The sequence below is a fragment of the Peromyscus leucopus genome, chromosome 1 (genome assembly GCF_004664715.2).
Source record: "Peromyscus leucopus breed LL Stock chromosome 1, UCI_PerLeu_2.1, whole genome shotgun sequence".
Taxonomy (NCBI): Eukaryota; Metazoa; Chordata; class Mammalia; order Rodentia; family Cricetidae; genus Peromyscus; species Peromyscus leucopus.
The window spans coordinates 171,724,311-171,793,490 of record NC_051063.1 but is presented as its reverse complement, the minus strand read 5'-3'; the positions used below and the strand labels follow the sequence as shown (position 1 = coordinate 171,793,490).

The 69,180-nt window shown below is 55.0% G+C and overlaps 2 protein-coding genes across 4 annotated transcripts; both read left to right on the top strand.

The window, feature by feature from the left end:
• Nucleotides 1-10,396: 10,396 nt before the first annotated feature.
• On the top strand, nt 10,397-26,236 carry Kcnn4 (potassium calcium-activated channel subfamily N member 4). 2 transcript variants are annotated; one of them, XM_037201579.1, is made up of 10 exons: nt 10,397-10,906; nt 11,471-11,794; nt 15,607-15,702; nt 17,786-18,207; nt 19,697-19,832; nt 21,947-22,057; nt 22,514-22,632; nt 22,814-22,883; nt 24,866-25,036; nt 25,748-25,864. In XM_037201579.1, exons 2-9 carry the CDS (start codon nt 11,636-11,638, stop codon nt 25,031-25,033), a joined length of 1,281 nt encoding a protein of 426 aa, XP_037057474.1. In that variant the 5' UTR covers nt 10,397-10,906; nt 11,471-11,635; the 3' UTR covers nt 25,034-25,036; nt 25,748-25,864. The 2 variants fall into 2 exon arrangements, with proteins under 2 accessions (XP_037057474.1, XP_028749718.1); XM_028893885.2 differs by having other exon boundaries at nt 10,397-11,794; nt 25,748-26,236.
• Nucleotides 26,237-41,860: 15,624 nt separating this feature from the next.
• Nucleotides 41,861-61,733, top strand: Smg9 (SMG9 nonsense mediated mRNA decay factor). Of its 2 annotated transcripts, none has more exons than XM_028893842.2 (14): nt 41,861-42,122; nt 45,497-45,652; nt 47,356-47,430; nt 47,515-47,779; nt 47,862-47,959; nt 49,419-49,531; nt 54,751-54,862; nt 56,272-56,367; nt 56,588-56,673; nt 58,917-59,023; nt 59,527-59,634; nt 59,793-59,921; nt 60,031-60,175; nt 61,306-61,733. In XM_028893842.2, the coding sequence occupies exons 2-14, from the start codon at nt 45,503-45,505 to the stop codon at nt 61,382-61,384; spliced, it is 1,563 nt and encodes a 520-aa protein (XP_028749675.1). In that variant the 5' UTR covers nt 41,861-42,122; nt 45,497-45,502; the 3' UTR covers nt 61,385-61,733. The 2 variants fall into 2 exon arrangements, with proteins under 2 accessions (XP_028749675.1, XP_037057461.1); XM_037201566.1 differs by lacking the exon at nt 41,861-42,122 and adding an exon at nt 42,237-42,311 and having other exon boundaries at nt 61,306-61,727.
• The last annotated feature ends 7,447 nt before the right edge of the window (nt 61,734-69,180 follow it).

Below are 69,180 nucleotides of genomic sequence, written 5' to 3'. Positions count from 1 at the left end.
AATGCTTCTAGTTTCTTGCCCTCACGCCTTATATATCTTCCTGCTTTCTAGCACCACAAGAAGAAGGAGGCGGAGATGAAGAAGAAAAAGAAGAAGAAAAAGAAGAAGAAGAAGAAGAAGAAGAAGAAGAAGAAGAAGAAGAAGAAGAAGAAGAAGAAGAAGAAGAAGAAGAAGAAGAAGAAGTCAGCATGATGGCACACATTTATAATCCCAGCACTGTGGAGGTGGAGACAGGCAGTTCCTGGGTGCTCAATGGCCAGGCAGACGAGCCTACTTAGTGAGTCCATGAGCAGGACAAGGTCTCAGAATAAATAAAAGTTAAATTGGTGAGATGACTCATGGATAAAGGTGACTGCCAAGAAGTCTTAGGTCTTACAAGAAAGAAACATCGCCTGCAAGGTGTCCTCTGACCTGTGCATGTAAAGACACACACACACACACTAAAGAAAACTAAAATAGATGGCCCCTAAGGAATGACACACAAGTTTGACCTTTAGCCTCCACACACATGGTTACACACATGAACACACAGTCACATTCCTGCACGAAGGCTAACACATGTGCATATCTATTAAAAAAAATGGATGGACCGATGAATGAGAAGATGACGAGGAGGAACAGTGTTCATAGATTAAATGTTAACACTGACATGTTACATAAGAATCATGAGAACTCATGGGTCTGGATGTCTTGGGGCAGGGTGGCACAAAGCCCTTCTGGATGCCGAGGAGGAGCAGAGTAGATACACACACACACACACACACACACACACACACACACACACACAGAGGCACACATGACACACACAGGCACACACACAGGCACACACCACACACACATACACATACACAGGCACACAGGCATGCACACACCACCCACACATACACACACACACACACACACACACACACACAGACAGGTAACATACACAGTGGACCCTCTGGTGATCACAGGGGCCTGTGAAGCCCTCCCCTTCACACTCATATGTCTGTCTTTCCTCAGAGACACAAGTGATTCAGTGTTTGCATCTAACACAGGACCTTGCCCCTCCCCCAAGATGTTCCCACCCTCCCTGGTGTCACAGAAATGAAGTCCCAAAGTCAGCACCAAGGACAGAGCCACCACATCAGGACCACAGACAGCAACTGACCGGATTGAGGGGTCGGGGCAAACACCAGGGAAATGGAAAATGGCATTCCCCTCCCCCGTCCCTGCAGGATGGTGTGGAGCCAGCTAGAGCATGAGGAGAGCCGGTCGGTATTACAGAGAAAGAACATTTCTTTGCGGAGCACCCGTGGAGGGCTGCGGCAGTGGCTCAGTTGGTAGAGTGAAGATGGACCCCCATCCCCAGCAGCACATACAGTGGGTGTGATGGTGCATGTCTGCAGTCTTAGCACTCAGGATGTGGAGGCAAAGGATCAAAAGTTCAAGGTCATCCTTGGCTACATAGTGAGTTCAAAGCCAGCCTGGGACACATGAAACACTATCTCAAAATATATATATATTGAGCATTTTTCCAGTGTTCCGGACATTATTTTGTACCATTTGGATAGCAAGACTTGCATTCAAGACAATTAGACAAATAAGAAAAGAAGTTCATGGAGGCTGGAGAGATGGTTCAGTGGTTAATGGCACTGGCTGTTCTTCCAGAGGACCTGAGTTCAATTCCCATCACCCACATAACAGCTTACAACCATCTATAACTCCAGTTCCATGGGGGTCTGATGCCCTCCTCTGACCTCCATAGACACCGGGCACAGTCATGGCATACAGATACACATGTAGGCAAAACACCCATACACATAAAATAAAAATAGATAATAAAAAGGGAGATAAGATCCTTTTACTATATAGCCTTGGCACCCTGGCAATGATAAGGCGCTAGTCTGAGAGGCAGATGACCAGAGTGGGTGCTGCATTAGTACCATGTCCTGTTCCCTTGGGATGGAACCCTTGACAGGAGGCACCTTAGGGGGAGGGGAGACCAGTTGTGCCTCCCAGGTTGTAATGGCACAGGCCGTCATGGAGGAGGAAAGCATGGTGGGGGGCATGGTAGCTGCTTGTTCACTTCTTGGCAGGTCAACAACAGAGAGAGAGAGAGAGAGAGGTCAATGCTGGCACTCTACTGCCTCCCCCTTCCCTCAACTTGTTCGTTTCAGGATCCCAGGGCAGGAGACAGCTGCCCCACACTCAGGATGGGGTCTGTGCCCTTTTCAGTGTGTCCTCTCTAGAAACATCCTCACAGATGCATCCAAAGGTTACCATGGACATGGGCCACCGTGGGCCAGTCAGATGGCTCAGAGGGTAAAGGCAGATGCTTCAAGAAGACCTGAGTGTGATCCCAAGGGCTCACGAGGTGGGAGGACAGAACTGCAAGCTGCCCTTGAGGCTGTGTTTGAAGAGGTGTTGAGATCTTACCAAGGCAGATAGGTTGCTGTGTGTAGCTTAGTGGTAGACTGTTTGCCTGGCTTGTGCAACATCCTAGATGAGACTGGGGGAGACTGGTCCAGTTCAAGAGGACAGACAAAGGCCAAGAACCTGAGGCCTTTGGTGTTGTTTGTTGACCAGCAAAGAGAAGCCAAGGACTGTCAGTGGAGAGAGGAATTTTGACAGGAGTCAACACACAGAGACAGAGATGGGAAAGGACAGGAAAGTGTAAAAGAAAGCAGAAGTTGATCAAGGAAGACTAAGGCAAAATTGGATTGGCTGGGGCTGGAGAAATGGCTAAGAGCTCATACTGCTCTTGCAGAGGACCAGAGTTTGATTCCCTGCACCTACATGCAGTAGCTTCCAACTGCCTATAACTCCAGTTCCCTCTTCTGGCCTCTGCTGGTGTAGACCCGTGTGCACATATTCCCACACAAACATACACATATACACTCAGTTTTTTAAGTTCTTTTATTTATTTTCTGTTTGTTTTTTGTTTTTCAAGACAGGGTTTCTCTGGGTATCCTTGGTTGTTCTGGAACTCACTCTGTAGACCAGGCTGGCCTCAAACTCAGAGAGATCCACCTGCCTCTGCCTCCCAAGTACTGGGATTTAAGGCTTGTGCCACCACTGCCCAGCATCTGTGCAAAGTTTTTTTTTTTAAATTGGCTACAATTTATAGGGTGAAATATCCATTATAGTTTCATATATAAAGATTATTTTGGTAGTAGAAGCCTTCAAATGTATGTAGATGAGCAGAAAAGCAGAACTGCTTATTGCTATTATAATGTGTCTGGTCTCTGGGCCATTGCCTGACAGAAGCAACCTTAGGGAGGAGGGATTCATTTTGGCTTACAGTTTTGGTGGAAACAGTCCCATCATGGTGGGGAGGGTATGGAGGCTGCTTGGTATCCCTTGGTGGATCAGAAAGCACAGTGCTCCTCCTGACACCAGAAGTGGATATCAGATATTGCCTTCAAAGCCCACCAGCGACCCACTCCAGCCAGCTAGTTCACAGTCCCAAAGGTTGTCTGCAGCCACCCAGCACAGCGCTGCCAGTTGGGGGACCATGTGTTCAAAGACCTAAGCCTGCACATTTCACACACCAACCCTACTAGGTAGCAAACCACTCCAAACTGTAGCATCTGAGAACAAAGAGCTCCTGTGGTTCTGGCTGTGGTCCGGATCCTTCTGCTGCTCTCCCCCGGGTCACATAGGCAGCTGTGTTCTGCCATTCTGAATCTTTTGCTTACAATATCTGGACTCTCCTCCAACGTCCCTCTTTGTGGGGTGAGCTTAAACTTCCTGGCAGATGATGGCTTTGAGATCTAGGAGGACAGAAACAGAAGTTCCCTGTGCTCTTAGCATGCTCCAGGCTACTCACACCATATCCTGTCCATTAAAGCAAGTCAAATACAAAGAGGAGAACCATGCCATATCTTGGCTGCACGCTGGTACAGCCAGGGAGACCATGGAAGCCCCGACCGTGGACACTGATACTGGGCTGGGGGCTCCAGATATCCGACTTCTTCTGTTCCAGCCACCCTGTGACATAAGGGCCAGACCACTCCACAGGGCTCCTGGGGACGTTCCATTAGGGATGGTGGCTATGCTGTACTCAGAGCTGCCTCCGAACCATGCTGCTTGTGTGGAAAATTCCTTGCAGAGGCAAAGCTGATGGTACACCAAGATCAGAGCCAGGGGCTCCGCACGGTGGTGCATGCCTTTAACCCCAGCATTTGGGAGATGGAGGCAAGCATATCTCTGTGAGTTTGAGACAGTCAGGGCTGCATAGTGACTCTGTGTGTGTGTGTGTGTGTGTGTGTGTGTGTGTGTGTGTGTGTAGTCAGATGTGATGGCACGTGTCTGTAGAGGAGACAGATGTGGCAATGCACACCAGATATTGCAGCAAATGTAAGCCTGAGACAGAAGGATTACAAAATGACTTTAAGGAACGCATAGGAAAGCCGTGGCTCAAACATGCATGAAAGAAGAGTGGGATATGATAATGCATGCCTGTAATCTATGTGATCTTTGGAGGCAGAAGGATCAGGAGTTCAGGACTATCCTTGGCTACATGAGTTCAAGGCCACCCTGTGCTACATGAGAACTTATTTCCAAAACATTAGAAAGGGGCTGAAGACCTGAATCATTGGTTAAGAGTATTTACTGAGCCGGGTGGCACACACCATTAATCCCAGCACTCAGGAGGTAGAGGCAGACGGATCTCTGTGAGTTCGAGGCCACCCTGGTCTACACAGTGAGTCTGAGGACAGCCTAGGATATGTAGAGACCTTGTCTCCAAAAGAAAAAATAATAGATAGATAGATAGTTTTTGTTTTGGTTTGGTTTGGTTTTTTGGTTTTTCGAGACAGGGTTTCTCTGTGTAGCTTTGCGCCTTTTCCTGGAGCTCACTTGGTAGCCCAGGCTGGCCTCAAACTCACAGAGATCCACCTGACTCTGCCTCCCAAGTGCTGGGATTAAAGGCGTTCGCCACCAACGCCTGGCGATAGATAGTTTTTAAATCCTAACACAGAAAGTTGGTGAGATCGCTCCAAGGGTAAAGGCACTTGCTGAGTTTGATCCACACAGTAGAAGGAGAGATCCAATTCCTGATCACACAGGAGAGCTGTCCTCTGACCTCCACACGGGTGATGTGGAATGCGTGCATGCCCGTGCACACAACCCCCCCCCCAGTCAATCAATCAGTCAATCAATCAACGCATGTTGAAAATAAAGAAAACCTACGGACTTTTTGTAAACTAGCGGGGGAAGGAGGACAGGAAGGGAAAAAAGGAAGGGACCGAGTTGAAAGCTGCAATATAGGAATGCCAAACACGTGCTCTCGGGGTACTAAGAGGGAGAGAGAGTCCAAAGAGAAAGGGAAACTTGGGACTGGTAAAACCATCCAGATGAATGGAATCCTGAGCGTTCTCTCTCTCTCTCTCTCTCTCTCTCTCTCTCTCTCGCGCGCGCGCGCGCGGCCTGAAAGTGCCTCCAGGGCGGGACTGTCTGTTTTGTTTGATGCAATACCCCTTGCTCTTAGAACAATATCAGGCATTCAGTAGGTGCTCAATAGACGTTAACAAGAAAAGTTTTGCTGCAAAGCTGCAGAGTGCCTGCAGTTCCTAAAATCACCACCAGGTGGGAGTCTTCCAAACCCTGACGCCTCCATAAGCCAAGTCTCAGAGCCGGCTTTGTGTGATGCCACTGGCCATGGACTTTCAGGATGTCTTCTCTGGGGCTCAGCTTGCCAGTCCCAGCACATGCCCCCGGGCATCAAGTGACCTTTCCGCCTGAGACACCCTCTTCTCTACTTCCCTCCAGCACCAGCCAGTTAAACAACCCTTTGTCCTTGGCCCCTTCCGGCTGGGCCCTGAGGCTCCTGGTCCTCTTCCAGGCCCAGAGAGGAGGCTGGGACAAAGGGGGAGCATCTGGGGAAAGGCCAGGGAAATGTCCTGGAAACTTTGAATCAGCTCTTCCAGTCTTCCTGGATAGCACTGTGGGGGTCCAGCCCCCTTCCCGTCTTGAACCCAGAGCCCACCCCCCAGGGAACCAGGCCCCAGGCCTCCCCCGCCTAGACCCAGAGGTTCAGGCCCCAGCCTTCTCTCTTGGATTTGGGGTCTAGGGCCATAGCGCTGCACCCTTCTCTTACACACCGCAATCCTGTCTCATTCTTTCCCCAAAGACCCCCGTCTCCTGCTACGTCCCCTTCGGCGTTTCAGAATTGAGCCCAAGGCTGAGTCACAGGAAGCCTCGGGCCCTGAGTCACTCCCACCTCTCAGCTCAGCCCCTCCCAGGGCTAGAGAGAGCCAGAAAATGAAGGCTGTTTCAACTGCTCATAGCTTCAGGATAGAGTTTGGTGTCCGTCTCTATGACCGGCAGTCAATGCTGCCCACTGGGGCACATCCAGCCTTCCCAGGTATCTCTTTATTTTCAGTATATTTGGAGACAAGATTTCTGTCTAATGTCCATGTCTGGATTTCAGACTTGGCTTTTTCTTCACTTCTGTGCGTCTTCTCTATCTCTTTAATGTTGTTGTGTTTTGTTTTTGTTGTGCTAAAGATAGGATCCAGGGCCTTATGATAGGGCTCTCCTACAGAGCCACGCCCCCAGCCCCTCAGTGGGGGATTCTAGGCAGGGGCTCTACCACTGAGCACACCCAGCCCTCACTGGAGGATTCTAGGCAGGGGCTCTACCACTGAGCCACACCCCAGCCCCTCACTGGGGGATTCTAGGCAGGGGCTCTACCACTGAGCCACACCCCAGCCCCTCACTGGGGGATTCTAGGCAGGGGCTCTACCACTGAGCCACACCCCAGCCCCTCACTGGGGGATTCTAGACAGGGGCTCTACCACTGAGCCACACCTCCAGCCCCTCACTGAGGGATCCTAGGCAGGGGCTCTACCACTGAGCCACACCCCAGCCCCTCACTGGGGGATTCTAGGCAGGGGCTCTACCACTGAGCCACACCCCCAGGGCTCCAACACTGAGCCATCCCCAGCCCTGCCTTCATACCCTCCTCTTCTAGTCTTTGTGTTCCTCTCCCATGGCACCCCTGTCAGCCCTGCTTTTCTGTTTCCTTCCGGTGGTCACCATCTTCGTTGCCTTGGCTCTCTTCGGCCTCAGTCTCTGTCTCTGAGTGCAGTGCTCCATCTTTCTGTCTCATGCTCTCCCTGTCTCTGCAGCTCTTTCAGTCCGAATCACCAGCATAGCTGTGGCCAGCAGGTCACTTCCATTTCCATCTCAGCCCCACAGAGGAGCTGGTAGTCATGGACAGGGACTGGGGCCACCAAGGAGTTGAAAGCCAAGAGCAGCTCAAGCCGCACCAACTGCACAGCTTCTGGGCCCCAGTTCAGGGACTTCTGAGAAATGTACACAGAGAGACAGACATGAGGGAGGGAGGGAGGGAGGGAGGGAGGGAGGGAGGGAGGGAGGGAGGGACAGAGGTTGAGGAATCACAGAGGATCCAGGAGTCAGGTGTGCTATCAAACATCTATAATTTCAGAAATCTTGGCACTTGAGGCACGGTGATGAAGAGGTTTAGCCTAATCTGGGATGTATGGTGACATCCTGTCTCAAAAAAACAAAAACAAAACGCAGAAAAGAAACTAAACCACAACAGAGGTTTTGGAGACAAAGTGAAAAAAGGGCTGGGGGTGTGGCTCAGAGGTAGAGCCCCTGCCTGGAATCCCCCAGTGAACGGCTGGGGTGTGGCTCAGTGGTAGAGCCTCTGCCTAGAATCCCCCAGTGAGGGGCTGGGGTGTGGCTCAGTGGTAGAGCCCCTGCCTAGAATCCCCCACTGAGGGGCTGGGGTGTGGCTCAGTGGTAGAGCCCCTGCCTAGAATCCCCCAGTGAGGGGCTGGGGTGTGGCTCAGTGGTAGAGCCCCTGCCTAGAATCCCCCAGTGAGGGGCTGGGGTGTGGCTCAGTGGTAGAGCCCCTGTCTAGAATCCCCCAGTGAGGGGCTGGGGGTGTGGCTCAGTGGTAGAGCCCCTGTCTAGAATCCCCCAATGAGGGGCTGGGGGTGTGGCTCAGTGGTAGAGCCCCTGCCTAGAGTCCCCCAGTGAGGGGCTGGGGTGTGGCTCAGGGGTAGAGCCCCTGCCTAGAACCCCCCAGTGAGGGGCCCCAGCATGACCCAGGGGTGAGCACCTGCCTAGCACGCATAATATCCTGAATTCCATTCCAAACACTAAAAAAGAAAAGAAAAACGTGAAGGCTTAGAGTGAGGGAGACACTGAGAAGGGAGATGTATGCAGGGCCTAGAGATGTTCCTGGGGAGGAGGAAGCAGAGAGATGGCTCCCGGCAGCAAGCAGACAGGGATGCCTGGGTTGAGGCATGAGGAGTGCCCGGCTGCAGCATCTTCTCCAAGTAGACACACGTGTGGTATCCGGGTGTGCCTGGGTGTGTCTCCATCCTTCTCCAGCCATGTGTCACTGAGTGGGATCATCATGTGTGCCGTGGGGTGGAGCACCCCCATGGGGTGTGTTTTTGTCACTGGGTGTATCTGAGTGTGTGTGTGTGTGTGTGTGTGTGTGTGTGTGTGTGTGTGGTTGGGAGTCTCTGGGTGTGTCTGTGTGGGCTGCACTGGTGTGGTGCCAGACATGTCTATCCGTGGGTATCTCATTTCCCTGTGGCTGGCGGGTCCATAGTCCTGAATGCCACAGGACACGGGGAGGCAAGGAGTTGTGTCTGAACATTTCTCTCAGAGTAGGGACCGTGAGGTGAGCCTCTGTGTCACAGGATCCTGTTGTGCCCTGTCTTGGTGTCCCTGTGTGTTCTCTGTGTTGCCATGCGTGGGAGCATTTAGGGTCCCAGGACATGGTGTGTCTGTGTTCTTCACCGTGTGCCCCCATTTGATCTCTGTGTCCAACACCAACCACATCCCATTCCCAGTGTCACATTCACCGTGTGCCTTTGCTTTGTCTCGTGGTGTGTGTGTGTGTGTGTGTGTGTGTGTGTGTGTGTGTGTGTTCTGTGTTGGAATAGAGTGTGCAGTGTGTGCATGTCTGTGTGTGAGTGAGTGTGTGAGTGTGTGAGTATGTGTGTGTGTTCTGTGTTGTAGCGGAGTATGCTGGATGTGCATGTCTGTGTTTTTGTGTGTATGAGTGAGTGTGTGTGAGTGTGTATGGAGTGGCATGTGCAGGGTGTGTGTGAATGAGTGTGTGAGTATAAGTGTGTGTGTGTGTGAATGAGTGTGTGAGTGTGTGTGGAGTGGCATGTGCAGGTATCTGTGTGTGAGTGAGTGTGTGTGTGAGAGAGTGTATGTGTGAGTGAGTGCATGTGAGTATGAGTGTGTGTGAATGAGTGTGTGTTGTGGAGTGGCATGTGCAAGTGTCTGTGGGGATCACAGGTTGATGCCAGGTGTCTTCCTCAATTGTTGTGCACCTTCTGATTATTTACTCTGTGTGTGTGTGTGTGTGTGTGTGTGTGTGTGTGTGTGTGTGTGTATCATGTGTGTGCAGGTGCCAGTGGAGGTCAAAAGAGGGCGCTAGACTCAATGGAGTTACAGGCTGTTGTGAGCCAATGAATGCAGATGCTGGAAACTGACCAGGGTCCTCTGCAGGAGCAGCATGGGCTCTTACCCGCTAAGGCATCTCTCCAGCCCCTGCACCAGACTTCTCACAAATGTGCTGGGGATTCGAACTCAGATCCTCACACTGTGCACAAACACTTTACCAACTGCCATCTCCTCAGCCCCGTCTATGGGTGTTGTGAGTGTAAATGTGCATTGTAACATTGTGTCTTACTCAGTGAGATGACCTTGTGTCTCCTATCAGGATTCATGTCTACGCTAAGGGCCTCTCTTGTGCCTGTGTGTGTTGTGTGCGTGTGTGCGTGTGTGTGTGTGTGTGTGTGTGTGTGTGTGTTGTGTGCATGCGCGTGCGCGTGTGCGTGCGAGAGAGTGTGTGTGTGTGTGTGTGTGTGTGTATGTGCGTGTGTGTGCGTGTGTGTGTGCGCGTGTGCGTGTGTGTGTGTGTGTGTGTGTGTGTGTGTGTGTGGCCACACATTTTGGAGTAGAATGTGTACAGGTATCATGTGTGACTTTGGATTGATGACATGCTAATCTGGATGCTGGCATCCATGTGGGTCCAAATCTGGCCCCACCTGCTCCAAAGACTCTCATCCTGGGCTATGTCTCCTGTGGCTAGAATGTTCTAGAATGTCCATCTTTGGGTAGAAGCTGCTTGCACACTTCCATCTGGACTGTTGTCTGACTGTAGGTGTGAATCACGTGGGGTGCTGGGGCATGCTGAGTGTCAGGAGCATCAGTGTCGGGAGTCACAGTCAGGAGTGTGTGTTTGTGGAGTCCCACAGGCAAGGACGTGTGTTGCTGTGTGTTTCCAGTTCTCTAGGCACTGGGTGACAGCGTCTGCCACCCTTGGTGCCTGCACATACTGGGTATAACCCTGTGTGTGTGTGTGTGTGTGTGTGTGTGTGTGTGTGTGTGTGTCACATCTGCATCCCATGGGTATCTGTTGACATTGTATGTTGTGCCTGGAGCCTTTTACGAATTGCTGTGTCCATCCCCGCTGTGTGGTGTGTAGCTCTTGGTACGCATTTGGTGTGGCCATCAATGCTTTGTATCACAAGATACTGTGGAGTTTTATTTGGTTGGGAGACAGGGTCTCATGTAGCTCAGGCTGATCTTGAACTCATGGCTGAGGAGAACCTAGAACTGCTGATCCCCCTGCTTCCAGCCCCCTAATGCCAAGGTGCAGGCACACACCAACCCACTTTGTGCCATGCTGGGGACTGAAACTCAGAACTTCTGCATGTTAGATGAGCTCTCTGCTGACGGCACGCATCCGGGGTTCCATTTTAAATTTTTTACTTAAGGTATTTTTTTTTTATTTATATGTGTGGATGATGCATATTTATGCAAATGAATGCCACATGTGTGGGGGTGCCCACAGAAGCCAGAAAAGGGGTGTCAGATTCCCCTGGAGTTGAAGTTACAAATGGTCACAAGCTGCCAGGTAGGTACTGGGAACAGAAGTTAGTCTTTTTAGAACGGCACTCACTCTTAACTCCTGCGTTCTTTCCAGCCCCTCCCCCAACCCCAATTTGAGTGGGGTGTGTGTGTGTGTGTATGTGTGACTACATCCCTACAGCCTTTGGGTGGCCCTGTGTGCCATGGGGATGCTGCTGCCCCGCTAAGTGCCGGCGTGTGTCACACCATGTGTGTGTGGTGTCTGGGTGTGGCTGTGGGTTTCTGAACTTTCGGGAGTTGTGAGTCACTTCTGTGGAGGTTGTGTGGTGTGTCCTGGTGTGTTGGGCTCCATCTCCGGTCTGTCATGGGGTGCTCTGTGGTGTCTGGGTGTGGTGGTTTATAGGTGTGTACCACGGAGGGCAAACGGCTGGAGAGTCACAACCCATTGTGTGTCAGAGAGTGTGTCTTTGCCCATGTGGATGGGCTCCTCTTCCTTGCCTGGGGCCACAAGACACACCCCAGCTCCTCCTTAGTCTCAGAAGGGGATGGGATGGGCAGCCTCCCCTTACCCACGGGCCTCCCCGCCCCTCCCCGCCCTGCCCTGTTGCAGTTACCACTCCCCAGAGGGCACAGGGCTAGGCTGTGCCTTCCAGCGAGAGTCCCAGAGTGAGCCGAACGGGCCTCCGGCCTGGAAGCCAAGCTGGCTGCCATTTGCGTCCTGAGAGGTGGGGGACCCTGGGCAGGAAGCTGGCTGAGCCCCAAGACCTCAGGGGCCATGGGCGGGGAGCTGGTGACTGGCCTGGGGGCCCTGCGACGGAGAAAACGCCTGCTGGAGCAGGAGAAGAGGGTGGCCGGCTGGGCACTGGTGCTGGCGGGAACTGGCATCGGACTCATGGTGCTCCACGCCGAGATGCTGTGGTTCCTGGGTTGCAAGGTGAGTGGAGCCCTTGGCAGAGCAGGGAAGCGGGCAGGGACCCCTGGGCGCGAGGGAGGAGAGCTAGGGTCTTAGACCTCTGGGTGTGAGAAAAGAGGACCGGTCTTACATTCCTGGGTCTAAAGGAGGTGGGGTGGGTGCGCCTCAAGTCTTGCACTTCTTAAGGTCTGAGGGAGGAGGGGTCTGGACCCCCTGGTGCAGAGAGAGGAGCAAGCTAGGGTTTGGACCCCTTGATCTGAGGGAGGAGGGCTGGGGTCTTGCAGTCCTGGCTCTGAGGGAGGAAGAGGGTCTGGATCCCGGAGACCTGAGCTAGTGCGATCCATCCTCTTCCTTCCCCCAGCCCACCCTGCAGGAAGGGAGATGGCTCCCACTGTCAATCTCTGAGGGGGGCGGGCGGTCCAGGTCTTGTTGAGGTCCATGCAAGGCTGACCCCTGATAGCCCGGCTCTGGGGAAGGGAGGGGGGGGGGAGAAGAAGAAGTCGTCATTAGGCGGTGGCTCCTTGCTCGCTCCTTATCTAGCCTTTAACGCCCAGGGCCACCAGGCAGTAGCCGACAAAGAAGGTGGAAAGTGGAACCCCCACACCCCACTGCACAGAAGCTGGATTTCCCCCAGAATGCACCTGTCATTCAGTTGCCAGACAGCGGTTTCCAGTGGCTTGAACTCCTAGTCTCTGGGGAAGAGGAGGCTGGGGGTTCAGACTCAAGAGGAGGCAGGAGAAGGCTGGGCGAGTCTGCCAGGCATGGGGGTGGCACACCTGGGATCTGAGCACTGGGGACGTGAAGGCAAGAGGATCAGAAGGTTAGAGCCAGCCTGGGCTACGTACTGAGTTGGAGGCCAGCCTGGGCTACACAAGACCTTATCTCAAAAAAAAAAAAAATTAAAACCAAATCACCCAGAGAACTTAAACAACGCGGGGGATGGGGAGAACACTTTGGAGAGAGCTATCAATCAATCAATCTTTGGAGGACCAGGGCGTGCAGGTGGGGCTGGGACAGGTCTCAGCAAGCCCTTGGGGTATTCTGGCCTCGGTGAGGCTTGCAGCATGGGAGAGATGGAGGGCAGGGGTTGGCTCTGTGGCTTGAGGGGGAAACACACTTGTTCAATAGGAAAGCTGGGGCTGTGGATGCGGTCTGCCGTGAACGCAGATGGGAAGTTCATTGAGAGATCCTCCTCCGGTCTGGTCTCCGTGCTCAGCCTGTATTTGAGGATCGGGGGTGGGGGTTAGCTGCGGCTGTGAAGCGACTGGCAGCCACATGGAGGGTCAGGGCAGGCCAGCTTCCTTCAGCCAAGTGACCAAGGAGAGGGCAGCCACTTCGGGGGGTGGGGCCGCTGAGAGCCATGCCAACAGGAAACATGGCTGGGGCCTGCCCGGCGCTCCCACGCTCCAGCACCGCGCCCAGCGGGGAAGGTGGGGGTCTGGGAGTCCCGGCAAGATGGGAAGAAACTGGGGGTCCTTCCTTCCCCGAGACCTGCCCACGTCCTTCGCATCTCTCTCTCTTCTTCCACTTCATCACCTGCCCAGGCCCTCTCCTCCAGCCGTGATACTTGGAGGGAACTGGTGCAACTCTCTGAGCCTCAGTTTCCCCATCTGTTCAAATACGTGGCCATTGGTGTCCTCCCAGTTCTTCTAACCTTTGCTTGGTTGAGATAAGGCCTCTGGTAGCTCAGGCTGGCCTTGAACCCGCTACGTAGCTGAGGATGGCCCTGTACTGCTGAAGCCTCCTGCCTCCACTTCCCCAAGTGCAAGGGTCACAGGCATGTGCCACCACACTCGGTTCACACACAGATGAGGGTCGAACCCAAGGCTTTGCGCATGCTAGGCAAGCCCTCTGCCAGATGGGCCACATCCTCACCCCACGATCCCTTCCAAAGGCTGCCCTGGTGACATTCACGTCCCCTCCCTTCCCAATTCCATCTCAAGGTAACAAACTTATTTTGACAGAATGAAGACACCTGCTCCTCAGGAGGAGGGCCAGGTGCCGAGACTTAGGGGAGGAAGAGACAGACAGCTCTTTGGATGAGTTCGAGGCCAGCCTGGTCTCCACAGTGAGTTCCAAGACAGCCAGAGCTACATAGTGAGCCCCTGTCTGGAAAGAGAAGGGGGGGAGGGAGGGAGGGAGGGAGGGAGGGAGGGAGGGAGAGAGAGAGAGAGAGAGAGAGAGAGAGAGAGAGAGAGAGAGAGAGAGAGAGAGGAATGCCCTACAGAGAAACCCCACCACCTCCACCACCAGGGCTGGGCTGTAGCTCAGTCAGTTGAGTACTTGCTTAGCATGCACAAAGCCTGGGGTTTGATCCCCAACCCTGGGCAAATTGGGTGGGATGATGCATTGCCTGGGGGCCAAATCTTTTTCTAGACATCACATGTATACACAAAGGAGGAACTGCTTTTCATAGGGAAAGGGAAAGAATATGAGTTTCAAGACACCTCCGGGTGTCTTCACCAGGCGGGGGGAGTGGAGGGGAGGGGAACTGATCGGAGACGCGGCTGTCTGGTTGGGGAGTAGATGGTACGTTTGCCTTGGGGCAGGCTTCTGCACTTGGGAGGTGCAGAGGCAGAAGGATCAGGAGTTTGAAGCCACCCTAAGCTGAACAGTGAGTGCAACACCGACCAGCAGGGCTCCATGAGACCCTGCCACAAAACAAGACGAAATACGTTCAATACTCAGAGAGGGGGAAGTACGAGACCCCGGTCCAGGTGGGGCATCGGGAGAAACGGATCGTATTGTGGGGACGTGGCTGGTGTCTGATGGGACCGGGGTGCAGACAGACTGAAAAAACTGAACGGGGAGCCTGGGGAGGATGAAGGGGGAGGGGAGGGCTGGGGACAACAGTACCATTGTTCAGGCGGCGGTGGGGGGAGGCCCCCAGGGGCAGGAAACTGGCCCTCTTCCCCTGCTCAGAGGCGGGGTGCTGGCCCAGGCCCAGGTGGGAGAGGGCTGGGGAGAAACAGGTGCAGGGTCAAGGAGAGAACCGGGCGAGCCCTGCGCTAGGGAGGTCTCTCCCGTGGGCATCACCCACCCTAGGGACCTCAGCTGTCCCCAGCTCTCTAGCCCTTCCTCCCGGGATTTAGATCCCTCCGAGGCATTTGCCACACAAAGAGAGGAAGAAAAAAAACTTCTGGTTTATGTAGGCCCTGAACTTCCGCCCGCTGGTGTGCTTGCCCTGGGCTTACAGCCAGGGGAAGTGTGGGAGAGGGGAAGGGGGGACTCAAGGAGCAGGATTGGGGGCCCCTCCAGGAGCTGGGGCTGGGGGTCTCCGGGATTCATTCCCCAGACGAGAGCAGGGTAGAGTGTCCCTCTGCTCTGGGAGGCTGAGTGACGGTCCCTAGCCTCTTCTGGAATTGGGGTTTGGGGGTAAGCCCTGCTTGCTGGGGAGGGAAGGAGCATTCTCTGGGGGGCTGGATGTCTTGTTCTAGACATCACATGTATACACAAATGAGGAACTACTTTTCATTAGGAAAGAGAAAGAATGTAAGTTTCAAACATCCCCGGGGGTGGGGGGGGGCGGGGAGTAGAGGGGCCGATCTGAGACGTGGCTGTCTGGTTGGAGCGTAGACCATAGCTCTTTGCTTTTGCTCTATAAGCCCAGGTAGACCCGAAACTAGAGACCCTCTAGTCTGAGCCTCCCGAGGGCCAGGATTATAAAGCCTGACCATCACACTGGACTTAAGAACGGTTTTGAGATGTCCTGTGAGGAGGGACTGATTTGGGGGCCAGAACATCAGGAATGGGGAAAGGTGGTCTTCTGAAAGCCGGGAATGGGGATGGAAGGGCTGGAGGCACAGGCTCACCGTCTCTTGTCCTCCCCACAGTGGGTGCTGTACCTGCTCTTGGTTAAGAGTTTGATCACCCTGTCCACCGTCTTCCTCCTTTGCCTTATTGTGGTCTTCCATGCCAAGGAGGTCCAGGTGAGTGGGGTCCTACCCCTCAACTGCATTTTCCAGTATCCACCTCCTTCTCCTGTCCTGAGATGCATGTGTCTATGCCCTTGCCCACTGGGATGGAATGAAGCACAGACAGACAGACAGGCAGATTCTGCTGGGGTGTCTGATCCATGCCCCTATCTGTAGGCCCATGACTTCTTGCCCACTTAGGGATGGTGACAGTGACTGCCCTTCCAGCTCCAGGTCCATTGCTTTATAATTATAATAATTATGTAATAATAATAATAATAATAATAAGTGCTGGGTGTCAGGATCATGCACATGTTGGCAAATGAGTCAAACCCCCAGCCCCTCACTGGGGGATTCTAGGCAGGGGCTCTACCACTAAATTATATCTCTAACTTTTCTACAACTGCTATTAATGAGAATAATAATGTGTACTTACAATTTTTAACTTATATTTTTTTATGGGGGCACACATGTGGAAGTCAGCCAATAACTTATGCGAGTCAGTTTTCTCCTTCTACCATGTGGGTTTTGGGACTCAAACTCAGGTCATAGGGTTTGGAGGTAAAGGCCTTGGCTCACTGAGCCATCACACAGGCCCAAAGAATGTGTGCTTTTAGCCGAGTGCCTCTTAGGTGCCAAGCACCTCCGAGGGTGTTACTGTACATGGCTGAGAGTCACTATTTTATATGGGAGTTGGGCACCAGGACCTGGGGAAATGGAAATGGGGATGGGATTACATCTCAGTGAGACCAGAGCTCAAGGATGGCTGGGAAGAGTTGCTGAGTCTGGACAGGAAAAACGTCACACAGAAGTGGAGACTTGAGGGGCTGGTACTCTGTGGGATGTTGTGTTAGGTGACTTGGGATTGCAAAGGTGAGGACACAATAATATAGGGCAGAGATCTGGGGGTGTGGCTCAGTGGTGAGCCCCTGCCTAGAACCCCCAGTGAGGGGCTGGGGGTGTGGCTCAGTGGTAGAGCCCCTGCCTAGAATCCCCCAGTGAGGGGCTGGGGTGTGGTAGTGGTAGAGCCCCTGCCTAGAATCCCCCAGAGAGGGGCTGGGGTGTGGCTCAGTGGTAGAGCTCCTGCCTAGAATCCCCCAGTGAGGGGCTGGTGGTGTGGCTCAGTGGTAGAGCCCCTGCCTAGAATCCTCCAGTGAAGGGCTGGGGTGTGACTCAGTGGTAGAGTGCTGGTCAAGCATACTAAAGAGTTTTATCTCCAGCATTGAGAAAAAAATAAAGTCAGAGTCATTTATTCTCTGGGCCCACTTTTCCATCGCCCCGTTGTGAGACCCGGGCCTCAATTTCCAGATTTGTAAATTGAGAGTGCTAGTACATGAATCTCACCCTGTACGAGCATTTATTGAGTCACAGGCACAGGGGACAGAGCTGTCCTCGGGCATCCAAAATGCTACACGGCACTGTCCTGTAGTCCCAGCACTTGGGAGGCAGGAGGATCCTGAATTTGAACCCAGCCTTGGCTATAAATTACGTTGTGTGTGTGTGTGTGTGTGTGTGTGTGTGTGTGTGTGTGTGTGTTACATGTGGATGCGTGCGTGCCACAGTGTCCATGCGGAAGTTTCTATGGGGTCTCTTCCCTCCATCTACAGCAGTGGATCCTAGGGACAGAACTCAGGGAGTCAGGCTTGGTGGCAAGTGCCTTTGCTCACTGAGCCATCCCACTGGCCCTATTGTTCCTCCCAGTGACATTACTTCAGGGCCCTAAGTGGGAGAGCCCCCAAGGGTACAAACAAGCCCTGGAGGTTAGACGGTTCCTGTCTCGTTCACTACAAATGCATAGTGTATAGAACTTGTCAGTGCCCACAGCAGACACTCAGTTCGTGCAGAAGGACTGTACTCCAGAAGTCAGCAGGAACTAGCCAGGAGAGTCTGAGAGAATGGAGAAGGTAGAGAGGTGGCTGGCTGGAGTCCCGCCTGCCCTTCCCCCTCCCCCTCGCCCCAGCCCCACGCCCCGCGCAGCTATCTCTATACTTTCCTGGCCCAGGGCGTCCCCCACATCTTATCTCGGGGCGCAGGCCGGGTGTGCCGCCGCCTGCCCTGCACCTGACCCTCTCTCCTCCTGTCTGCCCCTTCCCGGCAGTTGTTCATGACCGACAACGGGCTCCGGGACTGGCGGGTGGCGCTGACCCGGCGGCAGGTGGCGCAGATCCTGCTGGAGCTGCTGGTGTGTGGCGTGCACCCGGTGCCGCTGCGGAGCCCGCACTGCGCCCTGGCCGGAGAGGTCACCGACTCGCAGCCCTGGCCAAGCTTCCTGGGCGAGGGCGAGGCGCTGCTGTCCCTGGCCATGCTGCTGCGTCTCTACCTGGTGCCTCGCGCAGTGCTCTTGCGCAGCGGCGTCCTGCTCAACGCGTCCTACCGCAGCATCGGCGCGCTCAACCAAGTCCGCTTCCGCCACTGGTTCGTGGCCAAGCTCTACATGAACACGCACCCGGGTCGCCTGCTGCTGGGCCTCACGCTCGGCCTCTGGCTCACCACTGCTTGGGTGCTCTCTGTGGCTGAGAGGTGAGAGGCCTGGAGCACAGGGAGGGGACATCAGGGCCTGCTGGGTATGGCGGTGCAGACTGTAAGGCTGCGGGCCAGCCAGCATCATCAGCAAGGCAGGCTCACAATTTCCATCCTTCTTGGCTGGGAAATCCCACGCCCGCAATAGGTTGTTCCCAAGCAATCCTCTGGGCCACCTACAACACACACACACACACACACACACACACACACACACACACACACACACACACACACCCCTAGGCGACCCCACCCTCTGGCTCCCATACCGAGTCCAGATTAAGACTCTGGTAACAGGGCCAATCCTAAGTAACCACCTTGTTGAAAGGGAACAGCTTTTCCAAATTAGCAGGTACAGTAAGTGCCGGCTGTGACTGGAAAGCACACATTTGGAACCACTTTGCAGAGGAATTCCCTGCACTCCCTAGCTGTTGCTTAGCAACTGTAAACAGATCCGGGGCTGCCACTGGATCCCCACAGATTATCCATGTCTCCCTTACAGAGAAACCCAGCCTAAGGTGTGAGAGCTGGTAACAGGGACTGTGGCAAAGGCAGGTTTTCCAACCTAACAAAGCCAAACCTTTGGAGCCCAGGCTAGCCCCAGTTGTGCCTCAGCTTCCTAAACGCTGTGCCATGCTCCTGATAAGCCTTTTTTCTTTTCTTTCTTTTCTTTCTTTCTTTCTTTCTTTCTTTCTTTCTTTCTTTCTTTCTTTCTTTTTTTTTTTTTAAGAGAAGTCAGTCAGAAACTGTGTGTGGTGGCACTCAGGAGGCAGAGTCAGGTGGATCTCTGAGTTCCAGGCCAGCCTGGTCTACAGAGTGAGTTCTAGGACAGCCAAGGCTACACAGAGAAACCCTGTCTCAAAAAGCAAGCAACAACAGAGAGGTCAATCGTTTGATCCTCTATCTATCACTTGAAGAGCATGTAGCCTCCTTTGTGGATGTTAAAGGCATGGCTTCCTCTTCATAGAGCCTGCCTAGTGAACTTCAGGCTGCATCTTCAGGCTTAGCCCTCATCCACACACACTAAGTCAACAGCCCTGGTTGCCTAGCTGAACTCAGACAGGCTGTAGATCAGCGGTCCTCAACTTTTCTAACTCTGTGACCCTTGAATAGAGTGCCTCATGCGGTGGTGACCCCCAACCAGAAAATTATTTTCATTGCTACCTCCTAACTGTAATTCTGCTGCTGTTATGGGCCTTAATGTAAACATCTGACATACAGGATGTCCAATAAGTGACCCCTGTGAAAGGGTGGTTCAACCCTCCCGAGGGGTCGTGACTGCTAACTCTAGAGCAAGCCAGACCTGGATTTCTACTCTTGAGCGTCTGGGCCAGGTCACACAGCAGAGAAAAGGCTAGCATTTTTGGCTTTCTGTCCAGGTGCCCCTTTGGATTAAGAGTGGGAAGGGGGAGGAGGAGTGTTGGGGGGGGGTAAACCACACCAGCACCCCCAGGCTGGGGTCTCAGAACTAAGTTCCCTTTGCCCATAGGCAGGCTGTCAACGCCACGGGACACCTCACAGACACACTGTGGTTGATCCCAATCACTTTCCTGACCATCGGCTACGGGGACGTGGTACCTGGCACCATGTGGGGCAAAATCGTCTGCCTGTGCACTGGAGTCATGGTGAGTCACTGCTTGCTTATTCTCACGGCTTAGGAAACCGTGGGACAACGTGGGCCCTCCCTGACATCCCTGAGGAGTGTGGATGTCCGGACTACCCGCCCCACCCCGACACACACAACCTCAGTCTTTACTCAACACCCAGATATTTAGCCCCTTTTGTCCTCTTCATCCTCCCCCTCCTCCTCCTCCTCCAAGTTAGGGCTCTGCTAAGTATCCCAGGCTAGCCCCAACCTCCCTGTGTGCTCCAGGCTGTCCTCAAACCCTCAGGCCTCCTGCTTCAGCCTTGGGCACGCTGGATACTACAGACGACCCATTTTTCTCTCGAGACCTGCTGCCCCTCTAGTCCTCCCTAGGACCTAGGTTTCATTTCCTCAGACCCAAGCCCCAACTTCCCGGCCCTGTTTTCTTCCTGGCCAAGGGATCCAGTCTCCCATCCTCCCCGAGGGCACAGAGTCATCATCCAGAGTATGTTTGGGGGACCAGGCTTCATAGATGCAAACCCCACTTTGTCCCTTGCCAACTGGGGAGCTCAAGCAAAGTGCATGATGTTTCTGGGCCTCAGTGTCCCTGTCTGTAAAGTGGGTTCCCCAGCGGGATTGTTGATGATGAAGAACATCGTGCCAAATAAGTACTTAGTAAACGCAGTCGGGGGAGGGGACTGACGGGCCGGCGGGGCGTGAGGGGGGTGGGTGATGACGGTTGCTGTAACTGATCCCCACATCTGTTCTGACCCCAGGAAGCAGTGGTTGGGGGGAACAGTTGCTTTAACGGATCCTGAGCATCTAGCTGCCCCCACCCTAGCCCCGGAGCCCCCCAGGCAGGGCAGAAGCTCTTAGCTCCAGGCTGTTTCCTCCTTACAGTTACCCTCCTTCTGACCACAGACCCCCCCCAGTTCCTCTCACCCAGCGCTTTCCTTCAGGGCCCAGCTCCAGCGCCTTGGTCTAGGCCTTCCCACAGGGCCCCTCTGCCCCAGTTCCTCGCCCTGATGCTGCCCCAGGACATGTGACTCCATGGGTGACCAGGGGTACGGCAGACAAGTGAGACACCCACACAGTAGTGAGACTTTGGGTCAAAGGAAAAGCCAGAAAAATATTCCCAAGGGTCAGGGACCCCCAGGGCTGCATCTTCCGACAGAAAGAAAAACTGAAACTGTGTAAAATGAGATAACTAGACGCTACTATTTTAAAAATGTATTTAACAATTTATTTGGGAGGGCTTGCCTGTCAGGGCAACTTTTGGGGAGTGGGTTCTCTCCTTCCACCATGAGGGTCCTGGGGTTCGAATTCAGATTGTCAGGCCTAGTGGCAAGTGCCTTTTGCCCCCTGAGCCATTCGACGGCCCTTTTTTGTGGGTTTTTTTTTCGGGGGGGGGGGCGAGAAAAAAGGGCTCCTGTAGCCCAGGATGGCTTCAAGCTTGCCATGTAAGAGAGGCTGATCCTCCAGCCTCAGCGCTGTCCCCCCCACCCCCACCCCCACCACCACCCCCAGGTCTGGGTCTACAGGTGTGTGTCACAGCTCTTGGCTCAGTAGCAGACTGGTCGTCTGCCAGTCTCCGCTCTGACGCTTTGCCGGTGGCAACTGGTGGCATTTACACAGACACTTGGGAGGACATGTCTCTTTCCTCAAGAGGTAGCCCTCCTCCTCCTCCTCTTCCAATTTAGTCATCTAAGGAAAGAGGCATTCAAGCTGTGGGGAGGGGACGAGTGGGGTGTGCCTGTGACCCCAGAACCAGAGAGGCAGAGGCCGGAGGATTGATGCAGGTTTGGGGGCGGCCTGGGCTACATAGAATGACTCTGTCTGCACCCCCTGAACAAACAGAGCTGGGAATCTGGCTTGTCCAGCATGCACGAAGACCTGGGTTAGGTCCCCGGTATGGTGTTAACTGGGCAGAGTGGTACGTGCCTGTAATTCCAGCACTTTGGAGTTGGAGGCAGGAGGGTCAGAGGTTCACGGTCATCCTTGGTTACGTGGTGAATTCAAGGCCAGCCTGATGATGGTGGCATCGGTTGTCCCTGCCCTCTGTGGCCCTGAGATGGTGGGAGGCAGCTGGGGACGCACGTATGGCTGACCCACAGAGGCCCACAGCCTCACATGCCTTGCTTGGTGTACTCACAGGGCGTCTGCTGCACTGCCCTGCTAGTGGCTGTGGTGGCCCGGAAGCTGGAGTTTAACAAGGCGGAGAAACATGTGCACAACTTCATGATGGACATCCATTATACCAAAGAGGTGAGGCTGGGTACTGGGCACCCATACCGGGCCTGCAGTTCAGTTGTCAGATCACTTGCCTAGGGTGCCTAAGACCCTGGGTTCAACGCCCAGCACCATATAAATGGCATGGTGGTGTAGGCCTGTAACCCCAGCATTCAGAGGATGGACACAAGAGGATCAGGAGTTCAAGGTCATCCTCAGCTGCATAGTGAGTTCAAGGCCAACTGGGCTACATGAGACCTGGTTTTGTTTTGTTTTGTTTTTCTTAAAGCTAGTTCCCCTTAAAGCTAGGCGTGGTGGGTGGTTCATTCCAGTAGACCCAGGAGGATTAGGCAGTAAAATGGAAGGGAAATTGTGGTCAACATGGGCTACAAAGCAAAACCCTAAAGGAAAAACTCCACCCCCCCACTCCTAAGCCAGATCTTCCAGGTTCCCAGGGACCCCTCTCCCCTGACACTGTGTTCCCCCCATCAGATGAAGGAGTCAGCTGCGCGGCTCCTGCAGGAGGCGTGGATGTATTACAAGCACACTCGCAGGAAGGACTCCCGAGCTGCCCGCAGGCATCAGCGCAAGTTGCTGGCCGCCATCCACACGTGAGGGTCTCTCTGTGTCCCTGACACCTCTCTGCATGGCTCCTGTGTGCATGCCCAGGCCCGCGACACAGTGTCGGTGGCCCTGGATTCCCAGATTCGGTTCTTTGTGCTCTGCTCCCCTCACCCCTACACTCTGACGTAACCCAGGACCAGGGTTAGAGCTGAGCCCACCTCCCCACAGGTTCCGCCAGGTACGGCTGAAACACCGGAAGCTTCGGGAACAAGTGAATTCCATGGTGGATATCTCCAAGGTACCAGGGCCTTGGGAAGTCTGCGGGAGGCCCTGGGAGGCAGAGGCAGGTGGAGTTCTGAGTTCACAGACAGTCTGGTCTACAGTGTGAGTTCTAGGACAGCCAGGGCTACACAGGGAAACCTCGTCTTGAAAAACCAAAAATAAATAAATAAATAAAAATATAAATAAATACAAAGGAATCACTGCAGGGGGCTGGAAGGCTCAGGTGTATGGTAAAATTTACGGAATGAAGAAAAAGAGCTTCCCACGCATATGCAAGACACCGTCCCCTTTCAGACTTAAGAAAAAAGGCACACAAAGAGCGCCAATGTTTGTTTTCAAATTATCTTTATTACTTACATGTGGACGGATGTGAATTTCCTTCCAGGTGCAATGCTCACACAAACAAAGCCAGGCAAATTTACAGAGCAACTCAAACACTGACTACAAACCCAGCTCAGAAAAGAAAAAAAAAAAAAATTAGCGGACAGGACGACAAGTGACGGCATTGTTTAGAGAGAGCCAGTTCCCGGTGCTGTCGTGAAGTGAGCGCCCGAGGGCAGAGTGGGTCCCAGCGCTGCTGGTGCTCACCGGTGACGGTGACGTCACAGCACCGCTTTGGCCTGGCTCACTCCGCTCCTTCTTTATGTAGTGGTCTTCGCCTTTTGCCTTTAGCCTGGCACTGCTCAAACAGCCGCCCTTGGCGCTAAGGCCATGGTAAACATAGCTCCAGACACAGGTCCCCAAACTACATGACACGTCGGAGAGAGGCCAGGGTGGCTCGGGTGGCCGGAATAGGTGGGTCTGTAGTGATGAAGCCTGGGCACAGAATTCGAGAGTTTCCACAGCAAGCTCACAAGGTTGGGGATGAGAGCCTGCCTGGCATGCATGCCGCCCTGGGTCTGGTCCCCAGCTGTCCATAGACCAGGCAGGGCAGCACATGCCTGTAATCCCAGCATTTGGGAGGCAGAGGCAGGAGAAATTCAAGGTAATTAGGGATGAAGAGATGGCTCAGCGGTTACTGTTCTTGCAGAGGGCTGGGGTGGGTTCCTAGTTCCCGCGTGGCAGTTCTCATCTGTCTGTTAACTCCAGGAACACAGTAAATTTAATTCCAGCTTGGGCTACATGAGACTCTACCCTCTCCCCGCCAAAAAACAAAAAGGCTCACGGACCCCCAGGATCCACTCCAGAACGAGGCTGTCTGGGTCCGGGAGGCAGGCACCACCAGTTCCACAAATAACGAATGGGAATGAGCACGTGCTTCATTTCAGGCCTTCTGGTGCAGCCTCCATGCTCTTCCCTCAGCTGTTAGCATGGGCCCTGGGGCATGTTTTTTGTTTGTTTGTTTGTTTTGAAAGCAGGTCTTCAGATTCTCAGGCTGGCCTCAAACTAAGTCATGTAGCCAAGGATGACCTTGAACTGCTGATCTTCCCATCACTACTTGTCTGCTTACTGAGTGCTGGGATTACAGATGTGAATCACCATGCTGGGTTTAGGTGGTGCTGGGGATCAAACCCAGAGCTTTCTGCGTGCTAGACAAGAACTCTACCAACTGAGCTACATCCTAAGCCTGCCCGCCCCTAGAGTTTTATTTTCTTAGGTTTATTTGTTTTATTTTATGTGTGTGGTTGTTGTGCCTGCGTGTATATGAATGCATATACTTTGTGCCTTTGGATGCCATCAGATCCCCTGAAACTGGAATTACAGACCTACCATGTGGGTGCTGGGAACCGAACCCAGGTCCTCTGCAAGAGCAGCAAGTGCCCTTAACCACTGAGCCATCTCTTCAACCCCTGCCCTGTAGTTTTTAAGACTCTTAAGCCTAACAATAGCACCTGCCCAAACAACCAGGGTCGGAGTGGTCCCCAGAAGATGAGGTCGTTGATGGTTAGGACGGGTCATCAAGGGCTGGAGAGGTCTTACGGGTGCTCTGCTGTCCCACTCTGTAGAGCGGACGGGGGCTCTCCTACCCCCTCACCCCAGTGCCCCCTTCCTACTCAGATGCATATGATCCTGTGCGACCTGCAGCTGGGTCTCAGCACCTCCCACCGGACCCTGGAGAAGAGAATCGACGGGCTGGCAGGAAAGCTGGATGCCCTGACGGAGCTGCTCGGCACTGCCCTGCAGCAACAGCAGCTACCGGAACCCGGCCAGGAGGCAGCCACATAGCTGGTGAGGGCCAGGGACTGGGCCGGGAAAACTCCCGAGGAAGGAGCAGGCCCCTGTGGCCAGTGCCCAGGGCGGCTGCTGCCCATGTGTAAGGCCACCCTTTCTCTTAAGTGTGTCATCTTAGGACTTTGAGCTCGGGGCTGGGCTGGCAAAGAAGGAACTCATTCCTTCTGTGCTTGTTAGGTGGTTCAGGGACTGGAGGTGGGACCTAGGATCTTGTGTATTCTAGACAGAGGCTGTACCACTGAGCCACACCCCAGCCCCTCACTGGAGGACTCTAGGCAGGGGCTCCACCACTGAGCCACACCCCCAGCCCTTCACTGGGGGATTCTAGGCAGGGGCTCCACCACTGAACCACACCCCCAGCCCCTCACTGGGGGATTCTAGGCAGGGGCTCCACCACTGAGCCACACCCCCAGCCCCTCACTGGGGGATTCTAGGCAGGGGCTCTACCACTGAGCCACACCCCAGCCCCTCACTGGGGGATTCTAGGCAGGGGCTCCACCACTGAACCACACCCCCCGGCCCTCCCCTAGCCCTCTTTCTTTGCGTGGTCTCCGTCCCCATGTCCACCTCTACCCTCCCCTCCTGGGCCTTGGCACCTTTCTCTTTTCCCATCTCTAGCCCCCTCCTGGCTTCTGCCAGCCTCCACCTCTGGCGTCCTTGCCCTGTGCTTTCTAACCTACTGCCTATCTACCACTCCTGCGTTCTCAGAACCCACGGAAAAAGAATCAGGCTATGTACCCCAGGACAGAGCTCAAGGACATCCTCCCTGCCACTTCCGACCGAGCCCCATGAGGAAAGCGCCTCAAGATGCCAGGACGGAAGTGTGCCCACACTGAGACGCATGAACTCTCTGGTGGTGGTGGCCGTGAGGAGGCACGGGCTTGGACCTCCGACCTGGATGGGATTGTGGCCACCACGATGCCCTCATCAGACGCGCCTTCGCTGTGCTGCTCCTCATGAACTCTCAAGCTCTGCCAGAGGCGGGGGTGCCTGGGGTCCAGGATGCTGGGACCCTTCAGTTAACCGCGGGCCGGCCACGCTGAAGAAACCAGGTCCGAGAGGCGGGAGCCGGTGCCCCCTGGTGGACGCCACGGAAGACGCCACTTCCCCGGAATGCAGAGACTTGTCTGCGGGAGCAGGGGTGTGGGTACCGGTCACCTGTCCACGGTCACACTTTGTAATAAATGGTAAACAAAGTCAGACGCCGCTGCCGTTTCTTTCCAAGTGCCCGAATCTTTCAGACCTCGCCACGGAAGGTACTTGCCCTGTCCCAAGCTCAGTTTCCCCAACTGCAGAGGAAGCTTGGGCAGGGTACGGAGGCCTATGCCTCCCCAAGTGTCCTCACCACTCAGGAGGCTGGGCTCCTGGGCGGGGGAGTGCACACCTCTAATCCCAGCACTGGGGAGGCGGAGGCAGAAAGATCCCTTGTGAGTTCAAGGCCAGCCTGATCTAGAGGTACATACTGAAACCCGGTCTAAGAGAGACAGAGAGAGAAGAAAGCAAGGCGATCTTGGTGTTTGGGGCCAGCCTAGGCTATATTTGGGGGTCCAGTCTCAGGAAAGAAGGAAGGAAGGCAGGAAGGAACAAAACATACAGAGAGCTGGCCACACCTATAGCCCCAACACTTATGAGGTAGAGGCAGGATATGAGTTCAAGGCCAGCCTCAGCTACATGAGACCTTGTCTCAAAAACCACTAAATGGGTTGGTGGGGTGGCTCCGTAGGTATAGGAGGAGCTTGCCGCCAAGCCTGACGACCTGAGTTCAATCCCCTGGACCAACAGGGTAGGAGAGACCCGACTCCACGGTGGTCCTCTGACATGTGGGCATAACGGCACATCCCACCCACTACCCACAAACAAATAAACATAAAACAAACTAAACAAAACAAAAACACTAGCCAAGTCTTCTGAAGTGCCCACCCCCAGCTTTATAAGCCAGGCAGGTGACATGGACACCCTGCCCAGATCTGAGGCCAGAGCAAGGAGTTCCAGTTCAGGCAGATGGACATCAAGGTTCGGATTCCGCCTTCCGCTTGCTGTGTGACCTAGGACAGGCAGCCTCACTTCTTGGAACATTGTTTACCACCTGTGAAATGTTGTGTCTCCGTGGAACTGCTGTGACTGAGTTGAGAAAAAACAGGGCCATAGAGGGCTGGGCCAGCGTTTAGTATTGTCCCAAGCGGGAGGGGTTGTCTTCACCACCGCCGTTAATGATGTTCACACATGGTGTGTGGCTGCCGTTAATAATTTTCACACATGGTGTGTGGCTACCCAGTCTTCGTTGACTTCCCCCTATTCATTCACGTCTGACCTGGTCCTAGACGCCAAGTCACACACCGAGGGATGAGCAGGCACCCACGCTGCCGCACACAGTAGTTTCACAATCGCTCACGTGGAGCTGGCTGGGTCTCAGGAAGAGGGGGGAGCTGGAGCTGACAGAGCACCTACTGTGTGCCCAGGTTTTAAGCCTTGCTTTTCATTTTGTATTGTTGGTGTGTGTGTGTGTGTGTGTGTGTGTGTGCACGCCACAGATCAAGCTTGGGTGTCCTCCTCAGGTTCTGGTCCACCTTTCTCTTTTTCTGAGGGTTTCTCGGTGTAGCCCTGGCTGTCCTGGAACTTGCTCTGTAGACCAGGCTGGCCTCGAACTCACAGAGATCCACCTGTCTCTGCTGGAATTAAAGATGTGAGCTGCTACATCCGGCCCCCACCTTCCTTTTCTTTTCTTTGCGGACAGGATGTGTCACTGGTATGGAACACACAACACCGATTCATGGTTGGAGAGCGCCAGGCATCAGCCTGTGTCTGCCTTCCCAGGCACCGCCATGGGAGGCTGTTGTCACATGGGTTCTGGGGACCAAGCCTCAGGCTTGCTCTGCATGCACTGTGCCAACTGAGGCATCTCCCCGGCTCCGCTGTTCTATTTGAGACAGGGTCTGGTTATGTAGCCCTGGCTACCCTGGAACTTGGTAGTCCAGACCATCCTTGAACTCAATCCTTGTGCCTCGGCCTCCTGAGTGCTGGGATTCCAGTCATGTACCACCTCTGACTAGTGCCCTTTTGTTTTGTTTTTAAAAAACACATTTTGTGCGTGCATGCGTGCATGCGTGCGTGCGTGCATGCGTGCGCTTGTGTGGATACCATGGGCACATGTGGCGGTCAGGGGACTACTTGAAAGAGTCGATTCTTTCCTTCTATTATCTGAGTCCCAGGGATCAAACTCAGGTCACCGGGCTTGGGGTCAAGCGCCTTTAATCACTGAGCCCTCTGGGCAGCCCAGCTATCTTGCTCTTTGTAAATCCCGAACCTCGATCGTCACCCCTACCTCAACTTCCCCATTACACAGATCTAGAAACTGAGTTTGCAGAACACACAGGCCTGATCCAAGGTCCCAGCCAGGAAGCCACATATCCGGCTGCAGGGCCCAGCTTCCCAGCCGTCCTGTCCCTGGCTGGTCTGCCCGCCTGCCCTGCCCCATGTGAGTCAGAGCCCAGTGGCCTTGGGCCTGGGACCCAGGCCTGCATTCCTGCGACCCAGGCTGATTCATCCTGGCTTGGAAGGGGGAAGCCCAGGCTGCGAGTCATTCTGGCTGAGCTATCTTTGGACTTCCCTACAGTCTTCTGCTAGTCTCGCCCCTGGGCTAAATTAGAGTGTCCACCACCCACTGCCTCCGCTGTCCTTCCTCTGCATGCCAGCCCACCTGGAGGCCAGGCACTGGTTCCAGAAAGACCGTGGAAGGACTCCAAAGACTCCTTCTCCTGCAAGAGGCCCTCAGGCCTAGGGCCATATCCTGTCAACTCACTCCTTTGGGAGGACTGTTCCTCTCCAGATTCCCTTCAGCTGGGGCACTCCTGCCTACTCCTCCTTTGGGCCTTGGCTCAGATGTCCCTTCCTCCAGGAAGCCCTTTCTAGTAACCTGTTCTCTCATAATAATACTGATGGGGCCAAGCACCATGTTAAAGTCTTTATAAAACTTCACCAGCAGCCGGGCGGTGGTGGCGCACGCCTTTAATCCCAGCACTCAGGAGACAGAGGCAGGCGGATCTTTGTGAGTTCGAGGCCAGCCTGGGCTACAGAGTGAGTTCCAGGAAAGGCACAAAGCTACACAGAGAAACCCTGTCTCAAAAAAACAAAAACAAACAAAAAAAACTTCACCAGCACAGGGAAAGGGGACTGGGGGATTGAGCTTTCCACATGCGTTAACTGACATGGACAGATACAGATCTTCACAGGCTGGAGTTGTAGCTCAGTGGTAGAGTGCTTGCTTAGTAAGTGTAAAGTCTGAGTTCAAATCTGGACACTAGACAAAAAAAAAAAAAAAAAAAAAAAAAAAAGTCAAAGACACCTACCCAAAACCACAGCAGAGGTAGGGGAAGTCAAGTGTTGGGATGCACACCTTTAATCCCAGAACTTAGAAGGCTGAAGGAGGAGGATCATGAGTTCAGGGCCAGCCTGGGCCAGAGAGTGAGAGTCTGTCTCTTAATAGACAAAGAAATGAGGAGTCATGGGGAGATGGGATGCGGTCCTGCACCCCACTACTTAGCATTAGAGTATACTTTAGCACCGTGCACTCTCCCTGCCCCGGCTCTAACTCTTGAACTAGGGAGGTGGGAACAAGCGACAACCCCACCCCGCCCCCGGCCAATGATAAACCACAGTACAAGCCCACCAGGGTCCATCTGGAAACCAGTGAGTTTGCTGGCTTATTACAGAGCCTGAATGGGGGCTTATTGGAGGAGCATGGCTGAGCCCAAGCAGACATGCCCTTGGGAGTCTCATGTGGCCTCCCCACAACTCGACAGAGGGAGCGCCCCTTCAGCTACCCAGCCTGCGTGCAGTTAGGGCAGAATTACACACAGCTGGCTGGGAGGTGGGGGGGGGGGCTGGAGTCTTGGGGAGGGTCCAGTGACCCCCCCACCCCTTCTTCTATGATGGAACATCAGCAGATGATGGAACCAGTCTCCAGGGCCTGCAGGTCCTCACCGCTGCTCTGAGGGCATTACGCTCGGAGTCTAGCTAGCTCTCTACAACATCTTCAGCACCACAGGTCCCCGCATACAGGGGTCTCAGTAAATGTCCCCAGAGAAAAACATCTTATATATCTGGGTAGCCAGATGCACCCTGCCTTCAGAAAAATCAGGTTGGGGTGGGGGGAAATGCAGCTCAGTGGTACAGTGCTTGCCTAGCATGTACCAAGTTCTGGGTTCCAGTCACAGCAACACACAAAGACACTCAGACACACACACACACACATGCGCGCACACACACATGCACATACACACACACACGCACACACACACACACACACACACGCACGCACGCACGCACATGCGCGCACACACACACATGCACACACACACATGCACACACACACACACACACACACACACTTGCATGCACATCTTCTTGAATGGTTTCAACCGAAACAAAGGCAGACACACAGTGGCTTTTGGCTGACACAGGGAGTCCTCACAAGAGACCCCCACATCCTGGGGTATCTCGGCTCTGTCCCTGTTCTCAGTGGGGCTCAGAGCCTGACTCCCCTCTTCCGGTAGCTGTTCATTCCTCTTCAGCAAAGCAAGGCTTCCTACAAGCCCTATGCCAGGCAGGAGCTGAGCTGCAGATGTTGAGTCAGAGGGCGCTGGCCTCCAAGGGCGCAGCCTGGGGAGTTGGGTTACTTCCCTCTCCTAGTTCTGCTCTGCCTGCACTCCCACAAGGATGCGTGGGGGGAACAAGGCTCCGAGAGGAGTCAGAGAGGGGCCAGAGGCCAGCCTCCCTCCTCAATGTACACCACACTCCCTGCTGCCCGGAGGACCTTCCTAACACCCAGCCTGATTGCACTCTTCCCTGCTCAAAATCTGCAGCGGCTTCCACAGCCTTTCTGTCAAGGTCTAACTGCAAGGCCTAGCACAGACACTCAATTTCTCTCCTCCCCCTCCCTCCCAATGCCGCCCCCCCCCCATTACTTTGCACTGCTGTGGATTGAACCCAGGATCTTAGATGCACTAGACAGCATACTACTGCTCTATCTCCACCCTCACTGTTGGATTTAATTTCAGGCAATGGTCTACCACTGAGCCACGCCCCAGCCCCTCACTGGGGGATTCTAGGCAGGGGCTCTACCACTGATCCACACCCCCAGCCCCTCACTGGGGGATTCTAGGCAGGGGCTCTACCACTGAGCCACACCCCAGCCCCTCACTGGGGGATTCTAGGCAGGGGCTCCACCACTGAGTCACACCCCAGCCCCTCACTGGGGGATTCTAGGCAGGGGCTCTACCACTGAGCCACACCCCAGCCCCTCACTGGGGGATTCTAGGCAGGGGCTCTACCACTGAGCCACACCCCAGCCCCTCACTAGGGGGTTTTCTGCATGTGTGTGCATACATGTGCACGTGTGGGTATGCACATGGCATGGCATGTGTGTGGCAGCTGGAGGACAACTTATGGGGGTAGGATTGCCTCTTCTGCTTCGTGGGACCCGGGGATCAGACCCAGACCAAATGTCAGCCCTGGTGGCGAGCACCTCCACCTGTCAGGCCATTTCACTGGCCCCTTGGTACATTCTGAAAGATACCTTCACGTGACTGGTCACCACTCAGCCCAAGCAGGACGTCCCCAGCCCTCTCAAAGCTCTCCCAGCCCCTACACTCCCCACCCCAGCGGGGCTGACTTCCACACCGATCCTCCTGGCCGCTGTCAACCTGGGAAGTGGCCCTGCTCTTCACCAGCTGAGGGCCAGCTTCTTCAGGTCTGGGAAGGGAGTGGGACTCACAGATGCTGTTATGTCCCCCAGGGCAGTGGTGTTCTGGGGTATCAGTGTCCCCGTGAGCCTTCACCTGGAGTTTCGTCAAGGCCTGGCCCTGCTCCCCTTCCCAGCCCCTCCCTGTCCGGTAGCTCCCCTCCTGTGGTTCTCTGCCCGACCGTTCTCCCCTCCCCGCTGCCCCATCGCCTAGAACAAACATCTCCCGTGTTGGTGCCGTGATTTATTACCGTCTGTAAACATCCTCGCTCTGCTGGCTGTGCAGAGACCTGCTGGGAGCCTTTGCGCTGGGGAGTCTCTGCCAACATACCACGGCCAGGCGGTGCTTTTTTACAGGGCAGAGCGGGTGCCAAAGGGCCAAACCTTCCTTCCTCTTACCAAAGGAGGTGACCCTTCCATCCTGTGTGCACCCTCTCTCTCTTTCTTATGCACAGACTCCTGAGCTGAGCACAGCGGCCTGTAACCTCACAATCCCGGTACTCAGTGAGCTGAGGCAGGAGGATCAGGCAGGCAGTCAAGGTCATCCGCAGGCAGCCAGTTAGTTGTCTGCAGTATGTAAGACCCAGTCTTAAAGGAAGACAGAAGGAAGGAAGAAGAGGAGGGAGGGAAGAAGAGGAGGGAGGGAGGGAGGGAAGGAGGGAGGGAGGGAGGAGGGGGCAAGGCTAACTTGCTCACACTCACCTGCAGACATGCCCACTGGGACTTTAAGGGACTCTCTAGGTTCTCTGCTGTACTTAAGGTCCACCAAACAGCCGAACATGCAGATGTGAAATTCAACCTTTCAGTTCATCCGTTCCTTTCTCTATTGTACAGGCAGCCAAAGCTCGGGCCTCTCACATGCCAGGCTTGTGTGAGCTCCACCGCTGGGTCACACGGGCCTTTGTTTTAAACGCTGGACACTTTGCAGGCGTGGAGGGGCACACATCTTTAATGTCCGACTTTAGAGGCAAAGACGGGCCTATCTCTGTGGTTTTGAAGCCAGTCTGGTCTACGCCGTGAGACTATCTCAAAACCAAATACTATACCATTATCGGTATCTGGAAATCCTTCAAAGCCAGCTCCTAAGGGACACACGGTGGGTGACACGTGACATGGAAGACTTTCACACCGAAAGCGGACGAAGCAGATACACAGATGGCAGGCTGGCTCGTGTCACTTAGATAAGATTGGAGACGGGTTTAGTTGATCCATCAAGATAGGCTTCAGGGCATCAGAACCTTCTAGAGAGAGAGAGAGAACTGGCCTGGGAAAATGACTCAGGAGTTGAAAAATTATTCCATATTACTGCAAGAACATCATCCATCTTGTGTCCTTCATGCACTTTGTATTTATTGAGATGGGGTCTCAGGAGGTAGGCCACTGGTGACCCTCCTGCCTCGACCTTTAGAGGGCTGTGATAACAGGTGTGTGCTGCCACACTCCTTACGTACTCTCTCAACAAAGCTACACTTCTCCCAAGAAAGGACAGACAAGTAAGCCCTGACAAACTTCTCCTCACAGAATATGTACTTTGATTTTGAGAAATTTTCATAGTAGAGTTAGACTGGGGAGTTTAAAGGCTTTGCCTGGGCCTTGTAGCACAGGCCTGTGATCCTAACTATTTGGGAGGCCTCAAAAGTTGAAGGACTGCCTGAACTACAAAGTGAGTTCTAGGCTAGCCTAGGCTACTTAGTGAGACAATGTTTCAAAGTAAAAACATTAAAAGAGGCCCTGGAGGTGTGGCTCAATGGTAGAGCCCCTACCTAGTATCCCCCAGTGAGGGGCTGGGGTGTGGCTCAGTGGTAGAGCCCCTGCTTAGAATCCCCAGTGAGGGGCTGGGGTGTGGCTCAGTGGTAGAGCCCCTGCCTAGAATCCCCCAGTGAGGGGCTGGGGTGTGGCTCAGTGGTAGAGCCCCTGCCTAGAATTCCCCAGTGAGGGGCTGGGGGTGTGGTTCAGTGGTAGAGCCCCTGCCTAGAACCCCCCAGTGAGGGACTGGGGTGTGGCTCAGTGGTGGAGCCCCTGCCTAGAGTCCCCCAGTGAGGGGCTGGGGTGTGGCTCAGTGGTAGAGTCCCTGCTTAGAATCCCCAGTGAGGGGCTGGGGTGTGGCTCAGTGGTAGAGCCCCTGCCTAGAACCCCCCAGTGAGGGACTGGGGTGTGGCTCAGTGGTAGAGCCCCTGCCTAGAATTCCCCAGTGAGGGGCTGGGGGTGTGGTTCAGTGGTAGAGCCCCTGCCTAGAACCCCCCAGTGAGGGACTGGGGTGTGGCTCAGTGGTGGAGCCCCTGTCTAGAATCCCCCAGTGAGGGGCTGGGGTGTGGCTCAGTGGTAGAGCATTTGCCTAGCTTATGGGAGATCCTAGATTCTGCCCCTAGGTTCATACACAGACCAAGCAGTCTTAGTCTTTCTCACGATGGTCTCCAGGTTCACCTCCAGCTCATCACTTCTCTTTGAGGCACTCTGTCCCCACGGCTAAGTCATGGTCTTCCTAATGTCTCTGCTCCTCAGCCCCTCTACAGCACTCAGCTCTTTTTCCTATCCCCAATTCCAAGAGGCCCAGCCTCACTTGTCTTCTCCAACCCCTCAGCCCAGATGACCTCAGCAGGTCTCAGGACTTTAAATATCAGCTACATGTAAACTTAGCACATCCGTGTAATTACTGGTCAGCGGGCAGAACACCTGTCATTTGCTTGAGACAGACAAAATCCAAAAGGAAAATGCTTTAGTTTGCTTCTCTATCGCTCTGATAAACACTGACCAAGGCGCTGCAGAGATGGCTCAGTGGTTAAGAGCACTGGCTGCTCTTCTAAAGGACCTGGGTCCAATGCCCAGCACCCACACAGCAGCTCAGCACTGTCTGTAACTGCAGTTCCAAGGATCTAGTGCCCTCTTCTGGACTCGATGGGGACTGAACACATACTGTGCACAGACATACTTGCTGGCAAAGCATCCATATATGAATAAATACATAAATAAATCCCAAAGGCAACTCTGACCGTGAGCAACTGGGGTGGGGGCTGTATTTCATCACAGGTCACTGTTCACTGCTGAGGGAAGTTGGGGCAGGAACTGAAGCCGAGACCACGGAGCAGCTCTGCTTGCTGCCCCGTTCCTCGAGGCTTGCTCAGGCTGTCTGCTGTGGGATGTCTTTCTGTTCCCCGTGAGTATATGCTGTTCCTATTGGTTAGTAAATAAAGCTGCATTGGCCTATGGCAGAGCAGGATGGAGCCAGGCGGGAAATCCAAGAGAGATAGAGAGAGGAGAAAGGAGGGTGGGGGGAGGCTGTCCAAGGACGCAGGTAAAGCCGCAGCTACGTGACAATAGATGAATAGAAATGGGTTAACTTAAGATGAAAGAGCTGGCTAGCAAGGAGCCTGAGCCACAGACCAAACAATTGGTAATTAATACCAGCCTCTGAATGATTATTTTACAAGCAGCTGCAGGACCGTGGGGCCAGGCGGGAGCGGACAAGCACGGGACCACGGAGCCGGGTGGGATTGGAGAAACTTCCAAGCACAGATGCTGTTTTTTATTACTCAGACCACCTGCTCAGGGGGAGTGCTGCCCACTGTAGGATGGACCCTCCTCCAGCAGTCAGCAATGAAGAAAATGCTCCACGGACAGACCCACGGGCCGGCTGGATGGCAGCAACGCCTTACCTGAGGTTCCCTCCTCCCAAGAGGTCAAACTGCCAACCAAGCTTAGTCAACACAAAAGACAAGCAGGCCAGGGCGGAGGCTGGGGCCATGGGAGGCGGGGCATGGAAACAAGGTAAGATGCCCCTAGACTGGGCAGTGGACACCTGCGAGTTCTTGATACCATCATACCCTTGTGTATGCTTCAAAATCACTTCATGAAAAGGAAAAAAAATGTTTCCTTCAAACTCTAACTTCTAAAAGCTCTTGCTATGTAGCCCAGGCTGGCCTTGATCTCAGGATCTTCCTGCCTCAACCTCCCTGGATTGGGGTTATGGGTGTGCACCACGATGCCTGGCTTTCGGTCACCCTCAAGGTTTGTCCAGTTCCGTCCTTTCCCTGTACCATAAGGAGCCTCATTCATCCAGGTAAGTAAGCCCAGGCCCTTACTTAGGACGAATTCCTGTGGGTACATGTGGCGGTGCACATCTGTCATCCCAGCACTCAGCGGGTGGCCACAAGTTCCAGGCCAGCCTGGGCTACATAGTGAGTGAGGGGCCAGCTGGGGTTAGGAGCCTGTCTCCAAAGACTGCCCTGCATCAAAAGAACTTTCTTTAAAGAAAAGATTTATTTCTTTATCTTTATGCGTGTGTGTGTGTGTGTGTGTGTGTGTGTGTGTGTGTGTGTGTGTGTGTGCGCGCGCGCGCGCTAGCCTGAGTTAATGTGCACCACATGCATGGAGCTGCTGTGGAGGCCAGAGGACATCAGATCTGGAGTTTAAGAGCTGGAGTTATGGGGGTTCTGAGCTATCTGATATGGGTGTTGGGAACTGAACCAGCTCCTCTAAAGAGCAGCTGGATCTTAAGCCATCTCTCCAGCCCCTCAAAAAACTTTTTAACCTCCGTGGTGTTTCCAGCATGTTGCATACAAGTATGCTAATTAACACATGCACTGCCTTGACACCTACGTTCCTGCCATGAAAACCTCTAAGTTTCTTTCAGCAAACTGCACGCATTCTGCCTGTGGTTATCATCTGGAATCATCATGTTGTCTGATGGATCCCTGAGATAACTGTCTGTCACCCCTGAGTCATACTTCCTCTCGCCCTGGCTCAACCCTCTGCTCCACTTTCCAAATACCCTCCAGTTCTCTTCGTGCCTGTCAATCAGCACCTGGGGCGTCGCGCCTAGGCGGGTCCTCAGCTTCCGCAGGCCCTGCCCCCACTTGCCGGCGCCGCAGGCCTTTCTCCTCCAAGCACCCAGAGAGCGTTTTCAGCAATCCTGTGCGTGCCTCCCTGCTCATCTCGTGGTAGAAAGCGCAGTGCATTCTGAAACGCCCCCCTCCTCCCGCAACCCCCCCCCCAAGTCCTGACTCACAAGTGTCCCTCACCTTTACCCTCCAGGCAACCACTGTGAAGAGTGGTGGTTCACTAGGAAAATATTTTATTATTAATAATAATAAAAATACACCAGGACATGCTAGGCCTTGCACATAGCCCTCCAATCATGTCTGGGTGCACCTGGAAGTTATAAATCCATACCATGACTTAGGAAGATGGTATCTCTGGGTGTGAATGACATCTCAGCAGGCGCCTGCCACCGCGGACGATGACCTGAGTTCTGTCCCTGGAACTCACAGGGTGGAAGGAAGAAAATGATTCCTGGTGCTGTCCTCTGACCTCCACATGTGTACCATGGTGCGCACATCACACCCCTACCCCCCCACATCTCCCTACCCCATGCCCACATTATAAGTAAACAAATGTAGGGAGAAATTTAGAAAAAGAAAGCCTGTACCTCCATTCCTAAGTACTCCTGTCCCCCTTTCCCCTTGCCGCTCTGTTGGACCCTCTGGCCACCTCCATGGCTAGTCCAATCCCCAACTCTCAGGGACAGGCCAGACGCTGAAGGCCGCCTTGATCAGCAACGGCCAGTGATGTCATCAAGTATGCCTGTGTAATGCAACCCCATGAAAACCCCAAAGGGAGAGGCTGGCAAGATGGCTCAGCAGGTAAAGGCCCTTGCTGCCAAGCCTGAGGGCCCGAGTTCAATCCCCAGGGACCCACATGTTGGAAGAGGAGAACCAGAATGTTGTCCTCTGACTGCCACACATATACAATAAATAAGTAAATGCAATGAAAATAAATTTAAAGGCAGATGGTGCACACCTGAAATCCCTGCACTCAGGAGGCTGAGGCAGGGGGACTGGCCTGAGTGTGAAGCCGGTCTGGGTTACATAGGGAGGATCTGTCTCAGAAAGACAAGCTTTCTGAGAACTTCAGGGTAACTGGCCATGCCCCTGGAGACCCTGCTGTCCTGCATGGCTCAACGCCACACTCCATCCTTCGTGAGGAACTAGCACCTGGCATTCCGTTCCCTGACCTCTGTGGGAATGGGACACCTGAGGCTTGTGACTGGTGCGTGGGGGACAGAACCTCATCTGCGGGGTGCCGCTGCCAGCAGGCGACCTTGTGTGAACCTTAGCTAGAGGACACTCAGCTCTGCTGCTTTGCATGCTGGGAACCCCCTCCTCCACACCTGCTGTCATGCAGTGGAGAGATGGGGGGAGGGGGAGGAATCGAGTTTGTTTCTTCCGGTCCCGGCCCGCTCCCACCTCTTAGGGTGCTTCTGAACCTTCCTGACAGCTCATTTCCTTACCCTTTAATGCCTCTGTTCAGGCATCACCCCTACAGTAGCTTTCTGGGGCTCTGCCACTCTCTGACTTTTAAAACTCTTGATCCCCCTGTCTTTTTGAGTTATATTTTTTTTTGTAAAATAAATAAAAATTGAATGTGTGTGACCGGGCAATGAATTTTATCACATTTGTCTATCTATTTAATGTGTGTTGATGCACGTGCATGTGCACAAGTGTGTGGCATGCACACACATGGAAGGCAGAGGACAACTTCTGGAACTTCTTCCTCTCTCTTTCTACCACGTGGGTCCCCAGGATCGAACTCAGGTCATCAGGCCCTAGCAGCAAGAACCTCTGCCACTGGACTATGTCGCCAGACCCCACACTCTTGTATAATATTAGAGGGACCGGCCTCAATATTATACATCCCAGGGGCTCAGGAGAGAGAACTACTGACGGCGAGGACTATTTTCGGGAAAAATGAATCTCAGCACACCCAGCTCTTAGTCCATTCACTTTTTATCCTCCTTTGTCCCTTGCTTTACAGTTATGTATCCCCCCCCCCCAAAAAAAAATCACAATCTTCCCCTCCACCCAGGACACCCAGCCTGAACTTCCTCAGGCAGTGATTGTCTGCTATCAGGATCAAATGGAGGGGTGATAAGAATCACAATGAGGGGCAATAGTTGTTGATTACCACCACTTAAGAGGAAGTGACTAATGAATTGACTAAAGGCTAAGTTCGGGTAATATCTAAGAAAAGGGATCTTATGTGCTCAACTGTAGTCTAAAATGTGTTTGGTAAAGAATGTTAAAAATCTAAATATTCCTAGAAGTGGTTAGGTAAGGAGTTAGAGGTCTAAAGTCAGTAAGGCTGTAAGAAAGAAGGGCCTGAGCTCAATTGCAAGACCCTGAATAAACTTGACTCCCTCCTCTGTCTTATCTCCTAAATATTTCCTTCTTCAGCAGCAAGGCCTGGCCCTGGGTCTAGAGAGCGGAGGGCTGTTAACTAATTAACATTTGCCTGACCTCATAACTTATGTTATTGTTTGGTGAGAATACATAAGCCCGTTTTCTTAGCAAATTCAAATGTAGGGTTTACTGTTCATAACTGTAGTCACAATGCCAGACATACAATGGGCCTGTGTGTGTAAGGGGTGTGCATGCACGTGAACATGGCTCCACACACCTGTGCACACACCCGTGGAGGCCACAGGAGGTCCTCGAATGTCTTCTGTTGTTCTCTATCTCACTGCCGAGAGACAGGGTCTCTCACCGAAACCGGAGCTCAGCTGGCAGCACCCGGGATCTGTTGGTGTCCACCCCACCATGAATGCTGTAACCCCAGTCCCGGTGGATCCAATGCCCTCTCCTGACCTCCGCAGGAACCAGGCACACACATGGTGCACTTACACACACACAGGCAAAACACCCATACACACAAAACGATTTTAATTAAGAAGATAATACTGTCATATACATGTGGCCAAGTCCACACAGGAATACATGTCTAGAGGGAACACTCAGAATGCGTGTGTTCACATCAGCAGAAAACTGTAACAGCCTGCGCTGCTGACCTGACGGCTCTCTGGGGTGGCTGACTGTGATGCCAACTACCACAGGGAAGTGTCAGGCTCTCCCTGGGTGAACCAACCTCTGCTTGGAAGCCAGGCTCTGATGTTCCCTAACCACTGGGCCTCCATGTCTCTTTCATTTTCCCGTACCTTTTAAACAAGGGCGGGGACTGTCAGAGGGAAGCAAAGCCTGGTACACAGTGCCCACTTTGTGGCGTAAGATGGCCTGCTGGGTAAGAGTCCTTGGTTCATCTGTGGGACCCATGGGATGGAAGGAGAGTACCGACTCCTGCAAATCACCCTCTGACCTCCCCACAAGCATGACTGTGCTGTGTGCGCACACCACGCACACATAATAAATGTTACAGAATAGACGAACCTTTAATTCAAACTTCATCCTGACCCCCTAGAGGCCATGGCACCCCGCTTCCAACTCCAGTGAATCCAGAAGCATTGAGCACTCTTTATAAACAGCCCTCCAACCAATCACTGCCCTGCAGGTCACCCTCAGCCAACACGAAAAACTCGTGCGTTCTGAAAAACTCGTGCGTTCTGTCTCCAAGCTTTAATACAAAAATCCTCCAGAGGCTGGGGATGTGGCCCAGGCGGCAGGGTGCTTGTCTAGCAGGCATGAAGATCTAGGTTCAGTCCCCAGCGCCACATAAACCAGGGGTCGTGGGGCACGCCTGTATCTCAACGCTCCAGGGGGCGGGGGGGGGGGGGGCCCGGCAATTGTATTGAAACCTGAGAGAAAACTCAAAGGGAAGGCAAACTTGAGTCCTGGCAGCTGCCCATAGGGGAATGGAGAAGAGAAGAGCTGGGGGGTGGGGTGGGGGATGCTGTATGAGTGAAGGTGATCATGGAGATCAGCCATACTGGGGACAAGCGTGTGTGTGTGTGTGTGTGTGTGTGTGTGTGGTGTGAGTGTGTCTTGAAATGTAGAGCACATGCCATATAGCAGGGCCCTCTCTCCTTAGTACAAAGGAGAGAGAGAGAGCAAACAGGAGAGCTGGGGGGGGGCAGCACTCCAGAGGCAGAGGCAGGTGGGTCTCCATGAGTTCTAGGCCAGCCAGGGTTACACCGTGAGACCCTGTCTCAAAACGAAACAAGAGAGCGAGCTGGTTGTGAGGGCATAAGCGGGCAGGACGTGCTAAGGAGACAGGGACAGCAGGCTAACAACACTGAGACCTTTGAGGAGGAAAAGAAATAGTGGATGCGGAACTCCGCCATTCACCTGTCTCTTCAACGGGCAACCACAGACTCCTTCCTGATGGCTGGCTGAGTCGCTGGGACTGTGCCCGCTGCCCTGGCCTCCTTGCTGCTTCTGGCTGCCCCCGGAGCCTTTCGAATGTTGACCCCTGCTCCTTGCAGCCCCCTGAAATCTATATGATAGTTCTGTCCTCCACCGGCCCCGTATCCTCGAGACTTGATGAACAGACCCGGCTGCCCATCTCTGACCACAGATCCAAGTCTAAACCTTCCTCTAGGTCAGCCGTTTCTCAACCTGCAGGGAGTGAACCCTTGGGGAAGGAAGGCCTTGAACGACTCTCTCACAGGGGGTCGCCTAAGACCACCGGGAAACACAGATATTGACATGACAACTCATAATAGCAAAATCACAACTAGTAAGGAAATATTCTTACGGCTGGTGGTCACCACACCACGAGGAACTGCATTTTTGTGGGGAGGTGGGATTCAGGACAGGGTTTCTCTGTGTAGCCCCAGCTGTCCTGGAACTCACTCTGTAGCCCAGGCTGGCCTCGAACTCACAGAGATCCACCCGCCTCTGCCTCCCGAGTGCTGGGATGAAAGGCGTGCGCCACCACAGACCCGTCTGAGGAACTGTATTAAAGGGTCGCCGCATTAGGTGTTCTCGCTGCCTTTGCTGAGCTGGGCCCTGCCTAAAAGTCCTTCAGGATCGCGCTTCGCAGCAGCTCTGAGCCAATCTTGTATTCGTAGCACTGGCTTAGCTCAGAACACTGGACTTCCTCCCTTCCGCCGCAGCCTACCCCGCGTCCTGCCAACACTACTGAAAACCCGGGATTCGAACTCGAAATCTCCGCAGCTGCCCGCCTAGCCAAACCCCGCCCAGAGGGACGACGCGCACGCGCCCTGTCAGACGCAACGAGCTCCCGCCCCCTCCGTAATCCGCATGCGCGCTGAAACCAGGAACCTCCATTCACGCATGCTCAGCCTAGCGCGCACGTTTGCTTCGCGCGCGCGCCCAGCCCGCGGCGCATGCGCAGAGCCAGCCGCGCGGGGCCTGACTTGTCCGACTGCGCCCGGTCCGCCTCTTCTTCTTCCTCCTCCTCCTCTGGGCGCTTCCGGGACGCCGAGGCCTGTTCCGGAATAGCTGGCACCCGCTTTCTCGGCCTCTCTCTCACGCTCGTGGCCTTCCGGCGCCATTCGCTCGGCAGGTGGCTGGGGAGGCCCTTGCCCGCCCACGCTGCACTTCTGTCACTCAGAGCGCGCGCCGCGCCCCGGGAGCCAATCAGCAGCCGCCTTAGGTAAGGGGTCCCCCCGGGAGCCTGCGAGAAGCATGCGCGCCGGCGGGGCGGGGCTTGAGGGGGCCGGGCGTGCTCAAGCCCCGCCCCGAGCACGCCCCGCCCCGCGCCGTGCCGTTGAAAGGTGCTGGGCAGCGGGCCAGTGTGAGTAGGAGCCTGAAGGTCTCGGGGTAGTGACCCCGTCAGCCGGAGGTACAAATAAATTGATAGGCACGGTAACTCCTGTAAAGTGTCCCTGTGGTACGGCCCTCCTCGGAACGTCAGGAGGAAATTCCTGGAAATACTCCCCTAGAAGCCCGACATACTCTTACATCCTAGGGCTGCCAAGGAATGTACGCGCGGAAATTGGGTTTGGGGGTTCTTTATGGCTGCGTATGGGAAGGAGGCCCCCCTATAAGGTTGCAAATAAAAATAATTTTAAGTACCAGGGAGCACTTGGGAAAAATGGGGTAAGGACGGCTGGGCATGGTGGCTCCACGCTGTAATCCCAGCAGCGTGGAGCCAAAGGCAGGAGAATTGCCGTGAGTGTGAGGCTAGCCTGAGCTACACAGAACAGGTCCCTGTTTGAGAGGGAGAGGAGAGGACGAGGAAAACTGTAGACTGTTAAGTTCCGGGATGTGTCACGCCTCAAGAGAAAAGGCATGAGAACAGTTAGGAATTGGGCGATCTCCAGGAGAAAATTTGCAAAGCAACTTGTGTGTTCTGGAAGGTTCTCCAGAAGAGATGCTGGAGAGCTGCGGGTGGCCGAGGGGTGGGGCGTGGCTCAGTCTCTGAAGCAATCGTTTGCAAGTGTGAGGACGTGAGTTTGAGCCCCAGCAGCCACATGAAATGGTGGGGTGGGGTGGCCTGCATGTGTAATCCCAGTGCTGTGGAGGCAGAAACGGGCGGCTATGCCGAGGTCTTGGCCAGCCAGTATAGCTCAGTTGAAAAGCTCCGGTTTCCATGAGATGTCCCATCTTGAAAACAAAGGGGGGGCTGGTAAGCAGGTTCCTCGGGTGAAGGTGCCACCAGGGCCAAGGAACTGATTTCCACCTCTGGGACCTACGTGGTGGAAAGAGAAAATGGCCACTCAGAAGTTGTCACCTGACCTCCACCTGTGTGATAATGGCGCTGTGCGGGGGTTTGTGGTGCGGGTGTGCGCCCACACACGCACGCACGCACGCATGCACGCACGTGCACATACACAGTTTGAAAGAAAGTGGGTGGCTCCCTAAGAAACTACATCTGAGATCAACGCCTGGCCTCCACGTGTACACACACATGTGTGTGCAGAAGGAACTCAGGAAGCCCCACCCCAAGAATGTGCAGACTACATTTCTGCGAGGTCACTGTAGAAGCCCTGTAAATAGACAATCACACGAGCTTCGTTTGTGGAGAGCGCTCCCAGAGAACTCCGGAAACAGCACTACAAGTCCCAGGTCGCAGGTAGACGGCCTCGGGTTCTGGATTGCTCCCCACAAGAGCTCTTAAGTAGACTCAAATACTGACTCCAGAACACTGCGCAAATGGATGCTTACTTGCCTGAAATGGGGGTAGTCACATAAGCAGCCACTTTAGTGTGAGGACAGGTCCCTGTGGGGCCAGGGAGCCAGACACTCAAGCACTGGGGAGGTCTTCAGGATAATAGGGGGACAGACAGTTAATTGCAGGGGAGGAAGGAGTCCCAGGTTGTGGGGAGAGGTCCCGAGACTGTAAACAGTCATTTAAGCCCTGAGTCATGCTCGTAAGCATCTGTTATCAGGCCCTTCCCCTCCTCCGTCAGTCCAGTTTGTGGCCAGGGAGAGGTCACTAGGTCCTAAGAGGGGCTGGACAAGCCCCTGCATGGCTGGCAGAGTGGCCCCTCGGCTCTAGAGTGTTTCACAGCAAGCTGTGGATGTCACTGAGGCCTGGGGCGGTGATGGGGAGGGTTTGGAGGCACACAGTGTGAGGGCCAGATGCTGTGTTTGCGGGTTCTAGGGCCGCACTGACCCCGCCTCCACTACTCCCGTTTGTAGAAAGCAGCCATAGCCGCTCTAAACTGGGTGGGCAGGTTCCAGTGAGCTCTTGTGTCTGGGAAGAGGGAAGGCAGTGCAGATTTAGTCTGCAGACCCCAGTGTCCCAGCCTGACCTTGAGCTGGAGCAGGCTGTTCCGTGGTCTCGGGCCACAGAGTCCATTGTAAAGACCCCAAGGAGCTTTCCCCAGAGGCTTGGGAACAGACAACACTAGTGGTGAAGAACGGTGGCATGGCCTTACGTTCCAGAACATCTCGGGATTAGACGCTGAGGAGGCCTGTGACGTTCAGAGTGGGGCGGGCTGACCAGCGGGAGCAGAGGGTAGTACCCGGGAACGTAGTGGGACCTGCGGAGCCAGCCCCCACCCCCGTCACCGTCCACACACACGGGTGATCAGGAGCCCTTCAACTGGGATTCCGTCACTGATTGACGCTGCCTCCTGAGAAGGGGAGCGTCCCGTTTTCATGTGCCTCTGCTCCTGTAAGTGGTGTTTGTATTGGAACATTTCCGTAGTTGCCGATAGATTTGTTTCTCACTGCCTTCAGGGTAGACAACCTAAGGTTTCTGTGGGATTGCCGACACCTGTGCCTTGTTTTTCCATGTGTGCCGTTAAGCTGCCTGGGCTCCAGCCTCCACACTCACATTTCTTTAGTCAAGAGTAGGAAGAGGCAAAAGGCATGTACCTGTTTCTGTAAAAGGAAGCTTCTGAACACTCCCAAACCACACTTCTGTTACCACACCATTTGCCACACCTAATTAAAAAAAAAAAAGCTAAGGAGAATTACGTTCTGTTTCGCTATGTGCTAACCTCACCAAACAGAAGTCAGGACAGATACAGGCCACTGGGGCCAGCTGCTGCCTCAGCCACAGAGCTCCCTTGGGTTGTTCTGTGTGCATATATGTGTGCGGTTATGTGCACATGCCTGTAGTAGCCAAGGAAGACAGAAGAGGGCGGTGAGCCCCGGAGCTGGAGTTTGAGGTGATTGTGAGCGGTCTGATGTGGGTACTGGGAATAGGTCTCGGGTCTTCTGCAAGAGCGGTATGCGCTGCTGAGCCATCCCTCCAGCCTCTGGTTGGTTTGTGGGTTTGGGTTTTGTTGGTTTTTGTTAGGATATTTTTAAGAGTGGTGGGTGGGTGTGGTAAGTGCAGGTGTCTGTGGAGGTCAGAAGCATTGGTAACTTTGTGTGTGGAATCAGTCAGTTCTCTCCCACCATGTGGGTGCTAGGGATTGAACTCGGGTCATCAGTCTTGGTGGCAAGCACCTTTACCCACTGAGCCGTCTCGCAGGTCCCAGAGCTTCCTTTTATAAAGAAGAGCCTTCCTGCAGTCAGATGTCCCCCATGGAGAGGGAGGACTCCTGTGCTAACCTCTCCTGTTCCCTCCAGGTGACCATGTCAGAGTCTGGACACAGCCAGCCTGGGCTCTATGGGATAGAGCGGAGGCGGAGGTGGAAGGAGCCAGGCTCCAGCGGCCCCCAGAACCTCTCTGGGCCTGGAGGTCGGGAGAGAGACTACATTGCACCCTGGGAAAGAGAGAGACGGGTGAGTGAGCCCAAAGATGGCGTGCAGGGATCCAGTGACTGGTTTGGTTGGACCGCTGCCACGAGCCAGGCTCAGTACCAGGGCAGTGGACATATCCGTGTCCACAGCTGCCCTCGGAGCAAGGAGGGAGGATAATAAAGGGACTGCTTTGATGACATGCCCAAAGAAGACCTGGGAAGAGGTGACTCTGTGATTTTAGTTTTTGTTTTTGATTTTTAAGGTTTATTTTATTACTTTTAGTTATGTGGAAGGGGGGTGTTCACACGAATGCAGGTACCCTTGGAGACATCGGACTCCTCAGGAGCTGGAATTGTGAGTCACCTGATATGGGTACTGGGAACTGAACTCGGGTCCTTTGGAAGAGCAGCAAGTGCTCTTAACCACTGAGCCATGTCTCCAGCACTAAGAGATGACTGAGTTGGGGGCTGAGGGAGGTGAAGGGACAGGCCTTTCCAGATGCAGAGCATTGCAGACAGAACGGCATGTGCACAGGTCTTGAGGTAGCCTGTGTGGTGGGCCGGCGGGGCTGCGGCAGGAAGGGGAACCGAGAGGAGGTGGGCTCAGGCCCCACAGGCATGACGGCTTCCACAGAGAGGAGCTGCACTGGAGGATTGAACCAGAGCTGGCACCAGCCCTGTTTAGAGTCGCATGCCGCCAGCAGCACCTGGCAGCTTGTGTGCCCCTGCTTTGCAGAGTGCACTGTCTCTGGGCGGCTTCGCGAACCCACAGCGCCCCGAGACCCCGTGGACTCTGCGTCATGCAGTCCGTGGGGACGTCCAGGTTTCCCCACAGTGTGTCAGCAGTAGTCCTTGCTGCAGATCTTACCCTTGCCTCAGGTGGGGCCGCTCCCTGAGCCTTTGTACGTCCCACCCTACCCATCTGACCCCAGCCCTTCCTGCTGTCCTGCTCCTGTGTTCTTCTTCTCCCGATGGGCGTGTTCTGAGCCTCCTGCCCACCCATCCTCCTCAGACACCCCTGCCTCGTGAGCGCAGCTGTCAGTCACCCCACCTCACCCCTGCCTCGTGAGCGCAGCTGTCTGTCACCCCACCCTCACCCCTGCCTCGTGAGCACAGCTGTCAGTCACCCCCACACACACCCCCATGCTGGAGGTGTTCTCTCGGAGCTGTCCTGCCAAAGCACTCTGGGTCATCTTGGGGTTCAGTGAGCCTGTGAGCCAGCGCAGTGCGTGGGCCTAAGGAGAAACAGGCCCAGTGAGGGTCCACTGGCAGGAACAGGCCTGAAGTTAGGACCTTGCCCCCTGGACTAGGGGTGGTCGGAGGCAGAAGAGGGTGGGGCATAGGAAGGCGTCTGTTCGCCTGTGAGAACGGGGGCGGGGCCAAGGGCTTGGCAGTCGGGGTACTAAGGGTCCCAGTGGCTCTCACAGAGCGGGTGACACACAGGCTCTTTCCCTCTGTCCTGTACTAGTCCTGTGAGTGTGGCGCTCCTGCCCCTCTCCCGCAGTTGACCAAGGGGGAGCGGGGGTGGCTCTTACTCCCCACCCAGCCCAGCTGCAAAGCTCAGGCCCTCGCTCCTTGCCATGGGGCTGTCCAGCAGAGGAAGCTGGTGGGAGTGGTGAGGATGTCTCTGGAGCCGTGTGTCCAGGTTCGAGCTGGCTCCCCGTCAGAGGGGAGTAGTGCCAGCACCTGGGTGGGGTGGGGGCTCATGGAGGCTGTCTGGAGTAGAGCTGCATTCCCTCTCCTCAGGACGGCAGCGAAGACCCCAGCACCAACGTCATGCAGAAAACCCCTATCATTCTCTCAAAGCCCCCGGCTGAGCGGGTGAGCATCAAGGCCCTCAGGAGGGGGGTGGGAAGGGGGTGAGGGGGCTCTTCCCAGTGGCCTGCAACCCTGTCACTTCCACAGTCAAAGCAGCCGCCACCAGCCGCAGCCCCTGCTGCACCGCCAGCCCCAGCCCCGCTGGAGAAACCCATTGTGCTCATGAAGCCACGTGAGGAGGGGAAGGGGCCTGTGGCTGGAACGGGGGCTGCCACCCCTGAGGGTACTGCCCCGCCGCCCCCCACAGCCCCTGCGCCGCCCAAAGGAGAGAAGGAGGGGCAGAGACCCACACAGCCTGTGTACCAGATTCAGAACCGGGGCATGGGCACTGCTGCCCCAACGGCCATGGACCGTAAGTGGACCCCAAAGACCGGGCCGGGACTAGCTCCTGGCCCACCCAGACCCTCACCGTCCTGTCTCCTCTTCCCATCCAGCTGTGGTGGGCCAGGCCAAGCTCCTGCCCCCGGAGCGCATGAAGCACAGCATCAAGCTGGTGGACGACCAGATGAACTGGTGTGACAGTGCCATTGAGGTACAGCTCCCTCCCTAGCTCCCACGCTCTGTTCATACCCTCCAGAACAGCCCTGGGGGGACCCGCGAGGCGTTCCCATCAGTCAGGCCTGAATTTCATCCGCTTGGGGGGCTTTAGTTGAAAGACTTGGTTTGCTGATGTTTGGGGAGGGGCAGTGGGAATTGGACTGGGCCCTGCAGGCTAAGCGAGTTCTCTGTCCTGAGCTGCAGCCCCGGCCTGTTTCTAACTTTTTCCGTTTGGAAGCAGGGCCTCACTGAGTTGCCAGGCTGCTCTTGAACTTTCTCATAGCTCGATGGCAGGCCTGTGACACCAGGGCAGGTTGAAACCCTAACGTGCTCTGATGTCCCTTGACATCCCTGCCACCCTAATACCAGAGCCCCTGTGCCATTGCCCAGCAGAGGCAGGGCCTGATCCTGCTCCCACACTCCTCCTCCTAGGTCCAGCCCCATGCTGTCTTCACGGTGCTAGCCAGAGGCTCCTTCTCAGCAGCCCCTGCTCTAGCTAGGGCCTCGTGTTGCTGGGCCCACACGCCTGGGCCTCTGCCCTAGTGCTTTCCACTGTTCAGTGGCCTATCGAAGGGCCGCCCCTTCCCGCCCCTGTAGCCTGAGCCTGTTAGAGCAGCATGCCAGGCTGTGTTTTAACCTGGCCCACCTGCTTGCTTCACCGGGGCCCTTCCTTTTGAACTACGCACGAGGTATGGCAGCCTCCTCGTCCACAGGGCTGACATTGTGACCCCAGGGCTGAAGACAAAATTGTCAATTTTGTTTCATTTTAATGAATTAAAAGAGCCACATGTGATCGGCTACCACAGCGAACACCCAGTCCTGGGTAGTTTGGCTTTAAGGTGCAGAGGCTCATTAACAGAGTATGTTTCTCTAAGTCCCTCTGGTGATTCTGGGGAATTGCCAGCAGAACAGTTGGCCTTTGGGAGAGGTTCTTTCGCCCCCTGGTGGTAAAGATCAGCAAAGCTGGAGGCCTGGAGGCACAGGTCTCAGGTGTTTACAGACAGCCCCTTGCTCTGATCTAGGCACACTCTCTATCTGTGGAGACTGCCTGGAGCAAGGGACCTGACTTAGGTGGTCCTGTCTCCCTGCCTCCCCTCCCCTGAAGTACACTGGCCTTTCCCCGCTGGTTCTCAGCCCCCCACTCCTGTTTTATTCTGTCTAGTGCTACCAGGCCCAACACTGCTTAGCCTCCCAGTAGGTTGATGGGGCCCTACATATGGTGTATTCTCAACCACAGTAGGCTCTTTTCTCCCTCAGCTTTCTCAGATTGTTCTGTGGTTCCGGAGTCTTACACATAACCCTGCACAGCACAGAACAGAGGCCCTTTGCCCAGATGAAGGGGAGGGACTGTGGGGGTTCTCAGATCTGACCGGGTAGGGGTGGGGGGTCAGCCCATGAAGGGGCCTGACTGCCCCTGCCAGGCTCTGCGGCTCATGTTCCCCATTGTCCCCCAGTACCTGCTGGATCAGACTGACGTGCTGGTGGTCGGTGTCCTAGGCCTGCAGGGGACAGGAAAGTCCATGGTCATGTCACTGTTATCGGCAAACACTCCAGAGGAAGACCAGAGGTGAGGGCACTGGGCAGGGTTGGAGGAGCCGGGGGAAGGTGGCCGCCCTTGGGGAGGAGGGATTGGGGATTGTAATGAAAGGCTTCAAAGTGGCTTCATCTTCACGGTGAGGATGAGTGTGGGCTGGCTGTGGAATGAGGCAGTCACTAAGGCTTTTGAAAGGTGGCGGCTGCCTCAGGCTTCGTGCCTGTTCTCAACTGGTTGGCCTCAGGCAAGTCAGCTCTTATTCAGGTAGATTTTTAACAGTTTTATTGTATGCATTTGAGTATTGTGCCTGCATATATGTCCAGGTACTGCTTGCATGCTTGGTGCCCACCGGAGGCCAGGAAAAGGCTTCAGATCTCCTGGAATGGTGGTTACAGAGAGTTGTGAGCCTCCGTGTGGGTGCTGGGAATTGAACCCGGGTCCTCTGGAAGAGCAGCGGTGTTCTCAACTGCTGAGCCATCTCTCCAGCCCCTCAAATGGATTGTTGAAGGATGAATGAAGCTGGCCCAGAGCCCAAGAGTTGAGGGTCCCAGGGGTCTGGGAGACAGGACAGGGAGAGAGGGGATCCTGTGCTGGTCCTCCTGTGTCATGAAGCCCCTCTGCACAGGGACGGGTCACACGTGAGGGGTCCCTGACCCGCACATGGGTCTCCAGTGAGGGGACGTGAGATGAAGATAAATGGTGGGGTTAGAAGAGGGATTTGGGAAGGGGACCTTAAGAACTGCATCCTGACACTGGGGCAGAGAAGCCTGGCCCTCCTAGAAATACGCTCTGCAGATACAAGGGGGACAGGTGATCCTGTCACATATGTGGGTCACAGGTTAACCAAGCCCACCCACATATGATAAGTTACATATGCCCTGCCTCCTCCCTCTCGTGTGCTCGTGGACACACGCATAGCCACTAGGTTCTCCCTCCTGTCCCCAAGGGCCCTCTTAACAGGAGACACCTGGCTGCCAGTGTCTTGGGACACCATACTGTGGGCCTTAACCAGCCTCTTTCTTCAGGTTGATCCAGCTCAGTGCTCTCTCCCTCTACACGACCGAGCAGGAGCGGGAAGGTAGGGAAAGGACTGGAGGAACTTGAGAAGACCAAAGAGCACTCAGAGTAGGGATGGGCAGTGCCTTGGTTAGGGTCGCTGGTGCTGAGATGAAACACCTTGACCAAAAGCGAGTTGGGGAGGAGAGGGCTTATTGGGCTGACACTTCCACATCCTAGCCCATCACTGAAGGAAGTCAGGGCAGGAACTCAGAGCCAAAACCTGGAGCAGGAGCTGATGCAGAGGCCATGGAGGGTGCTGCTTACTGGCTTGCTCAGCCTGCTTTCTTATAGAACCCAGGACCACCAGCCCAGGAGTGGCACTACCCACTGTGGTCTGGGCCCTCCCCCATTGATCACTAATTAAGATAATGCGCTACCGCAGTGGTTCTCAACTGTGGCTCACGACCGTTTCAGGGGGTGGGTGTTGAACGACCCTTCCACAGGTCGCCTAAGACCATTGGAAAACACAGATATTTACATTAAGATTCATAACAGGAGCAAAATCACAGTTATGCAGCAGCAACAAAAATAATTTATGGCTGGGGGTCAACACAACGTGAGAAACTGGATTAATGGTCGCAGCATTAGGAAGGCTGAGAACCACTGTCCTACAGGTTTGCATGAAGCCTGATCTTAGGGAAGGATTTTTTTTTCTTTCTTTTTGGTTTTTGGAGACAGGATCTTTCTGTTTAGGCCTGGCTGTCCTGGAACTCTCTCTGTAGACCAGACTGGCCTCGAACTCACAGAGATTCGCCTGCCTCTGCCTCCCGAGTGTCGAATGCTGGGATTAAAGGCGTGCGCCAGCACCGCCTGGCAAATATCCATCTCTTTAAAAATCAAAAATCTCTTACAATATCAAAATCTCTCAACTGTGGGCTCCCATTTAGAAAAACAAAAAACCACTAAGTTAAATACTTTCTTACTTCAGGAGGGAAGAACCAGGGTCCAGTCAAAATCAGAGCCAAGCAAAACCAACAGTATAAGAACTCCATGTCCAACGCCTGTGATTCACTCACTGTCGTCTGGGCCTCTCCAAAGGCCTCCTGGGTCCCTTCTCCAGCTCCACTCTGCTGCACACACAGCTTGGCCTCTGGCTTCTGGCTGGCTCTGCTCGGCCACGGCTGCTGTTCTCAGGGGTTTTCCCACGTTTACTGGCTGGTTTTGTCTGTCAGCTTGGCACACGTTAGGGTCATCAGAGGAAGGAGCCTCAGTTGAGGAAATGCCTCCATGAGATCCAGCTGTAAGGCATTTTCTCAGTTAGCGATCAATGGGACAGGAACTCAAGCAGGGCAGGAACCTGGAGGCAGGAGCTGATGCAGAGTCCACGGAGGGGTGCTGCTTACTGGCTTGCTCCTCATGGCTTCCTCAGCCTGCTTTCTTATGGAACCAAGGACCACCACCCCAGGGTCATCATGGCCTGGGCCCTCATCCATGAACCACTAATTAAGAAAAGTCCTACAGACTTGCCTACAGCCCGATCTTATGGAGGTGTTTTCTGGTTGAGGCTCCCTCCTCTCAGATGACTGCATTTTGTGTCAAGTTGACATAAGACTGTCCAGCACAGTGAGAGTCCCAGCACCAGACACGTAAGGAACAGAGAGCCAGGTTGTCCCCAGAAGCAGGGCTGGGCTTTGGCACAGAGTGTACCTTAGCGCACAGATGGTTTATTTAGGAGCGGAGAGCGCTCACAGTGCGTGCTGAGTCTCACATCTGCAGCAAGCTTTTGTTGTTGCTCTTGTTGGGTTTTGTTTAGGGATGGGGTTGTGTTTGGTTTCTTTCCATAGGCAGGTTCTCTATGTAGCCCAGGCTGGCCTCTATCCTACAATCCCGCTGCCTCAATGTCAGGTTTTTCTTCCAGGGAAAGGGCCCATAGTTCTCACCAGGTCTTGACCTGGTGGAAACTCGGAAAAGGAGTTTAGGGATCACTGTTGCCTGAGCCTGGAGCTAAAAGGCCCCTCGGCCTCTGCATTCCCCCGGCCTCTCTGCTCACTTGCAACTACAGCTGTCCTGTGCCATGCCGCTTCACGTCTTGGGTGGCCTCTGCATGTCCCCTCTCAGCAGCAGGCACAGGCGCCTGTGCTCTGTCCGAACTCCTGAACTGAGAAAACCACGATCGCTCAGTTTGCATTTTAGACCTGTGTTGCCCCGTGGCAGGTCTCTTCGTCAGCTCCTAGAGAATTCACCTCATTTACAACCCATCTCCCTCCTTCGTGCCCAGCCCCTGCTCCCAGCCATTATCTCCCCTGGCAGATGCCAAGACCTACCCAGCCAGCCTGTGCCTCCGCTCAGTTCAGCAGACGTGGCAAATGCTGCTTGCGTTGCCAGCCCCGTCCTTGGTGCTGGGTTCCACGACACGCACGACCGCCAGCGCCTGCCATGTGGGCTCGTTTTCTGGCGAGTGTGTAAAGAGAATCCATCTGGCATGTTAGAGCCGTTTGGCATGTTGGAGGACGATGACAGCCAGGCATGTGGTGCATGCCTGTGGTCCCAGTTTTCAGGAGGTGGAGGCAGGAGGATCAGGCATTTGAGGTTATCCTCAGCTCCATAGTAAGTTCAAGGTCATTCTCACCTTGTTCAAGGACAGCAAAACCAGTTATGACAACAGGCCAGATCAGTTTTTAAATCCAGCACTGAAGGAAGAACAGGCTCTGCAGAGTGTCTCCTGGTGGGAGGGAATGTAGACACAGCCTTAAGCACGGGGCAGAGCGAACAGCAAGGGGGTCAGGAGCTCGGGAACAGCTTGCCAAGCGAGGTCCCGTGGGTCTCAGCCCCACTACAGAGAAACGGTGGGCAGAGGCTTATAGGAGATGAGGTCTGAGAGGCCACTGGAGGCCCGTGATGCTCTGCCCACCACTCCTGCTGCAGGGCATAGTGGGCTCCTCCCGACCCCAGCCCCTGCCTGTGCCTCCGGAAGGCTGGTCTGCGTGTCTGTCCATGCTGATGCTCCCGCCTCAACCTGGCCTGCCCTTGCCTCTCACCCTGTCTTGCTCTTTGTGCCGCCCCATCAGTCTGATGCAGCCCTGGCCTCTCTGCATCCCTCCCTCCCTCCCCTCTGCATCCCTCCCTCCCTCCCCTCTGCATCCCTCCCTCCCTCCCCTCTGTATCCCTCCCTCCCTCCCCTCTGCATCCCTCCCTCCCTCCCCTCTGTATCCCTCCCTCCCTCCCCCCTGCATCCCTCCCTCCCTCCCCCATGCACGCCTCCCTCCCCCTGCACCCCTCCCTCCTCTCCCCTCCTCATGTCCTGCCTGCCCCCCTTCACTTGCCCCCGGAACACAGTCCTTTCTCTCCTCAGGGCAGATCACCGCCCCATCCCATCATCTTCCTCTGTACCCCATGGTTCAGAGCACCCTTGATTAGGGAGCTAGATGGAGGTCTTGGGAGCCAGTGGCTTCGTCTCGTCTGATGCTCTGTCCTGTGAGCCCTCTCACGTGGGTGCTGGGAATCAAACCCAGGTCCTCTAGAAGAACAGTGCACACGCCTAACCACTGAGCCGTCTCTCCAGCCTAATTGCACAGTTCCTGAGTGTGAACTTTGTAGATGGCAATATTTGTGCCACAAATACCAAAAGTTGGACATACTTGGCTGGGTAGTAGTATTGTTCCCTTCTTTAAAAAAAAAAAAACATGAGACAGGGTCTTCACTGTGTAGCCTGACTGGCCTGGAACTCACTGTGTAGACCAGGCTGGCCTCATAGAGATCCACCTGCCCTTGCCTCATGAGTGCTGGGATTAGCAATATAGTCCACAGTGCCTGGCTGTTTTTACAGTTTCTTGTGACAGTCTCGCTGTATAGCCTGGCTAGCCTAGAACTCTCAGAAGCCTGCTTGCCTTGGCCTTCCGGTGCTGGCATTAAAGATGTACACTGTGACTCCCTGCCCTTGTCACCGCCGTTTGCCAGACAAGGAAACTGAGGAAGAAGGCTTAAGGCCCTGGAAGACAGAGCTGAGACCTGCAGCCTCTGCCTGTAAACACTCAAGTCTGCCGACTCCCTTAGCTGCACCAAATGTACCTGTAGGTCGGAGTGAGAATCCCGTCGTCACCCCAGCCACGGCCACAGATGGAAGAGATGGAAGGCCTGGGGGGCTGGCAGAGCAGATCAGCTCCAGTGTCCACTTCTCAGGTTGTTGTCTGGCCTGAGAGGCGCAGAGCCGGACAGCTCACGCACCCATGTGTTCCTCCTCCTCCTCCTCCCAGGGCGTATGTCTTCCGGGCGCAGAGTGCCGAGATGAAGGAACGAGGAGGCAACCAGACCAGCGGCATCGACTTCTTCATCACCCAGGAGCGGATTGTCTTCCTAGACACGCAGGTGCCAGCCCAGCCCCTCTCCCTGCCCTTAGCATCCTCCTATCAGAGTGTGGCCCCTCCCACTGACCTCTGCACTGTGGCCTGGAGGAGCTCTGAGCCCGGTGCCTTCGGGTCTGGTCTGGGTCTGTGTCCGTTAGATCCTGAACTTCAGCCTTATCATCAGTGTGATTTGAAGTTGAACTCTGCCCCCAAGGCTGCCCTCACCTGTCAGTCGGGGTGCAGGCCCTCCGCGGCCTCCTGGGGGCTCAGAGGGGCCTGTGGAGTGGTCCAGGCAGTGCTTGACCAACACCTGGGGCCAGGGTCTTGCTCAGGCTTGTCACTGTCCGTGGGATTGACCTGCGTGGACATCCGGTCAGTGGTCCTCAGCTCCTCCTCCTCCAGGTGCCTCAACCTAGCACCAGGCCCTGTGTCCTAGGCCTGGCTGTCTTCCTTATCCTCGCCCTCTGCAGGTCCTTTTCCATTTCTGCCCCCAGATTCAGAAAAGGGCGGTCACACTGCCTGTCTGCTTGGGGGTTCCCCGGGGTTAGACAGTAAAGTTTTACACTGGACCATCAGGGACCTGAGCAGGATGCTCTCGGCTCTTAGCGTTGGGCTCTCTAGAGCAGTCTCTATGCTTTCACCTGTTTGCCCAGCCAGTGCCTCCCTTCCAAAGACTCCCAGTTTCCAGCCTCTGGTGCCACTGCTGTCCACGTCACTTACACTGTGGTGGGAACCACTGCTGTGTGTGTCCAGTCCCCTTTGGGCACTGGGCCTGGCCCAGGGTTGGTATTCCCTCTTGGGGAGGTTCTGTTCTCCAGGCATTGATGACATGGTGGAAAACCCAGAGCCCTGGGTGCCAGGCCTCGTGCAGGGTCTGCAGGGACCTGAATATAAGTAGGCCTGTCTTCCGGCCAGTCGGGAGCTAGAGGGAGAGAAGAAAGTTCAGCAAAACAAGACCGGGCTGAGAGCGCCTTCCAGAACAGTCCCCCGCTGCTGAGTGGTAGAGGGATCTCATGAGGTGTTCGGTCGACTGTGACTTTAAGAAAACTTCCGTGTGCTAACCACCGGTTCTTTTCCGTGCGCTGGTGTGATTTGTAAATCCGCACCAAGTTCACACTAATCATTTTTTGACCTCAGTAATTCTTTCAGCAACATTTGGAAGCATGTGAAACAGCCGACAACAAAGAGGGGTCTTTAGGGACAGGGCTCACTTAAGCTCTGGGAAATGTGGGAGCACCAGGCGCATGGGAACAGCAAGGCTTGGCTGCTCAGCAAGGCCTGGGGAGCTGGGCCTGCTTCGGGACTTGTGGTTAGCCCCCCCTGATGACCAGCGCTGCACCAGTTAGACTCGGCCTGCCTTACTGCTGCTGGCCTCACTTCAGAACGCGCCCCCCAGAAACTGCCCTCACCCTCCTGGTTCACTTCTTGCAGCCCATCCTGAGCCCATCAATCTTGGACCACCTCATCAATAATGACCGCAAATTGCCTCCAGAATACAACCTCCCTCACACCTATGTGGAAATGCAGGTAGGTGAGCCTGCCAGGCCTGGGCTGGGGGCTGGGCCGGGGGAGGGGGCAGCTCTGGCCTCAGGCGGCCACTTCCCACCCCTTGCCCCCAACCTGGTGTCCCTCTGTGTAAGCTGGGGTGCTGCCCCCTCCCCGGCCACGGTTAGGGTTGGCATGTGTTGCACACGGAGAGTGGCCAAATGTCCTGAAGCCCGCCCCCTGCCCCTCCTGCTCCCCACAGTCGCTGCAGATCGCTGCCTTCCTCTTCACGGTCTGCCACGTGGTGATCGTGGTGCAGGACTGGTTCACCGACCTCAGTCTGTACAGGTGAGTTGCAGAACAGCCACGGAGGACGCGGCCTCGGGCCAGGGTCCCCGCTGACTTCTCACCGTGGAGTCTAGGCAGTGCCTGTCTCCTCTCCTAAGGCCCAGGACAAACCCCCACCAGGTTCACTGGGGAGCAGTCGGTTGTCCGGCTGCCTCCAGGGCAGTGGGTCTAGCAGGAGCGTGGGTGGCCTTAAAGGCGCCTGGAAGGTCTGCAGGGGAGGGGTGACGGCCTGCCCACCACTGTGAAGATGGAGCCCTCTAGTCCTGCTTGCCTGCATGCTTGTGCCCTCTCCCCATAGAGGTGCGGTTAGGGCAGAGCTGCCAACAACTTAGAAGTGGCCAGACACTCAGATGAGGGTCTCCTGAACCTCCCACCCTCCTGTGAGGGAAGTCGGTGGTCAACAAGCCAGCGGGCAAAGGCTAGGCAGGCCCTGCAAAGCACGTACCCCTCCGCAGACCTCACCTCACTCAGGGTAGTGGGCACAACCATTTTCATGCTGCCTGATAGGGCCCCACACCATCAGGAAGACACCCTGGCCATCCGACTGGCCATCCCGCCTGCTGCTCAGTGCCAAGGTGCTCCTCGTCATGCCCCTTGTCCCTGGCTGGAAGCATTTGGCCTGCAGATCTTCTGTGATGTTCTGGTGTGAGGCCAGCCTCAGGGCTCCCCTCCCCTTCCCAAACCCCCACCATGGCGCCTGCCACTCTGGGGGGACTCCACAGGTCTGATGTGTCGCGGTACGGGTTCCTGCAGTACACGGAGTCTGACCAGGCACACCGGCGGGCGCAGAGTGCACAGGGCCAGCTTGTTCAGGCCTTGGAGTTTTGTTTTCTAGCAGGTGTGCGTGCGCACTGCCTGTCCGGTCACTTGGGCAGCAGGAAAAGGCAGTGGGCTGTGGGGAAGAGAGTCCTGCCTGAGCGACTTGGGGCCCAGGCGGAGCAGGGAAGACTGGGGTCCTCCAAATGAGGTGTCTGCAGAGTTCGGCTCGCAGCTGTGTGGAGTGTGCACCTGCCCAGTTCCTCGTGCTGTGCAGTCTAAGTCAAGGGACTGAGCCTCTGGCGCAGCACCCGAATACTGACATAGTACTGTACCCTAACGGTGGCACAGCCGCGGGCTGGGGCTAGTGGTGGGTCTCCCGACAGTAGAGAAGTCTCGCCAGGAAGCAGGAGGCTGTGGCCACGTATGAGTGACGTAATGATGGAGCCTCAGGATTTACGAAGGGGCCCTGTGCCAGGCTCCGGGTGCACAGGCGTGAAGGATGCAGGACCAGTGGCTTGTGGGGCTGTGGTCTGCGGGTGGCCCTTGGAACTATGGGTAAACATGTAGGAGAACGCCCATGTACTTCACAGGTCTCCTTTCCCCATTAGACAACAGGTTTGTTTTATTTACTGTTGCACACTTGGAAAATGTGTTGGAAAAACAGCACAGAGTGAAAATGCATCCACATAAGGACCTGTGCACAGGTATTTATAGCACCTCTGTTGACGGTGGCCACTCCGAAGCAGCCAGCATGCCTCTGAGTAGGTGAATGGATGGATGAAGAAGGGGGTCCATCCAGACGGTGGGGTGTTGTTCAGCACTAGAGACGAACGAGCTGTCAGGCTGTGAAAGGAAGGGAGGAGCCTTGTTGTTGAGAAGCTGGGGGCGGGGGGGGGGGCTGCAGAGTGTGGGTCCAGCCGTGAGACAGCCCGGAGGAGGGAAAGCCTGGGACAGGACAGCACAGGGACTTCCCGCACCGCTGTGCTGGGCACGGCTTGCCCAGTGCCTGTCTCCTGACTGACCACAGAGTGCACAGCGGCAGCCCTGCTCTGGTCTGCTGGGCTGTTACTGATGAGGAGTCTGTGCACGGAGGAGCGTGGGCACCCCACTTTCTGTGAACCTAAAACTGGTTCAGAAAGTGTTTGGGGGTGTTGGTTGGTTTATTCTTGGTTTGTTGGGTTGTGGGTTTTTTGTTTGTTTTTGAGCGGGGTGGGGGGGTCTGTTTCTGTGTAACCCATGCTGGCCTCAAGCCCCAAGTGGCAGGGACTACAGACACATGCCGATAAAACTCAACTATATATATAATAGAGAAAACTCAAAGACACTGCACACTCGACCCAGGTGCCCATGAGCTGGTGTCATAACTCTGGAGTTGCATGAGGAACGTGGCTGTAACTCTCATCAAAATCTCATGGGCATCCTCCCCAGGACGTGGGAAGGGGGTGCACATACATGGTAATCAGCCCCTTACCCCAAACCTGCAGGTTCCTGCAAACGGCAGAGATGGTGAAGCCATCGACGCCATCCCCCAGCCACGAGTCCAGCAGCTCCGCAGGCTCGGATGAGGGCACGGAGTACTACCCGCACCTTGGTGAGAGCCGGGGCCAGAGGGGTGGGTAGGCAGGAGGACTTGGGGGAGTCAGAGGATTGGCTGGGGCTCCCTCTCGGGTCGCCACCGTCCAAGTCAACATGGGAGAGGAGTGGCCTGCTGTTCCTGTGTCCTTGACCTCCCAGGGGGAGGGAAGTGAGCTCTGGGTGGAAGTGGGGGCCTGTGCCTGCCCCTTCTCTGCCTGTTCTGTCCTCCCTGGGGCTCTTCTTCAAGGATTGTGTTCCTAGACACACATGTGCACACACTCGGCCCTGGTCTTTCTAACCTCAGGTCTCACTGTCATTTGAGGTTCCTATCACGTTCCTGACCACACAGCTGTCCTTGTCTGTCTGTCTGTCAAGGTCAGGGATCCTTGATGGTGGGAATCAGGTCCCCAGCACCCCCCTGCTCACAATACTGGATGACCTGAACTGGTAGGGAAGGAACTCAGGTCGAGGCCAAGCGTCGTCTGCCTCACTCACTCACGGCCGCACCCCCCCACCCAGTCTTCCTGCAGAACAAGGCCCGCAGGGAGGACTTCTGTCCCCGCAAGTTACGGCAGATGCACCTGATGATTGACCAGCTCATGGCACACTCCCACCTGCGCTACAAGGGTGAGCAGCCCCAGGTTCCTCCTCGGCTGGCCAGTGGCCTCCTAGGTCCTTGTGCCATCATCCCAGGCACAGACCGGCAGATGAGCCTCCCTGCCGCCCCCCCCCCCCCCCCCCCCAGAGCACAGCCCCGGCTGTGGGCTGAAGTGTCCGTTCCCCAGGGATGCTGTCCATGTTGCAGTGCAACATCTTCCCGGGGCTGCCGCCCGACTTTCTGGACTCCGAGGTCAACTTGTTCCTGGTGCCCTTCATGGACAGTGAAGCGGAGAGCGAGAACCCACCTCGAGCAGGTACACCTTGGGGACATCCGGGCCATGGGGAGACCACATTTCAGCATTGGAGAGGTTCAGGAAGAGCTAGTCTGGGCCAGAGCTCTGAAGCGCCCACCCCATGTTCCAGGGCCTGGTTCCAGCCCCCTCTTCTCCCTGCTGCCTGGGTACCGAGGCCACCCCAGCTTCCAGTCCTTGGTTAGCAAGCTCCGCAGCCAGGTGATGTCCATGGCTCGGCCTCAGCTGTCGCACACAATCCTCACCGAGAAGAACTGGTAAGAGTTGTTTGGGGCCGGGCGGTGGTGGCGCACGCCTTTAATCCCAGCACTCAGGAGTCTGCAGAGGCAGGCTGATCTCTGTGAGTTCGAGGCCAGCCTGGGCTACAGAGTGAGATCCAGGACAGGCTCCAAAACTACACAGAGAAACCCTGTCTCAAAAAACCAAAAAAAAAAAGCGTTGTTTGGGGTACATTTGAGGATCCCACTTAGTGCAGCCTGGAGGACGCTCTGGCAGGGAACCTCGGTAAGCCCTGGCTCTCCAGGCCTTGCTAATCTGTAGCACTTCCCCGGGCCAGCAGGTACAGTTTGATGTGACTAGCCATGGGCCTCAGGCTTGGCACAGGGTTTTCTCTGGAAGAAAGCCCATGCCTGTAATCAGCACACGAGACTGAGGTAGGAGGATCACTGTGAGTTCAAGGGCAGCTTAAGCTACATAGTGAGTTCCATACCAGCCTGGTCTACAAAGTGAGACCTTATCTCACAAAGAGAAACTTAGACTCAAAGAAATGCCACATAGCAGTCTCACACTCACGGTATCATTCCACTATAAGCAGGGAGAAGGACCAGTGACCCTAGTTAGGTTGGAGATTTATTCAAGTCATGAGTGCCCAGCCGCACAGGAGCTGTGCCTGGCCCTCGGGTCCTCCCTCTGCCCCTCTGCCTCAGGCACTCTGCCCTGCCCTCCTGGCAGCCCTCCAGCACGGGACTCCTGTGTGGAGCTCTCAGGAGCTCTCCTCCGGCCTGCTCTGGCTGGGAGAGTTGAGTAGGAGAGGGGTCGGCCGGGCCAGTGCAGCCTCTCTGACAGCTGCTGTGGCCACGGAAGAGCTGAGAGCGCAGGCCCTCACAGAGAGCACTGAGGGCAGAGCTCAGGTTCCTGCCACTGGGGAACGCCAGGGCCTGGGGGGGGGGGACCCTGGGCTGTGCGGCCGCTGTTGAAGGGTTTGTCCATCACAGCACCGCAGGAGAGTGGCCTTCCTTTCCTCACCAAGGCCAGCCTCTCAGCTCCCCAGGAGAGGCGTGGAAGCAGGGTGCTCCAGGTCGGCACCATCGCTGCAGGGAAGCTCCTTTGTGTGCGGGAACTCATTGGGCCTCAGTTTCCAACCCTGACTTCAGCCTTCCACCCACAGGTTCCACTATGCTGCCCGGATCTGGGACGGGGTGAAGAAGTCCTCAGCCCTGGCAGAGTACAGCCGCCTGCTGGCCTGAGGCTGAGCAGGGAGCGTGCAGGGAACCCTGTCCTGTGGACAGTAAGGGCATGGAGCCCTCCCCCGCAGGGGAGGAGAGACGGGCCTGGCAGAGGGAGCGAGCGCGGCTTCCCGCCCAGAGATGTGAGGTGTCTGAAGCCAGCCCCTCCCTCAAATGGGGGGCTGGGCTGCTCGGGGTGACCAAGAGATCCCACCCCAGCCTGGGATGAGCAGCCCTTCCCAGATCCCCATTGAGACAGGCAGGTGGAGTCAGAAGGGTCCCCAGGAAGCTTCCCCTGGGGATGGAATGGGGCTGGAGAGCTCCTTGTGGGGCAGATGTGAGGGTTCAAATAAACGTGGTCAAAGGGGCCTGCTCCGGCTTTGTTCTTCCCTGACCATCGCCCACTCCAGGAACAGGGAGCTGATCTTGTCACTAGGGCAACACAGTGTCTGGCGTAGGCTGAAAAGGTGCAGTTGCCAAATGTGGTGGCTTGGCCTAAATCCCATCAGGAGATGGAAACAGGAGGATCAAGAGTTCAAGGCCAGCCCCAGCTGTGTGAGCAGTTTGAGAGCAGCCTGGCTACATGGGACCCTGTCTCAGAGAGAGCGTGAGAGCGAGAGCGCCAGGCATGGTTGGACACACCTTTAATCGCAACACAGCACTGGGGGGCGGGGGTGGGGTGGGGGGTGGATCTCTGTGAGTTTGAGAGACCAGCCTGGTGTACTGAGCAAGTCCAGGATAGCCAGGGCTGTTACACAGAGAAACCTCATCTCGAAAAGTCAATCAATCAATCAGTCAATAAAGGAATGATATGGCCTTTGTCCCGTCACATGCTGTGTTTGCCCTTCCCCAGCCCTTCTCTCGCCCTATGGACCCACTGACTCTTGGTGAGAGCTGGGGTCCCACCTGGCCTTCAGATCCTCTGCTCACAGACAGCAGAGCTCACGGTTTGGGGGTCCAAGACCCAAGGCGCACTGTGGCACTTGGTCCCAGACTGCCCTGGGGTTGGGCCCCATGTAGATTTGTTTGTTTTGAGCAAAGACCTTCTAATGACTGTTTTACAAATGCACTGGGGAGTCATGTGATGCCACCCCCATTGGATGCCATCAACCGGACCTGTGAGGGCAGAACCTTTCACCTCTCCTTTATTGTGACATCAGCTTCACAGTGAAGACACCCCACCTTTTCTTTGATCTGACTTGTCATAGAATCACCTCTGCTGGTAGTCTCTTAGCTCTGCCTTGCCTTCCTTAACCCGCCATGGAACCCACACCAGTAGCAGGAAGACTGTTGAGCCATCCTATGATTCCCTTCACAAACACGATAGACAGATTTTTTTTATAATTTATATTTTATGGTCATTGGTGCTTTGACTACATGTTTTCTGTGTACGCGTGTGGGATCTTCTGGAGCTGGAGTTAGACAGTTGTGAACTGCCATGTGGGTGCTGGGAATTGAACCCGGGTCCTCTGGAAGAGCAGCCAGTGCTCTTAACCATTGAGCCATCTCTCCGGCCCCCAATATACAGAATTTCGTCTCCTGTATTGTCAGCACAATTGACCACAATTCCTACTGGAAGACCCGGGGAAATCCAGAATTTCTCTCTGGAGGACCCACCATGTTCTCGCTTTGACATCTTGAGCACCCAAAAGGAGTCAAGAAGGAAGGAAGTGCAGGAACACTGGGGTCACTGCAGATGACCTTAAGGCCTTTTCACACTGCTCCTTCTGCCATGCCCCCAACTGTGCGGAAACTCTCCTGCTGCCCTCTCTACCTAAGGTAGCACAGCCCTTCACTGTCAAAATTGGTGTCTCAAGCCAGGCAAGGTGGCACATCTGTAGTCCCAGCTCTGAAGAGACAGCAGGGTCACAATTCCAGGCCAGCCTTGGCTATATAGAGATTAGATCCTGTCTCAGATCCGTGAACAAACCAACCTCTGCTCATTCAGATTGCGGGAGGGCATCCTCTGGCTGGGAGTTTGCCCCAGAGTAGGGCAAGAGAAACAGGCCAAGAACCATGCCTCAGCCCGGAGGGAGGGAGCCTGAGAGCCGTGCAGGCACTGCCCTGAGGCTGGGTCACAGCTGTGCAGGCACTGCCCTGCACCTGGGTCACAGCTGTGCAGGGACTGCCCTGAGGATGGGTCACAGCTGTGCACGGACTGCCCTGCACCTGGGTCACAGCTGTGCAGGCACTGCCCTGCACCTGGGTCACAGCTGTGCAGGCACTGCCCTGCACCTGGGTCACAGCTGTGCAGGGACTGCCCTGCACCTGGGTCACAGCTGTGCAGGCACTGCCCTGAGGCTGGGTCACAGCTGTGCAGGCACTGCCCTGAGGATGGGTCACAGCTGTGCAGGGACTGCCCTGCACCTGGGTCACAGCTGTGCAGGGACTGCCCTGAGGATGGGTCACAGCTGTACAGGGACTGCCCTGCACCTGGGTCACCAGAGCTGTGCAGGCACTGCCCTGAGGATGGGTCACAGCTGTGCAGGGACTGCCCTGCACCTGGGTCACCAGAGCTGTGCAGGCACTGCCCTGAGGATGGGTCACAGCTGTGCAGGCACTGCCCTGCACCTGGGTCACAGCTGTGCACGGACTGCCCTGAGGCTGGGTCAGCTCTATGTCCAGCACAGTCAGAGCATCTGGGAATGGTGCAGAAGGTTCCAGATGTGCTCAGGGCAGTGACAGCAGAGGCACACACGAGTGGCTTTCATCGACCGTGTCTTGGGTCTGTGGTGGGACCTGCTGCCTTGCTCCACTTGTCTGAAGAGGGGTCTTTAGAGCAGGGAAGTGTGTTCTGGCTCCTTGAGCATTCCCTCTGCCCAGCGCGGGACTCGTGTTCCCAGAGTTGCCTTGGCCAGATGAGCTAGCTGTGGAGAGCTCTTCTCTAAGAGGGCTGGTGAGATTTAACCACAGCCAGCAGGGAGACCTTGGTGTCCACCGCAGGAAACGCCACCCACTTCTCTCCTGCCCCACCTGTGCTACCTGGCTTACACTTAGCTGACAGAGCACAGCGTGTGGCTTAAGGATGTCAGCCCTAGAGACAGGCAGCCCCCTCTGTTCAGACCCCAACCCTACCAACTGCGTGTGGCCTTGGGCCCGGGACCAAACTTCCCTGGGGGTCTGCTTTCCCATCTATGAAGGTTTTTTGACCAGTGGATCTGAGCCCAGAATGCAAACTCCACAGAGCCCCGACTTTCCAAATTAACGGGGCCAGGCCTCTGCCCTTGTTCCCTGATACATGTGGCTGTCCTCTGTCACCGCTACAAGAAGAGCCAACTCAGGAAATGGCAGCCGTGAGCACTCCTTCACTGCGGGGTTTGGTCCATCACACAATGCGGCCCTGAACAACCTCTTTACCCGCTCTTGACCTTGCTTGGCTGGAAGGTGGAAGTATTTCACCCAGCCCACATCTGCCAACGCCATCCCAGATCTGAGAGGCTGCTGGGCTTCCAGAGGCAGGGAACTCTGTGCTTGTCTTAGACCAGATGAAGGAGAAGCAATTTCCCTGGAAGGCATCGTGGTGTACTTCCAGTATCTGGGAGTCTGAGGCAGGAGGATTGCCATGAGTTATAGGTCAGTCTGATCTACAGAGTCAGGCCGTATCTTAAAAAGCAGGGGGCAGGAAGGAGCTGAGAGAATTAGTAAAGGAGCTTGCTGACAACCGGAGTCTAATGCCCTGGATCCCATGGTAGGAGAGAACTGACCCCTACAGCTTGTTCTTCGACCTCCAAATGTACAGCATGGCACACACGCTGCACACATAGAGTGATAAGGGTTTTTTCCAGGGCGGGGGTGTTTCAAGACAGGTTTTCTCTGTGTAGCTGTGGCGCCTTTCCTGGAACTCGTTCTGTAGCCCAGGCTGACCTTGAACTCACAGACATCTTCCCGCCTCTGCCTCCCAAGTGCTGGAGTTAAGGTGTGCTCCACCACCACCCGCCTTGATAAGTAACTGTTAAGAAAGAAAGGAAGGTCAGTGCACCCGATCTAGCAAGTGAAGTGTGGCCCACACCCGGAGAGCTGCTGTTGGCAGGTATCCTGCCCTGACGGCGCCCGCCACAGCCCTGGGCCCCAGCAGCAACATGAACTAGCCAGCCTGAGCCCTGCCAGGGCTGCCAGGGCCCATGCTCTGGGGATGGCAGCCTGTCACCGCTGAGTTCCCTTTCTCTAGGTCCTCTGCACGCCTGTCGTGAGTTGTTTAATGCCAACGACAAATTAATCTCACGGCCTTGGCGTCCATCTTTAGGTCTGTCGTAAATTGTTTGAAGCCCAGGTGGAACTCGTCACCTTGCTCAGCCTTGTGGTGGCTTGAGATACAGTGCCCACCTATTCATCTCAGTGACGCAAGCCTAACACATGTCACAGAAAAACAGTGGCAGCATCACACTCTCATACACAGGTTCCATTTCAAGCCGGTTTTACCCAATGTCCAGGGGCCAGTGCCAGGGGAGTTTAGCAAAACCGTAGGCTGCGTGTGTCGGTCCCTACCTCTCCCTTCTCCCTATCGCCTCTTCCAAGTAGAAAGAAATCAAAAGAGTGAGCTTGATTGATGCCCAGACAGGTCATTCTAGCTGCTTGAGAGACTGAGGAAAGAAGATTGCAAGTTCAGGATCTGTTTGGGCCACAGAGTGAACTTGTGCTAGTTAGTGAGACCCTGCCTCAGAATAGAAAACAAAAAAAGACAACTGGAGATATAGTTTATCTGTAGAGCCCCCCTCCGCCCCCTGAGAGGGGCTGGGGTGTGGCTCAGTGGTAGAGCCCCTGCCTAGAATCCCCCAGTGAGGGGCTGGGGTGTGGCTCAGTGGTAGAGCACTTACCATTTGAGAGGCACTAGGTTTACTTTCTCGTCTCAAAAAAAAAAAAAACCATCATGAAAGTTAAGGTGACAATGTCCCCAGTACTTTAAGAACTGTAGGCCTGAGCAGAACAATATGGCTGACTGGTTTATTAATGTGTTTTCCCTGAGAGTCCTGCCTCGTAACAGCTGGGAAACGAGATTCCCCGCCTACTCACACTGGTTCTGAGAGGAGGAATAATGCTCTGAGGGCCACCAGCTAGCATACAGGGTGAGGAACAGAACCCGATCCCTGCCTCCACCTCCCACGTGCTGGTATTACAGGCACGTACCACCACATCCAGCCACATGCTCACTACATCGCCATCTCAGAGAGCAGGAAACTGAGGCCTGGGAGGTTGCTTCCGGGCCAGGGCACGGTCCAGCACTCACAGGTCTTTTTTGGCCTAGCACACCTTGATGGCTTCTCAGCTGCATACTCGGCGTGGCCAGACCCCCCTGTCGGCCCGGGCCTGAAGGAAGAGGCATGGTGACAGGTCGGCAAATCCCATCCTGCCTCCAGGCCTTGCTGTCCTGATGAATATGGTGGCCAGGAACAGCTGGTGTGGACATTCTGTCATTGACCGACCATAGGTATCCCCCGCCGTGAAACTAGCCAGGTCACACCCTCGATGCACTGTGTGTTCTTGTGGGTACATTGTGTGTGCAGGAGCAGGCTGGCATGTAGAGGTCAGAGGACAACTTCAGGACTGGTCCTCACTACCTCCCATCACCTGTTTGAGACAGGGCTCCTCACTGGCTGGGAACTTTACCTTAAGCCAGGCTGGCTGGCCCTCATACTTCCAGGGACCCACCTACCTCCGGATCCCACCTCATCATCGGTGGGATTACAGGTCCTTTGTGTGTAGCCCAGGATGACCCTGAGCACCTGATCTGCCTGCCTCCGCCTGCTGAGTGCAGGCGTTATAGGCACACGCTGCCATTCAGCTCACGGGGTGCTGGGATGGATGGTACTCGACTTTGTGGGTGCCAGGCAAGCGGCCTACCCGCTGCCCTCCCTCAACTTCAGCTTTCCTTCCCGGTGTTGGAATTTGAGCTCATGGCTTTGCATTTAATAGGCAAATATTCTACAACTGAGTTACATCCCTGCTCGTCCCAGCAGCCTTTGCTCCCCCTTTCCTACAAGGGGCTGGAGAGGAAGGAGGGAGGGGCTGGAGAGGAAGGAGGGAGGGGCCTGTTTTCAGTTGAGGAGGTTCCCAGGGGCCTCAGCTGTGCTGTCTCAGGGAGGCATTTACTGTTGATGAGGTTTGGGCAGAGGAAGGGCCTGGGACAGCAGGCTGGGAAGCCACAGAAACGTTTGAGCAACGCCTGTGCGCGCGCACGCACACACACACACACATGCACACGCACATGCACACACACTTCTGTTTCCTATGGGGAATGAGGCTTGGACCTGACCCAACAAAGCAGGTATCTGGGGTGAGAGCTGCAGGCCCAGAACAAGGCTCTAAGAAGCTGAGGGGATGGAGTGGAGAAGGGAGACATGGAGGCAGAGACAGGAAGTGGGGACCCGTTGGCTGAAGGAACAGAAGAGAGATGATAAAGGAAAAACCCACTCTGTCCCTCTGCACTTTAAGACTGTGGTGAGACTATCTGGCTCCTGGTTCCCAACCCTTCCATCTCAGCCCCACACAGAGCCAGGACACCCCGAGTCTGGGGTGTCAGCAATCCATAGGGTACAGAGTCGTGGGCTAATCTAGAGCATAGATTTGGAAGGGACCCGCTGAAGGTCTGTGCTGGTTTTTTTAATTTTTTTTAATATTTATTTATTATGTATACGGTGTTCTGCCTGCATGTATGTCTGCAGGCCAGAAGAGGGCACCAGATCTCATTATAGATGGTTGTGGTTGCTGTGGATGCTGGGAATTGAACTCAGGACCTCTGGAGGAGCAGCCAGTGCTCTTAACCTCTGAGCCATCTCTCCAGCCCCTGTGCTGTTTTAATAAGTGTGAGCACCTGCGTGTATATCTGTACATCACGTGCATGTCTGGTGCCCATGGAGGCCAGTAGAGGGTGCTGCATCCTCTGGTACTGGAGTTACAGACAGTTGTGAGCCACGGTGTGGGTGCTAGGAACTGAAACCCAGGTCTTCTGCAAGAGCAGCCAGTACTCTTAACCACGGAGTTTTCTCTCCAGCCCCGTGCTGGGGCTTTTCTTTTGGTGGCTGGTTTGTTTGTTTTCTCTTAAGGCATTTTTTGAGTCATCTGGGCTGGCTTCAAAGGTTTCTGTCTCATTCTAGGGGTTGAACCCAGGACCTCAAGCATGCAAGGCAAGTGCTTCTACCCCCAAGTACAGCCTCAGTTCAGATTCCCTATGTGGCTGAGGCCAACCTTGAACTCCTGATCCTCCTGCCTCCACTTCCCGACTGCTGCGATTATAGGCATGCCCCACCACACACAGACAGGCCCTTTGGTGCAGAGAGGGCCATGAGTGCCCCTAAGTAATTCTGGCAGAGACAAAACAAGGGAGAGGCGCCTCCTGGGAAAAGGGGAGTTCTGGGCAAAGGTACCTGCACACAAGCCTGGTGCCCCGAGTTCAATGCCCAGGACCAATGTAAAGACAGAGGAGAGAATTAACTCACCAAGTTGTCCTGTGACCTCCATGTGCACTCTGTAACATACACACACACACACACACACACACACACACACACACACACACACACACATATCAAGAGGGGGAGAGAAAAGCCCTTTTACAAAGCAAAGAGGGTCTGCAGCCCATAATCTTCCAGGAGAAGGGAACTCTCGGTCTGGGGCTGTTTGCTAGGCCAGGTCACTCAAGGTTAGAACTATCCTCAGATCTGGGAATCTTCAGGAAGCAGATGGGACCGACTTGGGTGAGCCCAGCTCCCTTGTCCCACATCCTTGTCTGCCACCTGCTTTGTATAATCTCCAGAACCTTCTTGGGAGCTTCACGAAGCTTGGAAGGTTTCCCACGATGCAACTGCCAGGTTGGATCTCAG

Bases quoted from the DNA above. Each gene is read 5' to 3' on its own strand.
- Smg9 (XM_028893842.2), top strand. From the start codon at position 45,503: ATGTCAGAGTCTGGACACAGCCAGCCTGGGCTCTATGGGATAGAGCGG. The intron at 47,780-47,861 runs GTAAGTGGACCC...CTTCCCATCCAG, and splicing joins TGCCCCAACGGCCATGGACC to CTGTGGTGGGCCAGGCCAAG. The intron at 49,532-54,750 runs GTGAGGGCACTG...TCCTCCTCCCAG, and splicing joins ACTCCAGAGGAAGACCAGAG to GGCGTATGTCTTCCGGGCGC.
- Kcnn4 (XM_028893885.2), top strand. From the start codon at position 11,636: ATGGGCGGGGAGCTGGTGACTGGCCTGGGGGCCCTGCGACGGAGAAAA. The intron at 15,703-17,785 runs GTGAGTGGGGTC...CCTTCCCGGCAG, and splicing joins TCCATGCCAAGGAGGTCCAG to TTGTTCATGACCGACAACGG. The intron at 22,633-22,813 runs GTGAGGGTCTCT...ACCTCCCCACAG, and splicing joins TTGCTGGCCGCCATCCACAC to GTTCCGCCAGGTACGGCTGA.